A 72,089-nucleotide genomic window follows, 5' to 3' on the forward strand; every position below is an offset into this window, starting at 1 on the left:
ATAAATTGTCCAGAATTACCTGAATAAACTCTTTGTACCTTGACATCCATTGAAAGTTAAAGTTTTTGTCTTCTCCAGTGAAGGTGACATTTTGGAGATACATAGTTTTTGCATGACAGAGACGATATGTTTGTTCTCTCATTAGTTAAAGGACTGGCAGGTCAGATCAGGTCTAATCTCATGGCATGGCACGTAGGTATTGGAAATGTAAGAATACAGGCCAAACGGTGCTCTGTCAAAATTGTCATTGCATTATAACGCAAATATGTGAGCTACTGTACATCATGGAAAGGCCTGTCTTTCCCAGTAAAACCAGCTGACTGATCGTTGTCACCCAGCTTGTCAGTCACACAGCAAGCAAGTTCCTGGCAAGAGGCAATGACCTACTTGGCTTACCAAATTCACAGTACAGCTGCACATTAGTGCTGTCTGAACCCAGATTATGGCCATTTACAGCACATTTCTCTGCATATTGGGTAAAAACATTCTTGTTGACGTTATGCTGAATGTGTGGGACTGTAACAGCAGAGTAATAACCACAGAAAACATTAGTCACATCATTTCATGCTAGTCTTCTAAAGTTATCAGCTGGTGTCTCTGTGGATTTAGCTGGCTATAGTATTGTAGCTGTTAGGCTTTATAGGTGGGAAGACGCCTGGACCTTATTCATGATTTACCTTCATTAAACAATTCTGTGTGCTTTGGGGGGTTTCCTTACGTGTGACGCGCACATCTCATGAGTGTACATGCTAAATAAGATTACGCAGTGTAAATCTAGGTCATGTTGTTATGCCTGTGATGGCTTTTGGACCTAGTTTCTTTTTTTTTTTATGTCAGTTTCCCGACCCGTAAACAGATCTGCAGATTATTACACATCTGAAGTGCTTATAGGGGTAAAGCTGTGTTCTTGGGATAAGGGTTTAAATGCATAAGCTCCATGTGTTTCAGATTTGCCTGGGCAGCTTTGTATGAGGGAGAGAGAGAGAGAGAGATAGATAGATAGATAGAGAGAGAGAGAGAGAGAGAGAGAGAGAGAGAGAGAGAGAGAGAGAGGGGGGGAAGCAAATAATGATGAGACAGGAGAGTGAGACAAAAAAGGATGGAAGGGGACTAGAGGGAGGGGACGAAGAACGAAGGAAAGAAAGAGATACAGGGGAGGAGAAACAAACAATGGAAAGAAAGAGAGGCGGGGGAGAGAACAGAGAGAGAGAGAGAGAGAGAGAGAGGGAGAGAGAGAGAGAGGGGAGAGAGAGAGAGAGAGAGAGAGAGAGAGAGAGAGAGAAAGAGAAAGGAGGGAAGAAATGGGAGGGGTAGAGCGAGCACGCAGAGAGAGAGAGAGAGAGAGAGAGAGAGAGAGAGCGAGAGAGTGGTGGGAGAGCAAGGCTGCAAGAATGAAGGCTGCGAGGATAGTGACGCACGATTATCTCCTCGCTGCTCACTCATTGGCTGCCGGGCCCGCCCGTCACTGAGCTCAGGTTTAGGGGATATGCCATCAGGGGCAGATTATGAAGCAAGCCTCGTCTCCGGCGGTCCCCCTCAGCTCGTCTCCATGGCTGAACGCAGGCTCTCCACGCTTTTCTCGCTGTTTCTTTTTGCGCTCGTGCAGCCTTCCTCGCCCTTCAACCAAGTGCCTGCGATACTGGACAGGAGGTAAGGGCAGTTGTTTGAGCTTCAAGCGTGGTGGGGTGGAGTAGGGGGTGGTGGTGGTGGTGGTGGTGGGTGGAGGAGGGTATTGGGTTTTGGGGAGGGAGTGATGCTGTGCAGCTGATGCACCGCTCCAGCCAGTGAGCATCTCTGTAATAAGGAGAAATGGTTGAAGCAGCACCTGAGCTGATGCAGTTCTGTATGAGTACAATGAGCAGCCAGTGCTCGGCGTCTGCAGTCTTTCCACTCTGCCTCTCTCTCTCTCTCTCTCTCTCTCTCTCTCTCTCTCTCTCTACCTGCAAGACGTTCAAACATGGCCATGACAACGGGACATGAGGCAGACCCCGTCTAGTGTAATGTCTGAAGGGATCAGTTTACAGATGCTACAGTACAGTGTGGGGCTGGGCTGGGGAGAAAGGGGGCCAAGACTTAAGGCAGGCCAGGCAGAACAAGCAGCCCCAACAGACTTACTGCGGCGTTGTTTACATGTTTACCTAACATTCCTTTACTCAAGAAGACTGAGGAGCACACACTTTTTAAACACCTCAATGAAGCCATGCATCCTATACTGGCATAAAGTGTTGTGTGTTGTGCAGTGTTGCCCATCATCACAGAACTGCAAGCAGATTGTTGCCTTTTAAGGATGCTAGTGGAAAAAGATGGCTACTTGTGAAACAACAGCAGGTCAGATGTAACAGTGAAATCTTTATCTTAACCTTTACACACACACACACACACACACACACACACACACATAAACAAATGCTCCCCCCTATTTGGTTTGGTTCTTCAAGAACTACAAGTTTTAGGTAAACCTCTTCAAACTCCTGCAGACTTGCCTATACTCCCTGTTCCCACACACACTGCTTTCGCAATTGGTGTTATTTTTGAGAGCACGGGGCCTCGTGGGACAAGGATGGAGGTGTTTTGATGAAACTGGGCTCAGGGTCCAGGTGCATTCCGGCACTTTGTTTCATAACTGAAAGAATGACCATTTGGGATGTAGAGCATGATGGTGGGATTCAGTGATGCAGTTAGAAACTACCAGAAGGCCCAACTCCTATGAAACAGGATATTACTACAATGTTGTAGTCAGTGATGCTCCGGTATGGGAATTCTGGGCTGATGCAAATATCTTATATCGTATAGATTCCAGTACAGTAAACCTTAAAAAATGTAGAAATGGGGGATACTTCCATCTGGAGCAGTTTGGAGCAGTAGATAAAGTAAATTAATAAAATGCTGATATTTTTGAGATATACAGTGTGTGTGTGTATATATATATATATATATGTGTGTATGTATACATATTAGTACAGTAATCCAGTGTCACCTCTTCAAATATTAATTTAAACTATGAGTGAGATCTGTCCGATGCTGATACACCTCTGAAAACATCATGCCCCCTTAAATTCTGTTCATTGTGAAGCAACTCAGCACGAGGGAAATCTTTGCGGTTTTAACGCTGCTTGTCTCCACTCGAGATCTTCGCTGTGGACTACACAGCAACAAAACAACATGACGAGTGATGTCACTGGACATCCATCCGTGTGGGACAGAACGCCAGCGCCTGGCCCTGTAACCATTGCTTCTGCTATTTAGTCATAGACATATCAGGAATGTGTCTTGGGAGCATAACTGGTTCACCGGTGCGCAGCCCTCCTCAGGTTACTCAGAGCGAGCGCATCACCACCAAAACAGATGGACCCAGAATGGCAGCGAGCGGGACTAAACTGAAACCTTTAAGCTTAATCCGATCTAATGAAGTAATCTATTATTAGATATCATGAGTTGCTGCAATGCTGCATCCTTGGAGAGGGAGAGAGCGGGAGAGGGAAAGAGAGAGAGAGGAAAAACAAGCTGACATGTTTGTGAGCGGTGAGGTGAAGATGTGGTGGGGACGCTGCTTTTCATTACATAAATGCCCAGTTCAGCACTTAGGCCACTCTGTCCAGCTATAACCAATGACAGCAGCACAGCGCTCAGCTGCTGACCTCGGTAAACTGGCATTAGAACAAAGGCAGGAGCTTCTTCACACACACACACACCACCCACACACACACCCTCACACACATCCAGTGTATATAATATATATAGTATAATATAATATACAACTACATACGGCTCAGTTAAACTTGATTACTGGACCATTAAACACACTTATTGAAGTGTACGTAGATGATGAGTGACCACAATTATATTTAGATGTTTGGCCTTATTTTGACTTATTTTTATGTTTGGCCTTATTTCAAACTCTGATTACTTGATTAATCATTAAAAAGCATCATGGTAAATTACTCAGCCCTAATGATTTATTTGGATATAAATACAGACTGGCTCCTCGCCTCGTGGATTGCAAAGTTTTAGAAGCCCTTTTTATGTAATACCTTTAGTCCTTTACTTGTATTTACAGATGCGATTCATGCATTTCACGCCAGCCATGGTTCCCTTCCAGCTTATTTACTGAAAGTTGTTGTGTGGTCATTGGTTCAACGTTCCTCTCTCTCTCTCTCTCTCTCTCTCTCTCTCTCTCTCTCTCTGTCTTTCTCTCTCGGGAGATGAACCGTGGCATGCAGATGTGCTCTCTTCTGAAAGTGTCCATGTTCTCTGTGACTCACAGTGAGGCCCGAACTCAGCACAGGCTGATCAAGAAAGCTCACAATACTGTTCACATTCCACCTCTGCGTGATAAGAGGGGATTGGATGTACGGTGGGGGATGAATCCCACAGCGCCGAATATGAACCCAGGGTCACCCAGTGCTCTCATTCACGTAGCACACTTGCACGCACGCACACACACAGACACACACTCCAGTGTCTTCATCTCTGACGGATTGGTTGTAATTTAACCCAGGCTTGGTCTAGGTGGAGGCATCTATGCATATTGTTTGCATGCAGTCTTGTTTTCTGAACAGTATGCTTTTATTTCACATTAGAGAAACTCCAGACAAGCCTTAATGCAGGCAAAAGTAAAAGGAGTAGCTTGTTCTTAAAAAACGTTATTTATTTTTTGAGCTAGTTAGAACTGCACAGGTTTAGTTTTTAGGCATCTCTGTGCCCACGGGAAGCAGCAGCAGCAGCAGCACATGATTAATTTAATGATAGATTGATTGGTCAAATTAGCTGGGCATTGGATGATAACTACAATACTACTCGGTTGCCAGAAGGAGTCTGGAAACTCCTTGAGTTTGGATGGATGGATGGATGGATGGATCGATGAAGTGAGAGAGATTCGATGTAGATTGTTAATGTTATTTTTTTTCCAAGCCATGTCAGACCATTTCTATGGGCCCTTCATTCACACAATGTAAAGGTCAGTTTGTGCCTGACCTATATAGTGGGAATCTTCCCCACAATCAATTGTCTCTCTCAAATTCAATGAAAATGTAACATTTTTATTTGCAGACCATTAAACACTTAAATAAATCTAAGATTATGTTTATACGGTGCGTGAGCATGTGTGTGTGTGTGTGTGTGTGTGTGTGTGTGTGTGTGTGTGTTATAAAATTTGAATCGTTTGCTAATAAATCTACTTTTCTAATAATCTGACTTTAATTTTGAGACAGACCCTGGAGTCCCCTACTCACCCACATACAGCGAGAGAATCCTGCCATATAGGGCAGCAGATTCTTAATAAGGTTTTAGAAGATCCTCCGCCAAGCTCATTATCGTGGTGATTAGATGTTTATATGGTTCGTCTTAGGATAATCCTGCAGGTTGCACTGCTGCAGGGGCGGTCAGAAAGGGACAAGGTGGCGCTTGGAAGAAGACTCCCGCTTAGACAAACGCAAAACGTGCCTAAAGCCATTCTCACCCTGATGGAGGTGAGGTGGTAAGCACATGGCGGCTGAGGGACGAGAGTCGCTGGGAAAAGTACGCTGTCCTATCAGACACCCTGATCTAGATTTCTGAGACTTCTGCTTGCAATCACTTCTGGTTGTTAGATCTACCTGAGTGGATCAATTGGATTTCTGTCACTGGATTTGCAATTAAGATAGATATGTGAGCTACTGCTTAACACTGCTGTCTTCTAACCCTGACTAAGGCATGATCCGTTTGTTCATTTTTGCCTTTCTTTATCTTATCCTTTTTGCCCGCTAAAGCTCGGAGGTCCCCCCATATCCAGCCATCAGAATCAGATCAGGTCAGTACTGGCTTGAAAGCTTTCATTTGATTCATTTAGCTTATTATAGACATTATGATCATAATTCATGTTCAATGTTTAAAGGGTCCTTTTGTGACCTATCATGTTCCATCAGCATGATAAATATGTGTTGCTTAAATTTTAAATTTCCCAAAGGACCAATTTTATGCACAGATGCAAATGCACTCTTTATTGAATTTCAGATTGTTTATTGAGTTGAAGCTGCGGTCATGCAAAATGCAGCAGTATTACTGATAGTAAAACCCCTTTTTCTGCATGTACTTTCATCTCTATTGATTTGGCTCCATATGGAAGTGTATGATGTAAGCCAGTGCAATGGTTTTCTGTAGTGTCTGTTGAGTACCTGGTCGAAAAAAACAAAACAAGGCAGCGATTGGCACTGCTGGATGACCTCACCATCCCATCTCCCCTCTCATCCTCTTTTTCCACATTTTGTGATGCAGATGGAGTAGGCGTCGAGAGTCCAAGTGCCTCACACGAGGAGAGTTATTCGCCTGCAGCTGAAAATCCACTCCGAAGAATACTGCAGGTATTGCATTTTCTCTGATCGCCAGAGTGACCTTGGGCACCAAGAATACTATCTCTGCCCAAAATCCATCCAGCAACATCCTACAAGACACTCATCCAACACAGATGCAGGTTTAAAAATAGCACACAGAGTATAGAAAAGGTGTATGTGAGTCTATGTGCTCATGTGACTTTCCCATTTTGCAAGAAAAAAGGCCTGGGGACGGAACATCATATTAATAATATATGCCGTTAATGTTCTATTCAATATTAATCACTACTTCTTCTCTCCTGGACTTTTATTGCAAACAGCCCTATGGATGGCATTTGCACGCTCAGCCCAGAACTAAAAGGAAGCTGCTTCAGTCTACAAGCTCGGGGCCATACTCTCCTCTGAATGTAGCTTACAATGGCAAGATATGCATCCTGTTCAAGGCCAAGAGGCTGGCCATTCGCTACAGAAACAATACCTTTCTGGACCTCACTGAAAGGGTGTTCGGACCCAATGCCCCCGTAGACACCAAAGGCTCTGTGTGCACCAAAGAGAAAGCCACGTATGTTGGATTCTTCTTCTCCTAAAACACTTCATTCCTCAGGCATATTGCCATACACACACATGTATATAATATTGTGGAACTGTCACATCCTCGTAGAGCTGGGCAATATGACGATATTTTATTGTATCATGATAAACTGTCGTTATAACAATATGCTTTTCTAAGCACATCAAGGACACTGTTAGTGCTTAATAAACTGCAGGTTGTAGTACAAATAGTGTAATTAGACTGGTTTAATTAGATAAGAGCAGCAGATGTTAAATAAAAATCACTGTATTCTGTACGGGAGAGTATCTAAATATAGTAGTTTTTAAGAATCTGTTGCTACTGATGTTTCTAGTCTGTGTTTACATATATCACAATAAATATTGTATATCACCAAAAAAGTATTTAAAATATCGTGATGTAGTATTTTTACTATATTGCCCAGCCCTACATCATCATTTTTTTTACATTTAGGATTCCATTTCTTTACAAACTAAAAATAAAGGTTCCTTAGTGGTTCTTGGCTCAGATGTACAGTTCTAAGATAAAACTTTTCTTTGTTATAGAATGTTTAGATTAATCAATTTAAAGAACTACTTCTTTACAGAGCCTATATTTTGTATAGATTTTTTATTTTATATTTTTGAGGTTCACAAATAATGTTCATACAATGTGCAGCATTATGTATCTTCTATGGCATCCTTCAGAAGAACCCTTTTGGCACCTTCATTTATAGGATTGTACGAATCAAAACAATGTTGATTTAGCCTACTTTACAGATTGTGATTCATATTCTATAACACTGTGTGGGTTTGTTTTTGGAAATTCCACACATTCATATGGAAACAGTAAAATGTTAAAATGTTGTTTCTTCTCAAAAGCCTTTCTCTACGCTTGGGAGATGTAGAGGATATCAAGGGACTTGTCATCAGGTGAATGTCTTTGTTCGTCTCATATCTTGACAAGGCTAAAGGCTGAATCTCTCAGAATGCTCACTGACACAAAATCCCTCACTTGTTCTCATGTCCACCCACGTCCCATATCTTTCCCCACAGGCTCCAGATGTCCAACACGTTCTATGAGTCGGCAGGCCAGAACTGGTTCACTTTGGACAGCGTTCACATCCACTACAACTGGACCCACGAGGCCACGTTCAATGCCACAGAGGTGTACGCCCCTGCCACCTATTCTTATCACTGCCAGCATGTCAGCAGCTTACAGAAATATGACACCCTACTGGTGCCCAGCTCGCACACCGACAGCTCTGCAAACTGGCACATCACTTTTACTGACTTCCAGGTAAGTGCTGATCAGGCTATTGCGGTACAGCTACAGGGTTCCAAGAAAAGACATTTCAAAAGGGTTAAACAGGGATGACAAAAACACACCAATGGATCGTTGCGGTGATTTGAAGGTGATGATTCAAATGTGTTGAGTTTGAAATGTAAGAATTAGTTCTTAATCAGTTATAATTGTATGTACTCATTTATTTGACCCAAACCCAAAGAAATTATTTGTTGTTTGTGTTTTGCTACTGTTTAACTATTTTAAATAGTTAGGAAATTTGAGGTTTCATGATGCATTTAATCATTTTCTAAAGACTTGAATTCAGTTGAATCATTCAGAGGTCACAGATTTACACTCTTAGCAGAGAATACTTGATATCAGTTCTTGATACAGAACATGCAAAAGTGTAGAACACAGTTTAATTAAAATGAAATGAAAGCTCTTACATGTGTCTGAATGTGATGGAGCTTCTATTCTTCCATCATATGAAGCTACAGATACTCTCCATCTCTTGTCCCCAGATTCAGGCCTTTAACGTGCAGTCCAACAAATTTGCCTCAGCCAGTGACTGCGCAACCTTCTTCACGCCAGCCATCTTGATGGGACTCATCACGTCTCTCATTCTGCTGCTGGTGCTGGCCTACGCCCTGCACATGGTGGTCCATCTCAAGCACATCGACCGGTACGAGGAGCACAAGACCACCGTCTATTTTCCACGCACACCTGAGGCCGAACTGCCTGACAAGAACAGTCTATAGGGGAGGCAAGTGGTGGTGCCATCTATGGGCCAGCCACGGACCTGCAAAAGACCAGGGAGGACGAGTGGACAGAGGGTTGCCTCTCCTGATTCTGGATGGCTGCAACGTGCTCTCGGTCTTACTCCTGCCTGGCACTAAACCTCTTGATTGGCGTCTAGTCTTAAGGCAGGAGCTGTTGTGATCTGCTGAATCAGGTGTTTAATCCCAGGCTGGAGCCAAAACCCTGGACACACCTCGCTTCTCCAGGACCAGGACTGGGAAGCCTACAAAGAAGGCGCATTAAACTGTGAAATGGAACTTCCGTAGATGAAGAAGGCGCATTAAACTGTGAAATGGCCTTTCAACTGACCACAGCTGGAGCAGACTTTGCAAGCACTCAAACTGGCTGGAAACAAGTACTGTGGATAGAAATACACTGGATGAATATCCAAGAGATATGTGAACCAAGAAGACAGAAAAAGACCCGTGAAAACAACAGTGACTGTGATCTGGTCTGAAATGTGGTTCCTCTTTTTACACTGCAGCGCAAAAGTCACAGTGTCATTCAACAGCAATTGAGTCCATGGACGGTAGAGGTTACTGATATGCCAATTACAACGGGAAAAAATATTTTACGACTGCCAAAGGAGCAAAATAGTTCACGTACAGTAATCATGTGAAGAAGAAAATACAAAAGGAAACAAGCCCTACATGTACAGTGCTAAGTAACTCTACTGTAGTTTTTTAAGTCATTCGAATACTAACAAGTACAGTAGATTCAGGAATTCCATCAAATGCTCATCGTCTCAAATTGCGCCGTTAGCCACTGTAGTGTGTTTAGATCTAGATTCATACACTACATGGCCACAGTCTGCAAGTATTACATAACTTCTGAACCTATATTGAAAAATGCATCGAAAATATGCATTTTTTTTTTTTTTATCATTTATTTATTTATTTTTTCAGAAATATCTGAAATGTTGCTTCACTATGATTTTTATTTTATTCCTTTTTTTATATGAACATGTGTACCAGACCTATTCCACCTTCCTCTTGACTAGGTGGAACCCTATTAGGTCCAATAGAAGCGCTTAGCACTACTTGAGAATTTACAGTAACAGCCAGTGTAACTATAGAGAGGTCCTGTTGGAAGACTGCTGTATGACAACTCATGTAGGTGTTTACTACCCTCAGTATCATATTCAGTAAGCCTCTATATATCTACAAGATATAACATCAGTAACTCATTATCGCAATAACCCACAGCATGGCGACGACTAGTGATAAAACCTTTACCAGGGCAGTTCTGACACTCATGGTAGTGGTGATACTTGTGTTCATTTGGTCCGAATGGAAGCATACTTACGTATACATTAAGGTTTCCAGTCAATGTAGTTTGAACAATAAATGATGATCAGATCAAAAGTGGTGTGTGCATCAGTAGAGCTCTCTGAAATCCTCACATGCTAATTGGGGCCTACAGGGCGCTGGTCTTCCAATCATTCAAAACAAATGCAAAAGCGTTAATGATACAATTCGATTCACAATACAAACTTCAGCATGGCTGCTGCTACTGTTTTTAGCTATTCAACATACCTTCTTTTTGTAGATAGAGTTGTATGCAATTGTTTGGCCACTTTTGGCCCAAATTTGATTGTATTACTTATTTTTTTTATTTGAGAAGTAGCAAGCTTAGAAACCATATATTCTGCAAACCCTCAATAACAGCTACTTTTATAGCATAAAAAAAAATCTAAATGATCAATGTTGCCTGGGCACATGTCAGGACACCCTAGGCATTGCAAATAATGCAAATAAGGTTTATTTTGATAAGTCTCAGACATTTAAAAGCAACTCAGACTCGATGCATGTCACCAATTGTAGTGACAAACTGTCAGCTGAATCCAATTCCCAAGCTTTATACACACTCTGATACTTCAAACCATGTGCTAACACTCATAACCATGGGCCCCTCTAAGCAACTGTCTAAAGATCTGAGTAATAGGAAGATATGCTGTATGGAGATACATGAATGGCAGTCCAGGGGCATTGTGGGGGTCAAGATGTAATCTGGAAGAACCTGAAAATCTTGTAGAGAACTGCATGTATGCTGGTAAGAAAGGCAAATCAACCCCTCCCCCCCATATGACTGCTAAGTATGACCGCAGTAAAGGTGGTCCACTGTTACACTAAATAGCATTGCTTGCACAAACAGATTCATATTCACAGAAGATTCTCAGTGTTTAGAACATGCTGCAGAACATTGAAAACTAGTCAAAATATAGCTCTTGGCAACTTTGCCAACTGTGAAGCATGTGGGTGGATCTAGTATGTTTTTGGGTTGTGTTGCTGCCTGTGGACCTGGTGATAGTGCACAGGTGGAGAGGAGAATAAAAGTCCATAAAATACCGGCAAATCCTGGATGCAAATGTCGAACCGTTTGCTAAAAGGCCGAAGTTGCAATTATTTTCTGCAACAGGATAATGATCTGAAACATACCTCAGACCTATCATTTACTACTCAAGATACAGTCCCCTGATTTAAACATCATAAGACCTTTGTAGAAAGGCCTCACACAAACAAGCTGTTTATGCAAGGATGACCTACAAATATCCCAGAACTAGAGAACCTCTGCAAAGAAGACCTGAAAGACTTTTAGCTGCTGCAAAACAAATTTTGCAAGCTGTGATTTTTGCCAAAGGGGGTGTTACTATGTCCTAAATCTGCAAGGTGCCCAAACATTTGCCAGATTTCATTGAACGACAGAGTAACTGTGCATTAGATAATGCTGAAAATGTTATTTTATATTTCAATAGCTACAGAGGCTGTGTTTGCTACTTCGCAACTTCCCTAATAACAAATTATTAGGCCAAGTGTGCTCAAATCTTCACATACTACTGTTGTCATACAGTATTGAACATTTTTTTTTTTTAGCAGTTACCACGATGCTAATTAGTGTACACAAGTTTCCATTACTTGTTATCCACCTTAGCCTCATCGCTCCAGTACAAAGCTTCGGACACCAGACACGTCTTGGCTAATCGACTACTTTTGGGGTAAGGGGAAAATTACCCTGCGCTTTAGTGTGTGTCAGAAAGCAAGCTTGTGCTCTTGACTCTGTTTTTTTCTTCTTCTTTTTTTCCCTCTGTCTGTCCTTCCTGCCATCTGTTCTCCCCTCTCACCTCACAGCAGGAGCCTGCAGAGCTACCCCCCCCTCCTCACCGGGACAGTTTACCTGTCGGCCCTGGACCAGAAACACACAGACAAGCGCAGCCTCTCTTTCTCTGACTCATACAACAGCAGCGTGTCTGTTGCCAACCTCGATCAGCCTCTGCTGGCTTTAGTCTGTCTTTGCCCTGCTGGAACACACCGGGCCATCCAGGTTTACGCTGTCACTCAAAAGAGGCTCATCCCTCCAAACTCCCAGTTAATCTCCTGAATTACTGGATTCCTTCATTAATTATCTAATCAACTAAAGCAACTTGTAGCAGAAGACACATTTAAACAGGAAATAGTTGTGTGCAAATCTGGGGAATCTGAGAAAATGATATGTAAAGCACTTCATCTGCACAGTAAGCTTTTATAAAAAAAAAAACAACATTAAAAAACATTTAATAAATGATACATTGTGATTTTTGAGGGTGTTAACCTTTCTCAAAGCTTTCCTTGAGGAAGCCCAGAATTTAGAGACACTATCCAACACTTACTTTATCTAATCAGTCCCTAATTAAGTTAAATCAGATGTGCTGCCATATCTGCAAAATTTCTTTACAGGATAAGGCAAAATTGTTCTTAACTTTGAATGGAAGTTAATGTCAAAGCCATTTTCAAGCGTTTCTATTGGCCTATTTCTCCAGCATTATTTACACTGTGTACAGAGCAGCTACAGGGTTTAAATGATGGAGAAAACTAAAAACAAACAAAAATGCAAATGCATTTTTTTGACAGCAGTTTTTAATATATTTATAATGTTAGGCTTCATTGTTTTCCAGGCATTGCTTAAAGCAGGGGTATTACATTAAAATTCAATAAGGCGGAGTTAACGAACATTTACTGAAGCAGAGGCATGGAAGTAGAGTAGTAGTTATTATCAACATTTATACACAGTCAAGAACTGAATGTCGAATCATATTAAAAGTACAATTACAAATTAGTATATTTCAACACTATTGTCAGTTTTTACACTGAATTTGACAAATTTAATACTGTAATTAAATGTTTTTTTCTCATTTTTAAAATAAACAATGCTTTAGCTAAAATATGCATCTTAAAATAAAGAACTTAACTCGACTACTACTGCTCTAAGAAATGCCAATTCTCCGAACTGCTGCTTTAAATGACTTATGCACAGTACTATACGTACACAGTCTCATGCAAAAAGTTGAACGCCCCTGGTCCAATTACATTTTGGAGATTTTCTAACATATATGAACAGTATATAACATTTTAACGTACCAATTAAATTGAAGTAGATTGTATTCGATTGCTTGTGTTACAATTTCCTGAATTGTAATGTATTGGGGGAAATAAATAAACAAAAGCTGGTATCTACAAAGGTTATGATATATTTTATGTTAGAAACATACAGAAAATGCCATATTTAAGTTTTCCTGCAGAGGATTTATGAACTTATTTTCACTCGTAAAAATCACTAAAACATGTCATTTGACCAGGAGTATCCAGGCGTTTGTGCACAACTGTGTAACAAAACCATATACACTCTCTTTATAAGACTCTTTAGGCTCAGATTAAATACATTAAAAAGATCAAGCTCTTGCATCCAATGGTCATTTTACATGTATGCATTATATAAGAGTCAGAGTGCAGCAACAGATTACAGGATGTCCATCTTTTTTAGAGAGAGAGAGAGAGAGATTCTGATGATCCAACCCAAAAAAATCACTTCAGGTAAAGGGGCAGTTAAGTCCTCTGTGGTCCGGCATGAAAAGCTGCTGCAGGCACCAGCTCCAACCTAATCCCATGTAAAATCACAGAGCGGGAGATATTAGGAAGATTTATGGAGAATGACTCATCCCTTTCATACACATATTGACAGCGGAGGACAAGGTCATCTCAGGACCAGTGATCTTTGTGCAGGATGTTGTTGTGTTTTTTCCCTTTCTTGCTTCTGAGCCAATGCACGTTTATAAGGGCACAATCAAATGAGCCATTGCTGTCAATAACACCGGCATGTGTGTGTGTGTGGGGTGGCTGCAACCATGGCAACCTCTGAGGCCAGTAGTGGTCATTTGCTTCTTTTCTTTATTTGATTTCAGGGGACTTAATAGGTCAAATGTTTTGCTGATAAGCTTTTTGCCCATCTGTCTATCCGTCACTCCATCTTTTTCCATTTCGTCCTGCTTGTAATTTGATTTATACAACAGTTAATAGAAAAATGGGATATGATTAGCGCCCACAATCTACCGATCGATGTCTAATGACAGCAAGCAATACATAAGCATATCAGCAATCAAAATGTCGCATGTAGGCAATACAATACAATAATGGCATCCAAGCTATACGCTGTTTGGACAAAAGTATTGGGACACCTGCTAATTCCATTGTTTCTACCGAAATCAAGGGTATTAAAAACAAAAAAAGTTCAAAGGAGTTCATCCTGCTTTTATTGTAGTAACTGTCTCTATTGTCCATGGAAGGCTTTGTGCTTGAGTGTTAGTGAGGTCAAGATGCTGGATCATCATCACCACCCCACCTCATTCCCAACTCATCCCAAATGTATTAGATGGAGCACCCTCATACCAAAGAACAAAGTTTCATGGCTCCACAGCCCACGCCGGGCATTAGGCATGGTGTCAATAGGTTCATGTTGATCTGCTCCAGAGAGTCCTGTTCTTTTGGCAGTGCTTTTCTACAAGGACTAGACATGTTGTGCATTTGGACATTTGTGCAACTAAAAGTAACTGAATGCATTCATTGGAAGTGGTGTCCACAAACATTTGGACAGGCAGTGTATGTCTATGCATGGTTATGAAATGTATTTTTATTATTTTTGGTCATGTAAATGTTCCCATTGACTCTAAGTGTGTTTATATATATATATATTTTTACAGAACAGCATGACAGGATTAAAGTCTGAAGCATTTCAGGGATAAGATGAAGATCTGATCACATTTCAGGTCACATTTATGCAGAAAAAAAGTAGTTGAACTGTTTAGACACATTTTGCTTACTGCTGAGCAAACCCAAAAAGTGTTTTGTTGTCCCTGTTCTCCCCTGCACCACCACAGACTACTTGATATTTATCTTTACAATGGGATGACAAGCTTTTAGGATTCTTATGTAACGACAGATATGTGTACAGAAATGACCTCCACATTTCTGGCAGATACCTGAAATGAACTGTAAGGAAAGGCCTGGATTACATAAACCACCGCAAAAAGCTCAATCCATGTTTATGTGAGCATTTCTATGAAAGCTCACACACGCTGAGCTTTGATTATATTGAAATGCCTTCGTTCCATCAGTTTGTATGTGTTTCTCCAGTAGAATCATGGAGTGGAGCTGGAGGTAACCGTCAGAGTAGTGACCAGCAGTCAGATTTCATCAGTGCTCGCCCACTGTTTACTCATCATAAGCATAATCATAAGCATGTGATTAAGCATACATGCAACATGGAGCAAAACCATGAGGAAAGAGATCACAATGTGGAACAAGCAACAGTAACAAACTGCAGCAATTCCAGGTTGGATACCGCTCCCTGACACGCTGTGAGTAATGTTATGTGGATGAATTCACAACCAGGTCTGCTTCATGTTTTTGATTAGATGTCTAGTATGTAGCTATTCTAGTTCTATTTGCCTATATTTAGCTAGTTGGCCAAATCCAGCTTTTTAAAGAATATAATTATTAATATTGATGAAGTTGTTTTGTATATTATTTGCTCTTTTGCAACATAAACAAGGGAGGGATGTCTGTACTGGGGAATGCTGTGCAGGAAACAGCCGGCAGACGTTAAGTACCTTTCAATGTCCTTGCACTAAAGATAGGAGAGCATACAGTGTACAGTGTTATACAGACTTGTGAGATGAGGATGTGAAGAATTCAAGAACACGACAGCAAAAAAAGGCATTTTGTAATATTAGTAATTAACATTTCCCAGTGTTTTGAGCTCTATGCCGTTTTATTAATGCTAACCATTATGCATGCCCCACTTATTTATTTTTATTGATTTTATTTTTTTATTTTTATTTTTTTTTCTCAGGAGTGATCCAGCTCTGTGTGCTTTTTTGAACAGAGGACAGTTATCGTATATCAGTCTTAAAGGCACAGTTACAGCATCTGCCTGTTTAAAGCTAAGGGACAAACAGAGGTAAATTGTTTACATTTTGTTAAAAAAAGAGAAAGAATAATGACAGTTTTAGGAACATAAAGTCATTAACTGTTATAAGTGGGTTAAAGGAAAAATAGGATAGTAGGATATGGGCCCTTTAACGCAATTAGCTAATGTTAATCCTCCTAATGTAAACAATGAGAAGTCTATATCCCTCATTTCATTTAAAAGTCATTTTTTGAGCGTTTTATGATTCATGGAAAACAATAAGAAAATACAATAAATAAATATTATTTCCGTTTTATTTCCTCGTCAAAAAATGTTTACATTTATTTTTTTACAAATCATATTTATTGGTATTAATATATATATTTTTAAATTAGATTGTAAAAGCTTTTCTCTATCGAACAGCACAAAATTAGCATAGTATTAAAAGTACAGTGTTTATTAATTTTATAGACTTTTTAGGACTGTTTAGTGTCCGCCATTAATGCCATTTCTAGGGTTAGCTATGAAGTTTTTGCTTTTGCCACTCTTGAGCATAAATCTTACACCTAACACGTAGCAAAAGCATGTGGCAAAGTAGCAAGTTGCCTGTATAAAATGATCACTGTTGCTCAAGTAAAAATCATTTTTAAATATATTAAGCCTAAAAATATAACCGTGCCCTGTTCTCGTCTGTGTCTCATACTTACGTCTGTGCACTCACACAACACTGAATTGTGCTGGACTGCCAGTGTGTGTTTGGAGCTGACATCATCTGACGCTTCCCAAGGAGCAAAACTGTAATCTCTGATTTGAGAGATTTGCTCTAATTCCCAGTGAGATCACTCCGTTATAAAATCAATTAAAATATAGTTCACACAGGGGGGAAAACTGGCTGTTTATCTACGCCTCTATCAGAGCTTTTCTCTGTAGCTTCAGTGGTTGCTGTACGCCTATGGATAATTAACCACCTCTGAATAATCAATTTTACATTCAGCGGTCTGTCCATCGGGATGACACACAGCCACCCACCCACCCACCATGACACAGAAAGGTCATGAGACACAAACATATAACCGACATCCTTGTAAAATGGAGCCCACTCGAGTACATCAGTGGCGCCCCGGGCAGTGAAACAAAGGGCCTGGCTGTGCTGGCACGCAGCTGCAGCCTCCTTTGGTTGCCTCGGCTCGGATGCGTGACCATGTGGGCCAAGCAAGGCCTCCACAGTATGCAGTTTCGGGGTAGACTGCGATGGTATGCTTACTCTTAAGTCTCCACACACACACTTTACCACAACAGCCCATTGTGCACGCTTTAGTTTTACGTAGTTTCGCAGGAATCTAAGCCCAGTCTCAGAGTGTGAAATGTAAACTGTACTTTACGAATATCACACTTGGGTTAGCCGCCCCCCTCCTACTACGAAATGGAATCGTCCAACATCTCAGAGACGCAAATATGTGAAAGATTGGGAGCCCTGAACCCTGTTCCTCCTCAGCATCGGCTAACGGCGCTACAGTTTCAGGTAAGGTAACCTTTAGTGCTGCTGCTCGATGCTGTGATGTGCTGTTGGTGTACAGTTATTTAAAACCTCTCCGGTCATGTTATATAATGAATATTACGTAATGCAGAGCACGATGCTGTATTAATTATATTTCGGAGTCGTATTTTTAAAATTGCATCGGTATCATTAACCTTTGATTCAGTGTCAGTTAGCCAGCTTAGCTTGTTTGGATTTCACCAAGTTACATGGAGAAACAGCCGAGTTAGCTGGCAAATGCACAAATGCCATCACTGTTAAAAATAAAATTGTCAGTTTGTTTTGGTTCAATAACACTAGTTTTTCTATGACCACATTTATGTAGTTCATTTAGCTAAGTGTGTAACGTTTATTTACTCGGAGCCCTTGTTCACTTGCTCTTAGCCTTCTTCATCCTGTGTTACAGAAGAGGAAATGGAGGGTCAGCAGTTAAAGGATCCCCCGAATAAAATGTCACTGATAAAAGGTAACTGGTGTTTATCTAAGAATTAAAATATTGTTTAAAAAATTATAATAAAACTTTCTGGATACTTCAGGGCTTGGAAGTGTGTCAGTTTGGCCCAGAGAGCTTGTCTGTATAAGGTTGGAGGTGTGCTGACTACATGCCTTCAATTTTTTTTAAAGGCATATTGTGCCCTGAAGTGTGTATGTGTGTATTTGAGGGGATGCAAAGAAAGCTCAGAGTGTACAGTAAAAGAACAGTGCCTTCAGGTACTCGTTTATATGTCTAGTGTCTATTTGACATTGATTCGATATTGGAATTGTTGCCCGTGAAGTACTTTTTGTAAGGATGTAACATAATGCCTGTGGGTCAGCTTTGTAGAGATGACTGCAGCTCTCTGTCTCTGTACAGGATTTTCTCTGGTGCAAATACTTGACTAGTCTTGGAGAAGCAGGAATGATCCCTTGTCTTTCTGTCAATCTGTCCGTCCTTCCTGTCTCTCTGCCAATTTCGGTCCATCACTTATGCACATGCATATGGTTCCACAGCTAATATAGGCCACAGCGTTCCTCTTGTGTTCTCACGCTGCAGAGAGGTCGTGTGCCTGATCCAGACTGGCACCAATGAGCATGAGACTTATACAACCCAGGAATTCATGAATCCTTAATGTCCTCACTCTGTCACCCTCCCTGCAATGTCTGAAGGGCATGTTTGGCATGGACGGTGCGTTCGGCTCGCCTGTTCGAGCTGACTCATGCAGGATATGTGCAGCATTGTTTTCCTGAATTCCTGCATCTGCGTGTGATGATAAGCTCCCTGAAATCACCATTTATGGCTCACACTGCTCAGTGTGCCTTGGGTTTGCAAGATGAGGTCGCTTCTTTTTGGAGCACTCTGTAAGATGGCCTGGTTCTTTGCAACCCAATTTCAGGAGGAGAACTCAGTTCTTCTTAGTTTAGAAAAGTCCCAGCAGAAGCCAGTGAGCTGAAGAGCCTTCACAGAGAAACGTAGGCATCTTTTAATTATTTTATTTAGTAGACTTGTAAAGCCTCATGCTATTGCAAGTTACTTCTCTGCATTTCTCAGACTGTTTAAAAAAAAAAGAAAGAGAAAAAAAATTCTTGAAAGCGACAAGGGTCCTAGTTTCAAAATGAGCTGGTGACTTTATGTTTTTAGGGTAAATCTATTCTGGGTCAAGTTATTAATTTATGGAATAGACCCATTTACCCAGCTCAAGGGAAATTATCTTGCACCTCATTCCGGTCTAATTTTAACCTGTGGCCGGTCTGAGTGTGAACTCTGGAGGAGAGCAGAATTGCCAGGTAATGTTTCAAGACTGAAATGAAAGTGTTTGTCAGTGCTGATTAAAAAAAAAAAAAAAAGGGAGGTATTTCACAAAGCTGACTTTCACTGTTTAGCTGGATAACCTAAGCCCAGAGTCAATTGTGTTTAGTAGAAGAAAAGTTGTGAGATATTTATTTATTTATTTTTATTGGACCTATTCTTTTGGCTTAGGTTACATGGCTGGCTGAGGGATTCTGCTTTGTGGAATATTCATAGGATCTGATAATCTATTTGAGGGATATCCAGATTGACTTAAATGTGATTAAAGCTTGAAGTATCACCTTAAAGCTGGTTGTTTTTATGTGTTTGTCTGACCAGACGAGCTGAGTCGGAGTTCCATGGAGGCAAGTGAGTCGGAAAAGGTGATCCAGCACCTCAACCAGGAGCTGAAGGAGGCTCATGATCAGGCCACTGTGGGAAAGCAGAAGTGTGTAGAGCTCCAAGGTAGATTTTGGGAATAAGTTTACTTCAAGGTGTAGAAAACAGGCTTATTAGAATCGCCTTATTGAGGTGCATTTACATGTACAAAGACTGTCTGGGTTGATTTGATGCACATAAAAGGATAACACAACATACAAGACATATTCAAGCTTCTTGTGTATAACAAAATGTACATATTCAGTGCTTATCTACAGTGGGATTATCAGCCTTATCCACAAAAGGCCAGTGTGGCTTCAGGTTTTCATTCTGACCAAGCAAGCAGAAAGCTGGCTCTGCTTGTTTAATCAGTTGGTTTCAGTCTATAACAATTGGTCATCATGTCTAAATATTGTGCAGTAAGTGCCTTTCTGAACAGCAACAGTGATTTGTTTGAGCAATTGACCTGACTGAGTGCTTTTTGACAGAGAATATTGGTCAGATCAGATGGCTCTCTTACATTCAACATGTGCCTCTGATGGTCTGTGCTACACATTGTAGGACTTCTAGAGGAGGAGAAGAAGGCCAGCAAGCAGCAGGCTGAGGAGTCAGCCAAGCAGATGAAAATCCTTCAGAGTAAGTGTGAAGAGAACATTATACAGTTGCAAGTTAAAGTAAGTCAACACTTTAAGATGTACGGCCCCAGAGGCGGCATGATGCCCCTTCCACCATGCTGTTAAGATGAGGTTTTTGGGTTGGTGGGTTGGTTGGTGTGCAGTGTCCTTTTGATTTCAGTGCATTTGAGCTTTTCTGTTCTCCCAGGAGCATTGGGGAACATCCATTTGGTTTTGGGCACTTTTCTTTCCTTCCAAGCCTTTACTGTTGATGTTTGCTTAATATGCTCAATAAAAGACATGAACAGTACAACTGTTTAGGTAGATTTGTGATTAGACCACTACTATTAATCAGTGCATTTTTTTTCTTCTTGATTCATTGCATTTGGCAGGTGTATACATGGATACATTGTTTATTTGTTCTGTCTTTGTAAAGCTCAGCTTCAGAAGCTACAGGATGACATGGATAAAATGAGGGATCAGAAGGACAGTACCATCTTCACTATGCGACAGGAAGTGCATGCAGCTCAAGAAGAAATGCAGGTGTTGCACCGCACCATGGAGAAGACAACAGCTGAGAGGGATCACGAAGTTAGCGCCCTTAAGGGCAACCTGGCAACACTGACCACTGAGCTGGAGAAATGGCAGTTGGCTGCAAATAAGTATGAGCGCGAGATTGACAGCCTGCAAGGCAGTCACCAGCAACAGAACCAGCAGAGAGACAAAGCTGCTAAACAGCAAGGTACCCCCCCCCTCCTCCCCTCCCATAGTCATATACACTGCAAACATTCTTTGACTTAAACTTGATGTCAGTGGGTTTAGTCACAATTACTGGTAGTAACGTTAGAAGAAGCCTGTATTGGTCATATATACGATCAGGGCAAATATTAATGAAGTGGTCATTTAAAACCTCCCACATTAGTTAAAGCTGATTTGGTGCTGTTGACATTGTTTAATTGAGTTGTATACAATGGATTCAGAAAGTCTTCAGAACCTTCACTTAAAAAAAAAAAAAAATGATTTTGTGGCCTTAAAAAAGAAGAGGTTTTCTCCATCATTCCGCACTTAGTATCCCATGCTGGCAAAGTGAAAACAGAATTTTAGAATTCTTTGCCAATGTATTGGAAAGCAAAAACTAAACTATTACATTGATGTAAGTATTCAGACAATTTACTTAGTAATTAGTTGAAGCACCTTTTGGCAGCGATTGCAGCCTCAAGTCTTCCTAAGTACGACGCCACAAGGTTTGCACACCTAGATTTGAGGATTTCCTTCCATTCCTCTCTGCATATTCCTCTTAAGCTCTGTCTAGTTGGATAAAGAGACCATCAGTGGACAGCAATTTTCAGGTCTCTCCAGAGATGTTTGATTGTGTTCAAGTCAGGGCTCTAGCTGGGCCACTCAATTACATTAATGGAATTGTCCTTAAGTCTCTTGTGCTGTCTTGGCTGTGCGCTTAGGGTCATTGTCTTGATGGAAGGTGAATCTTCAGCCTGGTCTAAATCAGAGGTCCAGAGCGCTCCAAATCAGGTTTTCATTAAGAATAATCTCTGTACTTTGCTCTATTCTGCTTTCTCTTGTCCCCAAATTGGGTGTTTCAGTAACGGTTTACCTTCTGGACGTCTCTCCAGAAGTTCATCTGCACACAGGAATTTTGGAGCTCAGCCAGAGTGGCAATTGGGTTCTTGGTCACCTCTCTTACCAAGGCTCCCCCTTAGTTTAGCACAACATAAAATGTGAAAAAGGTGAGGGGGACTGAGGACGATCTAAATGCAGTGTGTATATATAAGGATCTTATCGAAATCAGTTGTGCAGTATGAGGCTATCGATTCGATACGTGCAGACACTACATGAGCAATACATTTAACACACTGGAACAAATAAATTACTTATTTTGTTACAGATTATTTTGCATTAAATATAATGAATTAAAACGATCAAGTCCAAAATGAGAGCAGACCATCTGTAAAGAATGTGTTCTTTGTAAAATCTGAGAGAAGCTAGAAAAGAACTCCCTCCTTTTAAGTGCCTTTTAGCTCATGACAGTACTATAGAACATTGTGATTTCATGATTTTAAATGGCCTGAAACTCAAAATGGATATGTTAGCATTCCCATAAGACCGATCTTTTAAGACACTCCTTAGGCCCCTGTAGCAAGCAGAACAGTAGCAATACTCCTGTGGTTGCAAGGTTGATTTAACAGCCGTCATTGATTGACTGTATTGATTTCTGTCCCATTAACACAGGAGTAAGGCTTGCTTATGTGTCTTATCCCACACCAAAATGATTGCTTGCATTACAGGGAAAGCAGTGAGCGAGCACAAGCAATGTGGGAAAAGTGCCGCAGAGAGTGACGAGATTCTGAAACGACACTATACTATACAGTATGATATTTGTATTAATGTGACGCTCATAAGAATGATGACTCATATTTCTCCCATGACTGCAGCAGTTATGTAACTGAGTAGTCTGTGTTGCGTGCATCTGTATGTCTGTGGTTTTGCTTGAGTGTATTCCCTCTTGTGAGTCTGTGTGTTTAGTAGCTGGGATATGTGCTAACGTGTGGGATTTTTTTTTTTTTTTTTTTTTTTTTTTTTTTTTTTTTTTTTTTGTGTGCGCACGCACGGACAATGCAGCAGTTGAGCTGGAGAAGGTACAGCGGGAATGCAAAAGCCTGCAGAGAGAGTGTGCATCCCTCAAGTCGGAGAGGGAGCAGCTGGCCGTGCAGCAGCAGAAGGAGACTAGCAGTCTGCAGAGTGAATGCAGTACCCTGCGTACTGAAAAGGAGCAGCTTCAGAGGAAACTGCAGCAGCTGGAGAAAGAGCTGGATAGGTCTGCCCAAACACCACCATATGCAATGTCCAGTAATGACACAGGGACTAATCTTCAAACACCTCATTGGTTAAGAAACACGTTGCCTTATGGTGTGTTCAGAAGATCCTTATAAACTCTGGTAATTTGTGCGGTTAAAACAAGGACCTTGCTGACAAAGTCGGAAACCCAGACACTTTTGATGTTCTGACAGGATATTTTTGTTAAAATTACACAGTCTGTCTGAATACACAATTACTTGCCCTGTTCCTGACATTCTGAAATGTCAAATATAGAGTAATAATCCTTAAATAGTAATGTCCAGTCTTGGCCAGTAGAAGCTGGTAATAAAATCATCCTTATAAATGACACCAGCACTCAATTCTTGAGAAGAAATGTTCATCATGACAATTCATTATGTCAGCACAATGATGCAGTGATGATGTAATGCTTGTGTCTAAGATGGTTCTGGCTGCTCCTCTGGTTGCCTGCAGCTGTAAGAAGCAGAGCACAGGCCTCAACAGTACGGTGCAGGCCCTGGAGAAGACCCAGGCTGACCTACAGTCGCGGCTGAGCGCTCTGCAGGACGAGCACCTGAGAGACACCGAGCAGCTAAACAGCCAGCTGGAGCAGAGCAGCAGCAGGACCAAAGAGCTGCAGAAAGAGGTGAGGACATTCAGTAGTACTTTGGTAAACAAGAATGAAGAGTGAAGGTTCGAAGGTAGAAGAGTGCCTGACCAATGAATGATAATGAATGGTGTTTAAATGATACTTCCTTGCATTTTGTGTATTGTTTTGTACTATACGAGGATTCTGCTTTTCTTACAGTCCCTTAAGATTACCTAACGTTGTTGGTTAGGATGTAAGCACATTTTCCGCCACTTATTTTCAGTACTAATCAGTTTGGCACTGAAAATAAGTGTTGGAAGACATGCTCTCATTTTTGTTTTATTAGAACATTCAACGCTACAAGTACAGCACGGTTGAGGTCGGATGTTTCCATACACTCATCGTGGACATGAATGTCACGGCTTAATATAATAGTTACTGTCAACTGAATGTGTTGGTTTCCTGGTACATACCGACCTTTCCACATATTTGAGGTCAGGACTTTGGGAATCCAATTGCAAAAGCTTAATTGTTGGCCTGCTTTATTCATTGTCCTGTTAGGAGACCTGTGCCTTCTAGGCCAAGAAGGACAGTTTGTGTCTTTTTCCAGACCAGAAAATTCATATTTGCATACAGTTGTTTGTACTGATGATCTTGAAATCTGCAGTTGTTTAGAAATGGCTGCAAAATACATTCCTGAAAGCTCAGTGTTCCTATTGGAGGGAGTATGTAAAATTCCGACTAATGTTATGTTGATATGATATGTTGAATATCATTGTTAGGTTATTGTTAGGTGCATATAGGTGTATATTGCTGTTCATATACACCAGCTTTCATATCAACAGTAGTTAGAACAAAACTGGAACTCACATTTTATTTAATTTCCCATCATTCACTGTGCTTTCTTTATTGGCCGTCTCTCTTTCTTTCTTTTTTTTCAGTATGAAGAGACACAGGCTGAGCTGTCAGGTCTAAGGGAGAGGTGTGAGCAGACAGAGCAGGAGAAGCACTCCCTTGGCCTGGAGCTGAAGCAGTGCCAAGCCAGCCTGAAGTCTCTGCAAGATAAAAGCAACCAGGTGGGTATTACTTTTTTTTTTTTTAATTATCAGCACACTGCGCAGGGAGCAGACAGTAGTATTGGTATTTGACTGAGGGCTGTGTTTATTTTAGTTTATTTTTGGTCCCTTGTTACAGGAGATGGACCTTATTTTGCCTAACTTTTAAAGTGTGGTCTAGATCATTCAAAAAGATTTGTGTTGTGTCTTTTAAGAGAGACTAGTTCACTCTCCTTCCCATTAGAAGCCCCTCAGCACATCTTTTGTCAAATCATGTTGCTTAAAATCTCCAGTCTTCCTAGGTTGATTTTTTTTTTTTTTGTTTTTGTTTGTTTGTTTTTGTTTTTGTTTTGTTGTAATATCCCTTCCCTCCTTTAGCTGTCTATATTGCCGCCCATCCTAGCCGTAGTCATCGGCCTTGTCCTGGCTTTGCTGTATTGGTGCTTCGGCCCATTGTGGTAGAAAGGTACACAGTGCTTCCGTCCCCTCGCTCCTTTTTTCTCTGCTTCTACGTCCGCCATCCTTGGCCTATGCAAAACAAAAAGCCCTCTGTCCTGCATTTGCCTAAGCCAAAACACATTGGCAGATCATTGTTAAAACGCTCCTTGTCCTCTTCTTCCAGGTCCACCTCATAATCAACAGGCATCAGTCTGTTTTTACCCTTTTGTCATGCTAACCAAATGTCTCCGACAAACTCTTTTGACTCGTAGGCTGCCTCGCCTAGCTCATATCTCCTAACCATCCCAGCTTTCCTTGTGTTTCAACTGTGTCTGCTCTGCCGTCGGCGTCCCCTTGTACCTGACACCCCCCTGTCACTATGCTTGTATGTCTGTGTGTTTAACATGGTCTGACAGGAGAGATAATGCTGACTGCAGTGTCATCTGTGTGTCTTCTTTGCCATTTCAGGAAAGATGGATCAGGTGGATGCCTGTCGCTGTCGTCACGGTTGCTGTGACAGCCTATGTGCTTGCAAAGACTTCAGCTTGAGCACCTGGCACGATAAACCAGTAAACACACACACATACAAACACACATTTTCAGTAATAAACTGATGTTTTGCCCTCTTGCTTTAAGAGGTGCCCTACGTGTGAATCTGTGTAACTTGTAACCGTATTCTTGAAGGCTACTGGCCTTAGATTAATTATGTAGATCCACATCATATCCCAAGCTGCTGCAGCATTTAGGCAAAAGCAGGAACTCTATTATTCTAGGGTTGTGATGCATTTGGTGAGACTGCTTTTTTTTCTTCTTCCCCTTCCTGCAAAAAAGGTGATCTTTTAGTATTTGGTTTGTTTTGCCAAATGAATATGTACTGTAGTAATTTGCCTTACCGAACAGCTGTTCACACCATGGTCAACCCACTCACTAATGTTGTTTTTTTGTTTTGTTTTGTTTTCTTTCACCTTGTTCCAAATACTACCATGACTACTGCGCTGAATTTTAGTAGTTTCACCCGAGTAAAAGCAATAATGCATTTGAACCATTTCTTGAACCATGTTCGTCATACTCGATATGTAGGTGCCTCCTGCATCTTCATGTAGTGTTTGTGTAGTTGCCAATTCCGACCTCAGTCCTAATTTATCAATAAATATAAGTGATAAAATGTTAATGTCTATGCACTGTACCTTGTTCTATGGCTTTAAAATATTGACAATAACTACTGCACTTAAGAGCACTAACTTGTCTCAAAGAGACCCTTACCAGAGTCACTAATTTGTTTGCTACTTGTACAGAGATTTACTGAAAAATAAAATCAATAAAAACAAATAAAAAAGGAAATAAAAACTCATTTTTGTCACCTGTGTGTTTTGTGTGAGAAAATGTGGTTCGGATCTAATTAAGAGAGGTGCGCCACAATTGAACTAGCTCCAGCTGTTCTGAGTTTCTGTAATGAGTTGGAATTAAATGCTTCACTTTTGAAATTCTTGAGACAAACCTGGTTGTCCAGACTACTACTTCTACTGGCTGTACTGAGCAATAAACGGTGACGTGCCCAGTATTTTAGTCATGGGTTGGCACAGAGGAGGCAAGAGCACACTAATGGGTAGCAGCATTAAAAATTATGCGGAGTTGCATTTACAGTATTGGTTCTGTAATAGCCCTATGATTCTTAATCCTACACACAGCGCTTCAGTATACATGGACTGTTTTAAAATATTTAATGCCTCTTATAATAATAGGTTGTTGATCAGCAGATTCTACAGAATCCTTGACTGCTACCACTTCTAATAGTTTGTGTAAGCTAAAGCTTGCTTAGCATTCATTATTGAAAGATGTTCCCGCTGTTCACTATGGTGCATTGCCAAGAAGTACTCTGAAAATGATTTGTGCAAATGGTTGTTTCTGTATATGAAATCCCTGACTACGTGTCCAAGAACACGACATCTGAGCAATCTCACCTGAATGCATATTTGCTGCTAATATTATAGGAGCACTTCTGTATTAACATGTGTCCTTAGCCAGAATATATGTAACATGCACACCAACGTATTGAGGTGGTAGACTGGGTTGTGAGACTTATTTCATGTGTGATATGCAACACACTGGGTTGTAGCTAAACCCACCTCACCAGGCCTCTGTTCTCCACTACAGTGTCACCAGTCAAGGTTAGACATAGACCAAGTTGTTTGTCTCTTATGAGTCTATATTTCTCTCTAAATGTTGGTTAAATTGCTAAAGAGTATAAAGTGAATGCTGCTGTGGTCTTAACCACTGTTTGGGCAGGGGGACATAGGCTTATAGACCAATGCAGCTTCATTTTTTTTTAATTAATATAATTACTTATGCAATATATAATATAATTACTACTGCGATGAACAAATTCAATCTCTGCCATTGCTTTATGTTTAATTGTGCATAAATATGCACTAGTTCAGTCTAGACCTTCTTCCTCGACTTCTTGCTTTCACCCCAGGCAGGTCTGACCAAAAAAAACACGCAAAGTTAACTCTTTGTTGATTCAGACTGATTCGGACCAGAGCAAACTGTTTAACTGCTCATGTTGTTTATTGAGCACATTTATTAAACTTCCATCGTGCAGGCTAGAAAAAGTAAGTAAACCCTTTATAGTAATTTAAGATTTTCCTAGATTCCGCTTTAGCAGCAATCAACTTCTCCAAATTGTTTTCACCAAATGGTGCCTGCAAGTGAGCTGCCACACCAGGTGGGAGACCGGGGTGCGATTCCTGGACTGGGTGGACTGTGCCAATAAGTGTCCTTGTGCAGGACCTCTGACACTACATTTGCCCACCTTTGTAATACAAGTAACCTTGTAAGCTGCTCTGTATAAGAGAGTCAGCTAAATGCTTTAAATGTAAATAGATTAGCACAATGTTGAGGAGGAATTTTGGAATGGTTTTCTGCTCAGCAGTATGTCAGTATTGCATTCATAGCCCTTTCCTCAGGTAATTCTGTAGCACCATGATAAGTTTAAGGTCAGGCCTCTCACTTGGGCATTCCAAAATATCTACCTACATACTCCTGCTGTTTTGATACACCTTTTGACTTTATGATTCCGCTATTGATTGCAAAGCAGTGTCAACCCATGGGCCTTCCTCCACCATCCTTCATAGTTATGAGGTTTTGGTGTTGGTGTTTGTTTTTGTCCAATCCGAGTGCATTGTGCGTTTGTGCTAAGAAGTTTGGTCTTTGGCTTAATTAGCATTCGTAAAACCCATCCTGCCAGCACAGTGTTTAAGGATGAGGGTAGTATGGTGTCATGCATTCCAGAACAGCTTTCCAAGAAGGTACTTGACCATGACCTCTTTTTGGAAAGAGAAAGTTTACTCATTCTGAGACCCATAAAACAAAACTGCTTTACTCCAAGTGCTTCTCATGTAGAAATGCATGCTTCCGTGTCATAAGAGAGCCCACCCAAATGAGTCATACCTATTCTCCTCCACTCAGAAAACATGAGGACATGAGCTTATCAAAAGGCCTCTTGTAATAATACACTCCGTTTATGCCAGAATAAATGAGGCCTAATGTCACCGATGATGGGGTTAGAAGTACCGAAATGACGTCAGGTATTGGAAGAGGGGGAATCGGACCGCAGGTGGGGATCGGTTTCAGTCCTCTGGGGCAAGGATCCTGTTGCTGACCTCTGTCGTCACAGTAAATACATTCTCCACACACTGAGGTAATTGCACTCTCTGTTTTTGTTATTTTGCCCCATAACTTGGTGGGGGGGTCTTGCACAATGACGAAACTTCAAGTTCTGAAGAATCAGTTCTCTCAGCGAGATGTATCCCCAAAGGCACTGTAGAATCATGACTGACCATTGGTTGGAGAGGAAGAAGAAGGAGGACTTCCTCGTGCAGCAGGTCTGCACAAAAGCTCATATTGCACCTATGCATTGGTATAAATGCTCTTTAACAGGAAAAGATCACAGATTTGTGGACTGAGAGAGGTAGAGAGAGAGATGAGTGACTTTATCAACAGTGTGACTGCAGCCCAGATTAACTTGTCAGATGATGCACCCTGGAAAAAGATCCAGAAGAACACATTCACACGGTGGTGCAATGAACATCTTAAATGTGTGGACAAGCAGATTAATGATCTCCGGTTTGACCTTAGTGATGGCCTGAACCTCATCTGCTTACTGGAGGTACTGAGCCACAAGAGGATGGTCAGAAAGTACCATGCGCGACCTACACTTAGACAACTCAAGCTGGACAATGTTTCGGTGGCACTGGAGTTTTTGGATCGTGAGAAGATCAAGTTGGTGTCTATAGGTAGGTTTAGTTTTAACCCTTATTAAATTAACTTTCCATGTATTTATCAGGGATTGCTGATCTAGTACCTTCTGAATGTTTTTAATTCAATGGACAGGAGCAGCTTCTTGGAATCACGTTCAAGAAATGTGCTGCGTCACATACTTAAGACCAGTTGCCTGTTCAGGGTTGGCTATGTACAGCATGTTGTCTGGACTGTGTTATGAGCTCTGTACGTGTCCTGTGGTATCTGGCACCGAAGATGTCAGCAGCAGATTCTTTAAATCCTGTAATCTGTGAGGTGGGGCCTCCATGGATCAGACTTGTTTGTCCAGTACATCCCACAAATGCTCTATCAGATAGAGATCTGGGGAATTTGGAGGCCAAGCCAACGCCTTGAGCTCTCTGTCATGTTCCACATAGCATTCCTAAACAATTTTGGCAGCATGTTTTCCCACTGTTGTAGCACATATGTTAAAATGTGCCCAACACATCATGTGTTAAATCATTGCCCAAACTCACTGGTTATGTCAGTGATAAGCTGACAATACTCTCGTCTGAAGATATATATATATATATATATATATATACTCAGCTAGCTAGAAAGCTAATTTAATCATAGCTAGGTCAGCTAAGCTCACCTTAGCAACACAAAAAAGAAAGAACTATGAATTCTAGCCTTCCTGTAAACCACAGGACAGATAATTAACGTTAGCGAAGGTCTGAACGTTTTTGACTTGATGTTTGTATGTGTGATTGAGAAAATTAATGATTTAATTAGATGCTGACTTAATTCTTTAAAGCAACACTATACAGCATTTGTACCTTGACAAAACAGCTTTAACAAGTTGTATAATATTTGTATAATATTCTGTAATATCTCTCTACTGCAACAGTCCACATGCTCTTTTCACCTTCAGTTTATCTCTCAGCATGGCCAGAAATGTGTCCTTTAGTGGCGGCTCAAAGCACAAATTCCACTTTCCGACTGTAGGGGGAGACCAGGAGTAAGAAATACCAGTTCTTCATAATGCTGCTTTAATGTAATGGTTAACTGACAACATTTATAGTAAATGTATTGATTTTGTAACAGTTCTTTTATGCCAAATGAATGCAGAGTGCATCTATGACAGATTTAGTAATTAGAACACTGTGTTAAAATGGGAAGATATGGAAATAACGCACTGTTATCGTTGTCAAAAATGTTTTGGCCCCTAACTAGACACATGAGTGTGTGTTGCTTGCCACACATCTGATTTGAGAGTGTAGGTCAAAGCAACATCCACTGGCCTCATATTTCATTGCTTTGGGAAAACAATAGGCTCAACGGATTGCATCATCAGCTGTCTATTTCTCAAGACATTTTTCTGGTAATGTAAGACGTTCTGACCTTATCCTGACATTAATTATGGTTGTGCATGACTGTAAGTTCTAGAAAATGTCAACATGTAATTTATTTTGACAGGTGTATTTAAATGTATTGTATAGAGTAGCTTTGATTATACTTGTTAGTTTAAATAGTTCTAGGCAGTCATATCCAAAGACAAAGACATGTTTTGAGATGTGTTTGTAAGATGACCTGTCTGATAACCAAGTGATGTGCACATGCTTTGCTGTTCCACAGACAGTAAGGCCATAGTGGATGGAAATCTAAAGCTCATCCTGGGATTGGTCTGGACCCTTATCCTACACTACTCTATCTCCATTCCTGTATGGGAGGATGATGCCAGTGATGCAGTCACTAAACTTACACCGGAAATGAGGCTGCTGGGATGGATCCAGAGCAAAGTGACCGAGCTTCCCATCAACAACTTCAGCCAGGACTGGCAGGACGGCAAGGCATTGGGAGCCCTTGTAGATGGTCTAGCACCAGGTACTGTATCTAATATCCGAAACATGTCTAATCACTATTACTTATTGTTATGACTTACGATTGGGATTTAAGATACTGTAAAAAGTGAATATGATGAATACAGTTCCTTCTTAAGGAACTTTCGTTTCACAAGTAATAATTTCTTGTGCTCAGTTAAATAAAAAAAGTTAAGGATGATAAGCTTTATAAAGTTGTTTTGCTATTTCTCCATCCTCATGAGTGATTATTTGCATGTGTGTAGGCTTATGTCCAGACTGGGAGAGCTGGGACACAGTCCAGAGAGTGACGAACACCAGGGAGGCCATGCAGCAGGCAGATGACTGGCTGGGAGTACCGCAGGTCCAGTTTCTTCACCCACAAGGCACATTACTATATGCTTTATTTTAATACCAATTGTTGACACGTGCACTACCCTCATGTATAGTTTGTGTGCAGGTCATTGCTCCAGAGGAAATCCTTGACCCTGGGGTGGACGAACGATCAGTCATGACCTACCTCTCCCTGTTCCCCAAAGCCAGGCTGAAGCCTGGGGCTCCTCTCAAACCAAAGACTGGTAAGGCTTCTTTCATTTGAATGTAATTTTCGAGCATTACCTGTGTTTTTTCCTTGCTAATGCTATGCTTAAGCAACATTATGGTTGAATTTCTCGAGCCATCTCTTTAAACGTACCTGCAAAAATGGAGGCATGATAAGAAACAGTGTCTTTTGTCATGTCAGTCAATCCCCATTCCTCCATTTCAGTTCCTAAACCTAAGGCCTGTCGTGCCAGTGGACGAGGACTGCAGGCCAGAGGCCTTAGAGTGGGCCAGGTGGCGGGCTTTAAGGTTGACACCCACAAGGCTGGACCTGGAAACCTGGCTGTTCACATCAGTGGGCCCAGTGAGTCAACAACATCTGCTCTCTCTAAACCCTGTGGTGTTCAATGTGTTCATTGTTTTGGTCTCCTCCAACTACCTTTAGTCACACTCTCAGCACATCATAACTCCTCCCTATACTATAAGCAGTAACCAATGTATGTGCATTGTTTTGGACACAAGCGATCTCTAGATTATCAGAGAGGGGAGCAGGTGGGATCATTACCGAGAGAAATGGGGTCTCGTCTTTGCCCCTCAAGATGGATGATGTGTGTCTCTCACCCTGACAGCTGGTAATGAAGTGGCAGTGAAGCAGAGGAAAGCACTGGAGGGCATTTATACAGGCTTTGAATACATACCTGGTGATGAAGGGGACTACACCGTGAACATCACCTGGGCCAACCAGCACATCCCACAGAGGTCAGCTTTCATTCATCTTCTGCTTCTGTCTTACATTCATTAATTGGAAGCTGAGACTGCTAACCATAACAGCAATGCTGCAGATTTTTAGGAGCACTTTCATGCAGCAAATCTCCTGTTCTAACACATTACAAAGGTGTTCTATTGGATTTAGATCCAGCGGCTTGGAAGGCCACTGACTTACTGTCATGTTCATGAAACCAGTTTAAGATGACTTTTGCTTTGGGCATTAGAAGATGGGTAAATTGTGGTCAGTGACAAAACTCAAATAGGACTGTTGGCACAAGGCTGTTTGGGTTTATGACCCACCATCAGAAATTGAGATTCATCAGACCAGGCTAAGTTTTTTTCCAGTCTTTAACTGTCAAGTTTTGGTGAGCCTGTGCCCGCTGCAGCTTCAGCTTTTTTCAGTTCACCAGTCAAACCTCTTTTATCAACAAGGTGTTTCTGTTTGCATAACTGCTGCTTACTGGATTCTGAGTAAACTCTAGAGACTGTCTCTATGAAAATCCCAAGAGATCAGTAATTATATAAATACTCAAATCAGTCCACCTGGCACTAACACTCATCCCACACACACAAAAAAACATTCCGATGGCTGATGTCAACATTACTTGAATTTGCTGGTCTGTATGTGCTTGATCACATGATTGGAAGTGAAAATTACACAAGTGAGTAGGTGTACATGTGTCCCTCTTAAAGTGGTCAGTGAGTGCATAGGTTAGATACTTATCTTTGACAAAATATGCTTGTTTTTAATTTAATGTATTGAAACCAGTAATGTTTTTTTTTGTGGCAGTCCATTTAAGGTTCGTGTAGGGCCTAAAGCTGGTCAGCAGAAGATTAGAGCTTGGGGTCCTGGACTGGAAGGAGGAACTGTGGGGATGGCTGCTTTATTCCTGATTGAAGCCACTGGTGCTGAAGCTGGCATGCTAGGTGAGAACATTTCAGAGTCAGACTCGGTCACTTTTATTATTTGCTGTATGTTACAGATGCGAGGAACACACACACATGCAAGACTGTTAACAAATATTCAACAGAAAAAAAAGAATAAAACAAAATGAACAATAATAAAAACAATTCTGTCTATCCCGACCACTTCACTCAGCTGAGGCAGGCTTTCTACAAACTTCTAGAACCAGTTACTGCTCATTTGCATATATATATGTTTTTTATATAGCTTTTATGTCAGTTCTGGAATAGCAATAAATAAATAATAGTAAAAAAGCATGTTTATGTTTAACATTTGCATAGTGTATTTGTTTTTGTTGGTGTTTAAAGTTGTGCTAGTGTTTTAAATATTTATAGCTATATACATACAAATAAAAGTATGAAAATAAGTGAAAGAGATGCATATGTAAATAATATGTTAACTATTATGCTATTATTATGGCAACTGTTATATATTTATTTCAAACAATAACGAAACCCTCTCTCTGGACCTACCCTCTCTAGGTTTTGCCATTGAGGGCCCGTCTCAGGCTAAGATTGAGTGTGATGATCAAAACGACGGCACATGCTTTGTGAGATTCTGGCCCAGTGAAGCAGGGGAGTATGCTGTACATGTGATGTGTGATGATGAGGAAATAGAGGACAGTCCTTTTATGACATGTATAGCACCTAAGAAAAAGGGCTTCAGTTCAGATAAGGTAACAGTTTATCTGTCGGATGAGCTCTTTCTCTTTCCTGTCACGCTTCCTGCCACGCTTTACTACAACATTTTATGAAGTGTTATGTGCTGTATATCCTTTATAGATAGTGCTTCTTAAATTCTAGATCAAAGTATATGATGTAGAGGTTTGGCTACATGGGGCAGGGGAGTATAATGTAGAGTAATAAAGGCACCAAAATATTGCATATTGTGTTTCATAAGGAGCCGTTATTGTAGCTTTCTGTATTAGAAAATCTAATTAAAAGACTCAATGCCTAGAAGAAGAAACTTTTTATATTTACTGCTTCATATTTATCTGCATGGGTTTATTTATTTTCTAATCATTTAGATTAGCCTCTAGCAAATGTCCCCATATTAAAAAATCCACTTCATTACCCAAGGAAGCATTTAAAATGTCCCTTGATGACATACTGTAGCAATCACAGCTGAATGGGGAGTCGAAAGTTGTTTTATTAGATCATTTATACCAGGATATTGCTGCTCTAAAATGTTTCCAGGCTTATTGATATCACACTGGGGTAATAAAATATGTTTAGTTTACTTTGGTAAAAAGCTCATACAGGGTGACTTAATGACTGTTTCAGGTAAAGCCTGGCAAGATTCAAATTGAACCATGTGCTACAAGTTGGAGTAGGCCATTTTCAGGTGAGTCAAATATTAAGGCACTTTGTAAACTGTAGTATGGCAGACGTCTTCAAATCTGGACTTTCAGATTCCAGTTTCCAGTCCTGGACTTTGTAATCCTTGCTATGAGAGACAAAATGAGAAAAAAATATAGTGAAAAATAAGTATTTGGTCACCCACAAACAAGCAAGATTTCTGGCTCTCACAGACCTGTAACTTCTTCTTTAAGAAGCTCTTCTGTCCTCCACTCATTACCTGTATTAATGGCACCTGTTCAACCTCGTTATCTGTATAAAAGACACCTGTCCACAACCTCAAACAGTCAGACTCCAAACTTAACCATGGCCAAGACCAAAGATCTATTGAAGGACACCAGGAAGAAAATTGGAGACCTGCACCAGCATGTTGGTGTGAATAAATCAACTGTGGGAGCAATTGTACGAAAATGGAAGACATTCAAGACCATTGATAATCTCCCTCGATCTGGGGCCCCACACCAGATCTCATCCTGTCGGGTCAAAATGATCATGAGAACGGTAAACAAAAATCCCAGAACTACACGGAGGGACCTGATGAATGACCTGCAGAAAGCTGGGACCAAAGTAACAGAGGCTACCATCAGTAACACATAACGCCGAGAGAGACTCAAATCCTGCAATGCCAGGCGTGTCCTCCTGCTTAAACCAGTTCATGTCCAGGCCCGTCTGAAGTTTGCCAGAGAGAATATGGATAATCCAGAAGAGGATTGGGAGAATATCATGTGGTCAGATTAAACCAAAATAGAACTTTTTGGTAAAAACTCAACTTGTGTTTGGAGGAAGAAGAATGCTGAGTTGCATCCCAAGAACACCTACTGTGAAGCATGGGGGTGGAAACATCATGCTTCGGGGCAGTTTTTCTGGGGGGACAGGACGACTGATTCGTGTTAAGGGAAGAATGAACAGGGCCATGTTTCATGAGATTTTAAGCCAAAACCTCCTTCCATCAGTGAGAGCATTGAAGATGGAACGTGGCTGGGTCTTCCAGCATGACAATGATCCCAAACACACTGCTCAGGCAACGAAGGAGTGGCTCTGTAAAAAGCATTTCAAAGTCCTGGAGTGGCCTAGCCAGCCTCCAGATCTCAACCCCATAGAACATTTGTGGAGAGAGTTGAAAGTCTGTGTTGCCCAGCAACAGCCCCAAAACATCACTGCTCTAGAGGAGATCTGCATGGAGGAATGGGCCAAAATACCAGCTACAGTGTGTGCAAACCTGGTGAAGACTTACAGGTAACGTCTGCCCTCTGTCATTGCCAACAAAGGTTATGTTACAAAGTATTGAGTGGAACTTTTGTTATTGACCAAATACTTACTTTCCACCATTATTTACAAATAAATTATTTAAAAATTCTACAATGTGATTTCCTGTGATTTCAGCATGATGAAAATTACAGGCCGCTTTCATCTAAGTAGGAGAACTTGCACAATCAGTGGTTGACTAAATACTTTTTTGGCCGCACTGTATATGGCCAATCTGTTCCCCTACCTTCCAGCAAGAACACAATACAGGTCTGGAAACTGGACTCAAGGTCCAGATTAAAAGAACCTGGGTAGTATGGTTTTCATATTGCTGAGGTGCTGTATTTGTGTGTCTGTGTTTGTCTATGATGCGTAGATGAGGAGATGGAAACTGATCAAGACAATGAAGAAAACAGAAAGGCTGGAATTGTGAGCAGACTGGATATCAATGTTGCCAGCCCATTAGACCTGCCGACCAATGCCGCAAAGGTATTCTCATGAAGTGAAGCGCACCACCTTAAAGATAAAATGACATATATACATTTGCAAAAGTATCAAATTCTAAAAAGTAAGGGGTACATGAGTAGGATGGGTCTCTGATGATTACTGTTACTATAAACATTTCTACCCATAATGATACACTCAACACACTCATCCATGGGACAAAGAGTTTGTATAAATAACTGACAGTTTTTAACTATTATTAAAACTACAATTAAAAAAAGTTAAGCCTATGAGCTGTTACCTTAGCATTTGCTTTAATTATTTCATTTTTTGCAGAAAATGTCAGGATTTAAAGCCACATTATGTAGCAATATTAAACATTACAATTTTAGCTTCAAAATCATTTTAATGTTTTACTGACCTCGAATAAGTAGAATGGCGTTTCTGTCATCGCCGCTTCAGGCTGGAAGTCTTTTGTGAGAACTGCGTAACACCGCTTAACCCAAGTCATTTTTGTCTAAAATCCAGTAATATTACTCTGCCTTGTTAATCATGCACATGCTTTTTTCACTTCTGATGGTGGTTCTGTATCTTCCAGCTTGTTAACAAATGCTTGTGTAGAGCTGTGTATGAGGGAGAGTCAAACCTCAATTTTTATTTACTAAAATAATGTGAATTACTCTCCACAACTGTAGGGGGGGGGCCCAGCTGCAAAGAAATGCCAGTTCTTACATAATGCTACTTTAATATTGATTTGTATTGCAACTCTAAAATCAAATTAAATCAAATTTATTTGTGTAGCGTTTTCTACAACTGAGCAGCTTTACAGGAATCAGTAATGAAACAAAAGATCAACAAAACATAAAACAGAAACCCATGGGTGAGCATGGCAAATGTGACAGTGGCAAGGAAAAACTCCCTCAGAGCTGGAGGAAGAAACTTACAAGGGGGACCCATCCTTCTCTGGTCAGAACTATTTCTGAATTATTGATAAAAAAGTCACTGTACCACCACATTAGATGTCCTTTCATAGTCACATTAGTGGTAGTAAGAATAATGAAAAATCCATGTAAACTTTATTGTAATCGATAAAATGGAGGGTGGGCAACTTGTCCAAGGCAGGTATCAGTAGCTGAAGGGTGAGCAGCTGGTCTGACAGAATTAATATTTGTACTAGAACATTTTGAAAAGCTAGTCGTGACCAATGCACTGCAAGATCAGCGTACATTATAATCATGAAATAGGGATGTTTGATGATTTCTGTTCTCCCTTCAGGTGAGGGCTTATGGACCAGGCTTACAGGGTGGTCTGCTGGGGCAGCAGGCTGAATTTACCATAGACACAAGAGAAGCAGGCAGTGGAAGACTTACCGTCACAGTGGAAGGTCCATGTCAGGTTACGCTGCAGTGTACTGACAATGAGGATGGCACATGTGCTGTTTTCTACTTACCCACTGAGCATGGGCAATACTCAATCAGAATCTTCTTTGGCAAAACACAAATTCCTGGTTCCCCATTTTACCCCGTGGTGCAGCTCCCTCTTGACCCCTCTAAAGTAACAGTATCAGGCGCTGGTTTGACCAAGGGGAAAGTGGGTGAACCATGTATAGTGAACATAGACTGTGTCATGGCTGGGTCAGGTGACCTCTATGTAGAAGCTGTGTCTGACACAGGAGCTATAGCCGAGACTAAAGTGCAGGAGAATGAAGATGGTAGTTACACAATTGCTTACGTGCCCTTCACTGCCGGTGTCTACACGCTTCTTCTGAAATACGGAGGCAAAGTGGTGCCGAACATTCCAGCAACAGTTGTGGTGGATCGAGCAGTCTACAAAAGCCATGTTAAATTGACAGGGCAAGGTAAGGCAATGCACTCATGGTCTTTTGAATGTGATTCTGTAGAACAGGGGGTATCCAATCCTGGGCCTAAAGAGCTATCATGTAGGAGGGTATAGATCCAACAGACCTGGCTCTAATAGTCAGACAACCCTGAGGTCTTTCATTACCTGGATTGGGTGTGTGTGGGTTGCAGCCAAACTCTGCTGGGTGGTAGATACACTAATATCAGTATTAGGTACCCTTGGGTAGAGGTACTACTTTTGGTTCTGCAAGGAACCTTTCAATGGATTCTGTACAAGTTAAGTGAAATAATATAGAGGCCCTTTAAACCTTTTTATTGACCTTTTTGACATTGACATTTTGTTAGCAAAAAAGGTCTAGAACTATCTACTAAAAAAAATTGCTTAGGGGTCCAAAAATGGTTCTTCTATGGCATGGGTCATACATTCTGGTCCGGGAGGACGGTGTCCAGCACAGTTTGGTGACTGTGGTGGCTGTTTTATTGGGTAATTTTGTGTGTTTGTACTATTGCCTCTAACCTAACAGGAGACCTGGGGAATGCAGAAGGGAATCATGATCCAAGCAAAGTACTTGCAGATGGTCTAGGACTCCTACAGGGCCTTACAGGACATCCCAATAAGGTCTACATAAACACAAGGTTAGCCATTGCCTGCTTTATATCCAAGCACAAATAAGACAACTGAAGCCAAAGAGGATAAGTGACCCATTATGTAATGGCGTTCTTTGGCAGAGAGGCTGGAAAAGGCAATCTTGAAATAATGGTGGAAGGTCCATCTGAGTCTAAGGTCTCATGCAAGGACAACAAAGATGGAAGCTACACTATGGAATACACTCCGTCTGTTGCTGGGCAATATGATGTTAACATAACGTATGGAAGGAAGAGCATTCCAGGTGTGCTCTGAATGCCCAAATTCACTCATTTCGTCTGAGATGATTTGGCTTGATTAGACAGGATTCCAATGCTGAACATGCAATTAATAAATTGTTGTACTTGGCAGGTAGTCCCTTCAAATCAACAGTAAAGGATGTTTCCTGCACCAATGCAGACATTTCTAGAGAAGGTTTACAGGGAGAAATCTGTGCCCAAAGTTCTCAAACCTTCACAATTGACAGCAGGAACACTGGCAAATTACCAGAGACAGTGTCTGTGATTACTCCTCATGGTGAGTCCCTTATTTGGGTTAAATTTACTAAGACGTTTCTGCTTGACATTTATGAACTATGTCTTCTATTGCATGGTTAAGGTAAGACTGAGCTGCTGGAGATTAAGGACAGTGGAGATGGGACCTACACAGTGAACTATTCCCCTTTTATGGAGGGTCCTCATGCTTTAATGGTTAAATATGCTGAGGATGATTCATATAGCAGGTGAGATTTTGCTCAGCGTGAATGTGCAATCATGCTTAAACTGATGCTGTCTGGTTTAATGGAATCTTGAACATTGTAATCCACAGTCCTTTTAACTTTGACGTACTGCAAAGTCCAACTGATGACAGAAAAAAAGACAAAGATCAAGACCCCAGAAGTAAGGCGAACATTCATGGGCAAGGTTTGGAATCTGGAGTCTTTGCTACCGGTGGCCCACATTCATTAGGAGTAAAATACACTAATGAAGAGGCTTTTAGTAGGTGAGACAGATGGTCTTCCACAAAACTTTGTTCTGTGTTGTTTTGTATTTTCAATATACTGCAAATTGTTTGTTTTTACAGCCCCCATGGATTCTATGTGCTGGATGCTGAGGACACTTCACAGTGTATCATTACTGCACCAGGCTTGGTGTCAGGACTTTGCAGTCAATCTCCTCAAATCTTCACAATTGACTGCAACGAATGTGGAAGGTTTCCTACTTCTGTCACTATGATGACTCCCAATGGTAAAGGTGTTCTCTCATTTAGTTAGCCAGAAGAAAGGCACCTCACATTTAAAAAGGGGGGTGCATAAAAATTTTATCAAAAATCTAGATTATTATTTTTATATAGTGGTATTTTGGGGCTTGTCTATTTTAATCTAAACATACATTTCCTTTTTTCAAGTTTGTTCTCACTGAAATGTATTTGTTCTGTATAAAAGAATAATTGTGACCATAACATAAATTTTTCCATTGATATTTGTTCTATTAGTAATATATTTTAATTGCAACAGGACTGATTGACTTGCTTGGTGTTGAAGACAATGAAAATAGGACCTACACAGTGAACTACTGTCCTTGTGTAGAAGGTCCTCACTCTCTGATGATAAAATATGGAGACAATAGAACATACAGCAGGTCAGAAAGTTAGTTTCTATGTTTTATTTAAGACCAGGTGTTTCTGTGTTTGATTTTGGTATTCTAAAGATGGTATGCATGTAGTCCTTTCAGTTTCCAAGTGCTGCCCAGTCATGATGGCATCAAGGACGATGTCCCACCTCAGGACTGCAAAAGTAGGAGGAGGGTATCTGGATCAGGCTTAGATAGAAACATCTTCCCTAGAACTCCTCAGAAGTTCACAATTGATGACAGCAGCACTGGAGAAGCACCAGAGACTGTTGCCATTGTTAGACCTGATGGTGAGGACGTGCCTGTGGAACAGCAGTGTTTTGTCATCTGTATGGATTCTGTACAGTGGTTCTGTACTTGTTTTATTGTTGTGAATGTTGTTATTTGGATGCTTTAGGTTCAATTGAGCTGGGAGAAGTCAGTGATAATGGAGATGGAACTTACAGTGTTGTCTACTGCCCTTCCATAGATGGCCCTCATTCTTTAGAAGTGAAATACACAAAAGACGATGCTTTTAGCAGGTGAGATTCTAATAAACATTTTAAAGAAGGTGAATAAGTTTTAGTTCATTTCTCCTGTGTGTTCCTGAAGTGTTCTTCATTATTTTGTAGACCGTTCAAGTTCCATGTGCTTCCTATAGATGATACATGTGAAGCAAAAATCTCAGGATCAGGCTTAAAGTCTGGGATTTGCACTCAAAGTCCTCAAACTTTTACGGTTGACTGTAGCACAACTGGAAAAGTTCCACAATCTGTAGCTGTTGTTTCTCCAAAAGGTATGCCTGCATCAGCTAGGGTTTTCTTTTCTTTTCTCTTATTGAGACAGTTGAGAATTCCAACAGTATTCTGCTTTTTACTGATTTTACTGGGCTTCTGAACACAGGTGTGACTGAGCTGATGGAGGTTAAAAGCAATGGAGATGGAACCTACACGGTGAGCTACTCTCCAACCACTGAGGGTCTTCACTCTTTGATGGTGAGATATGCTGAGGATGACTCATACTGTAGGTAAGTCCAGAATCACGTGGTGCACTACATAATGACAGAGCTTGGATCTGTGCGTCATTGTATCAACTGTGTTGTGTCATGTGTGTGTTTAGACCCTTCACTTTCCAAGTGCTTTCCACTACTGATGGTTCAGAGCAGGAGATGAGTAGAAAAGAGAATGTTTCTGGACGAGACACAGCAGGAATATGTGCAGGCATTCCCCGAATCGTTGGCTACAGTGATGATGGAGAGGCGGAGACAGGTGCTTTGCTGAAACCTGATGGTGAGCACATAGTACTTGTGGAATCTCATGGTTAAATTTATTTTAATATAATATGACAACAATGGTTGTCTTTGTTCACATGAAGGTACGTGTCTGGTAAAGGAGACGGACAATGGAGATGAGCCCTATACAGTACACTGCACACCTTCTACAGAAGGTCTGAACTCCCTGGATGTTAAAAACACCAATGAAATGGCATTTAGGCGGTAGGGCAGAAAAGGCTTTGGTCCTTCTTGATTCTTCTGTTTTTCAAGAGAACACTGTATTACACTGTGATTTTCTGATCCAAGCAGGTCTGATAGGTTCCTAGTGCTGCCTGCAAAAGCAGAGTCACAGGTGAAGATCTCTGGAGCAGGAATAAAGTCTGGCATGTGCAGTCAGGCACCACAAACATTCACCATAAACTGTAGTACACCTAAATCCGTGGCCGTATTGTCACCAAATGGTAATTAGGAAACACAGACAGACACGATTTTTTAATTTTTCAGAGGTATATCAATCATAATGAATCTTGTGCATTGTCTATGTCTATTGGTTCAGGTGAGACTGAACTGGTTGAGGTGAAAGACAATGGAGATGGGACCTACACAGTAAACTATTGTCCTTCTATGGAAGGTCCTCACTCTTTGATTGTCAGACATGCTGAAGAGGAGTCTTTTAGCAGGTAATATGATAGTTATTTGTGTCTTGTCAATTAAACATGTATTTTCTTTTTTTTTTTTTGGTACTAATTATGCATTTGTTTCTTAACTCCATTACATTGAAAACATTGTTTCTCTCATTTTAGCCCTTTTAAGTTCCAAGTGCTTCCAGCACCAGCAGCGGTCAACCAGAATATCCCAGTTCAAGATCTGAAAGTGTCTGGCCAAGATCTTATGGGGGCAGTTTATCAAAACATCCCTCAGACCTTTACAATAGACTGTAACGACAACGGGGAAGCACCAGAGACCGCAGCAGTGGTGAAACCTGATGGTAAGAACCTGTTTAAATGTTCAAAATCTGTGTTTTAAACCATATCATATCCACAAATAATTAGTCTACTCTTATTGGTCTCCTCTTGATGCCTTAAGGTTCATTTGATCTCCTTGAGGTGCATGATAATGAAGATGGCACATGCAGTGCTGCATACACTCCTTTGATGGAGGGCTCTTATTGTTTGGTCTTCAAATATGCCAAAGAGGACTCCTATTGCAAGTGAGGCAGGAATTACGGCTATTTAAAATGTCACACATTCTTCATATTTCTTAATATTGAGTTAATGTGCCATGCTTTTTGATGCTCTGTTATTTTGCAGACCCATTGTGTTTCAGGTCCTTCCCACAGAATATACTACTCAGATTAAGGTTACTGGGCAAGGCCTGGAGTCAGGGATATGTGTCCAAAGACCTACAGTTTTCACAGTTGACTGCAGCCAAACAGATGCTCTGGAAGCTGTGGCGATAATATGCCCTAATGGTAAGACCAAAGAGGGATGTTCTGATTTATGTAAGGTATATTCTCATATATGTGTGTTCATGTTTTTTGCCACCATTCACAAACACTATCTGCCCTTTCATGACAAACATGAGATATTAGATTTTCTTATGAAAGTATGTTGTGATTATTGATTCTTCTATTGAATAGGAACCAGTAAATCCCTACAGGCTACAGACAATGGAGACAGGACCTATTCGGTCAGTTTCTCCCCTTCTATGGAGGGTCCTCACTCAATGTTGGTGAGAATACTAGGAGAGGACAAATACTGCAGGTATGAGGAGCTTGAATATTATTTAGTCTTTACAAAATCATAAGCTAACCCCATTTATTTTGAAGCAGGGAGAGACAGAGAAATTTGTTTTGCATCCCAAAGCGTTGTAGGGTTCCAAGTACTTCCAGGTGAGGAGGTGAAGGAGATAAAGGTCAGTGGACCTGGCCTGGATTCAGGCATCTGTGCCCAAAGTACTCAGACTTTCATAATAGAATGCAGTAAGACAGGGGACACACCAGAGGCTATATCCATACTGACCCCATATGGTAAGAAATGGCTGATTTCAATAGTTTTTGCTATTTATTTATTTTTTTCAAAATGGACTTCAAACCATTTCTGTTCGGCATGGTGGCAGGTTTGATGGAGCAGGTTGAAGTTAAGAACAATGGAGGCACTTACATAGTCAGCTACACTCCGTCTGTTGATGGGGTTCATTCCTTGATGGTCAAATACGCAAATGAGGATTCATATTTCTGGTAAGATTCCTTAAGTCTGTAACCTTATCTGATTAAAATTAAACTGTTAATATGTGGCATTGATATGAGCCCAGTTGCAGTAATCCTGCCAATGTGAACTTCTATACAGTCCTTTCAAGTTCCATGTGCTGCCCAGTACTAATGCTGAAAAAGAGCTTGGCTCAGTGGAGGTACTGAAGAATAGGGTTGGAATATCTGAACATGGCTTGGAGTCTGGAATCTGCACTAGAACTCCTCAAACATTCACCATTGACAGAAGCAGCACTGGAGAAGCACCAGAGATGGTTGCTGTGGTGAAGCCTGATGGTTAGAGTCATCTTTTCATCTAATTTACATTCATTTTTACGATATTTTTCTGTTATCTAGTAGATATAGTAAGTAAACAATATAATAATCTTGTTTATGTGCTATAGGTACAGTCAAGCCTGTTGACAAATCAGACAATGGTGATGGAACTTACTCTGTGGCCTACTCAGCCTCTGACGAAGGCTCTTACTACTTAATGGTCAAATACGGTAATGAAGATTCTTTTCGAAGGTGAGGTTTAAAGGATGCATTTCACCAACAGACAGTTTATGAGAATTACATGCTGACTGGGAAATATACCCACATTTGTCTCATCATAAGTACTATGTGTGTTACAGTCCCTTTGAGTTTCAAGTCATTCCGGATAGTAACAAAGGAGAGTCGGAAATATATGGCCTCGGTTTGGAGTCAGGGATTTCTGCCCAGGTTCCTCAGACCTTCAGAATCAACGGCAGTAAAACTGGGAAGACTCTGGACTCTGCCGTTATGATGGCTCCAAATGGTGAGACAATGTTTTTGCAATCTTTCTGAAAAAAAAAAAAAAATAATAATAATAATATATATATATATATATATATATATATATATATATATATATATATATATATATATATATATATCTGGATATATTCTTAACATGTGTATGTGGCTCTAGGTAATACTGAGCTGGTGGACATCAAAGACAAAGGAGATCCAACCTACACAGTGAACTATTCCTCGTCTGTAGAAGGCTCTTCCTCTTTTACAGACAAATATGCTGAGGATGATCCTTTAAGCAGGTGACTCTTTTCAGACATACAGCACACATATCATAGTTTTCCTTTACTGTCAAGCTGCTTGTTCCCTACATATATGCATATACTGAATTTATTTTAGCCCACTGAAGTTCCAGGTGTTGCCTACAAGTGACTGTATGATGGGAAACGGCGAGCTAAGAGATACAGTAAAGATTCCTGACCAGAAATTAAACACAGGAATCCATACAGGAAACCCCCAGGCATTTACATTTAAATCCAGCAGCACTGGAGCAGCACCAGAGGTCGCTGCCGTGGTCAGTCCAGATGGTAAGAACTTCATACAGTGTGTACTTGACTGCCAGAACAGCTTTTAGAGACTTAATATGAAGAAATATGTGTGTGTGTGTGTTTATTGTGATCTTTAGGTACAATTGAGGTACTGAAAGTGACCGACAATGCTGATGGGACATATAATGTGACATACTTCCCATCTGGTGACGGTGTACATTCCATGATTGTCAGATATGCTGACGAGGAGGAATTCCACAGGTAAGACTGATGAGAACCAGGACATATGATTTTTTTTATATGTAAAGTGAGTGAGTGGCAAGAAACATATAGGTGCCAAAATGGTTCCTTGGACTGGTGTCATAGAATAAATACCTTTGGTCCCCCTTAAAAGCCTTTCAATAGATGGTTCTTTAAAGGATTATTTAAGTGTTTTTCACTCTAACCCCCATCTGCTTTTGTGCATTTGTATCACATGGTCTGTTACCATAGGCAATAGTTCAGATGTGTTTCTGTGTATAGAGATAACATACCTTGGCAATAGGACAGAACAGAAGATAGCTCAGATAACTCTGAGTCGACAAGATGTCTATACCTTCACATGCTATGAATGTTGCATCCACTGAAAGGTTCTCGAGGCAGCCAAATATAGTTCCTCCCTGGCATCAATCCTAAGAACCCTTAAGGTGCCATTTTCATTTGAGTGTAATTTTTAGAGTGTATTCTGAATTACAGCAAGCTGCTAATTGCTGCTCTTTTGCCTTTGTCCTCACATGTTTTCAACAGTCTGACTGAGTTCAGTGTATTACCTCCTCATGAGCTGACCAGTGAAAAAGCCCTGGATAACAAAGTGGGGAATTTCTAACTTGTTAAGTGAATTTAACTTCATTTGACCAATTCATCTTAAATAAACCCTGACATTTCTAACACTGCTTCACAGGTTCTGGGAAAAGAATTGACACCATTAAACGACGCAAATCAAGCAGGACTCTTGGTGTTTGACATGGTGTTCGGGTCAGATTTATGTGAAGGTGAAATCACAGGTAAGAGTGTGGCATGTGACTCATTAACAGAGAGAAGATCATGTTATTTCAGATCATTTTTTCCAATGTTTATCCTCAGGTAAGGTGACTATGCCTTCAGGAATGACCGCACTTCTTGATGTCATTGAAAACGAAGACGGTACAATAAAGCTAAAATTCGACCCCACAGAGGAGGGCCTGCATCACATTCTTATCGAATCCAGTGCAGCTGATATACCAGGTCAGACATGACCTTACCATCTTTATACATACTAAAAAACTTTGTTTAGCTTATATAATACATGTAACACTACATAGCCAAGCACTAGTTCATGCATGCTGAATAAACCTTCTGTGTATGTGTAATGATAAAATGCAGTTGCTAGGAATTAAGCTGAATCAGTTACACATTTTAAATGTTAGTCCTCAAATCAAGTACTGTCAGACTGATCTACAGTTCACAGCTCAAGGCCAAATACTTCATCCAGTGGTCAGAAGTGATTGGATATTGGGATATAGGCTAATGGGAAGCAAGCTTAGTGTATGCTGAGTGTTTGAGTCATTCCTTACTAAAATGAAAGTTTTCCTCTAGACCTCTCTCTGCAGTATTATGTGAACAGTTCCATGAGACGCTGCATTAAAGCTCATGGGTGTGGGCTGGTGTATGGAGTTGCCCATGAGCCTGCAGTCTTTATCATTTACCATAAGGATACAAAAATAGGTGAGTAGCTTTCTTAAACTGACCATATTGAAATAATGGAGTTTTGTTGTCATTCCCTCTTTACATAAAATGAGTGTTTTAATTTATACATTTCACCACCAGGTGGCATTGCAGTAGTGATACAATGTGCTACACTCATTGCCCATTTTCTGGCCATTTATTAGAAACACAAACCGTTTCAATGTTGGTGTTAGACTGAACCATTAATTAATATGTCATTTATAATCTTTCAAACATTCATAATTCAAATATCTTGAATGTTTCTAGTTGAATTCGGATCTCTTTTTGTTCAGGAGAACTGGACATCACAGTCGAGGGTACATCTGAAGCAAAGGTATGCTGTTTGGATAATAAAGATGGTACCTGCACTGTGACCTACCTGCCCACACTACCTGGTGATTACAAGATCCAGGTCCGGCACAATGACATGCATATCTGTGGCAGCCCGTTCAAAGCCAAAATCACAGGTAAGGAGAGTAAAGCAAATCTCAAAACAGTGACCTCAGAAACCATGCTCATCAGCCATAATTCCACTTCAGATGCCAGCTTGAGGAAGTCCCAAGTCAAACTGGGCACTACAGTGGACTTTGCACTGGACATCACAGAGGAGGACATCAGTCTTCTCAATGCAAGCATCTCCTCTCCCACAGGACAGGTTGTGCCCTGTGCGCTAAAGAGACAACCTGACAACCATATTGGTGAGAGATATAAGATGGTACAGTCTTATACAAAGGTCTGGCCACCCTAGTCAAATTATGTATATTATATATTTTGAGTGAAAATAAGTTGATTTTTTATGGACATTCTAATGCTTAATTAACATTCTAATACATTTAGTCTGCATGTGCTATTATATATAACACCATATAACTTCAAACAAATAAAATTCTTTGAATCAGTTTTAATATGCTTTATTGAATAGTGCATCTGCAGTTGAATTGTTAATAGGGATAAACACTGATTAACATTAACATTAAAACCACTGACCGATGAAGTGAAGAACACTGATTTCTCCTTAAAATTGGAAATACAGTTGCGATCAAAATTATTTAACCCCCATTGCAAATTATGTTTATTAGCAAATTTCAAACTGTCAGCTGTTTATAAGAAAGGACCAGCCCCTCGGCTTGACGAACCTTACCTGGGTGTCCAAACGGCAGAGTTGCTCGCTGTCTTCAAGCGCAGACTAAAGACCCACCTTTTCCGAGAATACTTGGGCGAGGTTCAGTGTCGAGTATTATGGTCTCCATATTGATTTGTGTTTAGTAGTGTCTAAGCTTATAGACATCTTTGAATTCTAATCTATTCGACCTAGCTAGGGGTATTTTTGAGTAAATAACGAATTACTTTTGTAAGTCTAAATGCCATAAATGTAAATGTTTGTAATAAATCAGTTAAACAAGAATAATTTAAATAGCTCAACACCACTAATGATGTGTTTTCTCCAAATGCAACACAAAATTACCAATTTTAATGACCACTGCAGTCTCAAAATTATTCAGCCCCCTGCAAATCAAGTGTTGTCTCTAGCACACCTGATGCAACTAATCATGTGCTTGAGGTAAAACACATCAGATACCTGGACTGGCTGGAGTTTTGCTGACTGTGACATTTTTTGGCATTTTAGAAAAACAAAAATAAGTCAGGAGCGGCACTAAATGTTCCTAGAGATACCTCTGGAAGCATAGTTTTCAAGTTCAAAGTTAAAGGAACACTGGCTACACTACCTGGACATGGCAGAAAAAGGAAGCTATCATCCAGCAGATTCCGAAGGATGCAGGAGATCAAAAACCCAAGATTTCAGTTTGCACAGTAAGGCGCATAATAAGCGCTGAAGGTCTCCATGCCTGTACACCTCTACTGACCCAAAAGCTCAACAAAAGTCTGCTCCTATCTGCTCAAAACCATATGAATAAGCCACAGAGGTTTTGCGATATTGTTCTGTGGAGTGATGAAACAAAGCTGAAGCGCATGGGACCTTCAAACAGGACAGTGATCCCAGGCATACTTTACAGTCCAACAGAGCTTGGTTTCAGAAGAAGTCCTGGAAGAGTCTGGAGTGACCGTCACGGTCACCTGACTTGAACCCCATACAAAATCTTTGGTGGGATTTAAAGAAAGTGGTTGCAGCACACAAACTCAATAGTTACCATAAGTGGTTCAAGGAAAAACAGCTGGTAAACTGTTAATAAAGTCATGGGCATCCAAAGATCATTGTGCGTGAGGAGTGAAGGCTAGCCAGTCTGGTCTGATCTCACAGAAGAGCTATTGTAGCTCAAATTGCTGCCTGGGTTCATATTGGCTATTAAACAAGGTATACTAAAACACATCGCAGCTGACTGCAAATGGGCCTTGTAGTCATATATTGATCAGAGTCCCTGTCCACTACCAAAAGTGTCAACAATAGACAAGTGAGTATCCAAGTTGGACCGCTGAGCAATGGAAGCAAGCAAGCATTTGTGGGCTCTGCTGGACAAACAAGTCCAATCCATGAAGGCCCTAGTTTGATTAATGGAGGCCCTACCTTGCAACATGCAGAAATTAAAGGATTTGCTGCTAATGTATTGTGGAGTCCATGCCTCATTGAGTTAAATGTGTTTTAGTGGCACAAGGGTTTATGCAGGTGGTTTTTAATGTTATGGCTGATTGTTTAATAGTGGTGATCTATTTTAGTATTCATTACAATCTCATATGACTCTTGTACACAGGTATATCCTTCATCCCTAGAGAAGTGGGAGAGCACCTGGTGAGCATTAAGAAGGATGGGGAGCATGTGAGAAGCAGCCCTATCCCTGTTTGCATTAGTCAGTCAGAGATCGGAGATGCCACCAAAGTGAAGGTGTTTGGACCTGGCCTGCAAATTGGACGTACCAACCATACCTCTGAGTTTGTGGTTGACACATGGGATGCCGGTAAGATATATAAGATATATAAGTTCTTGTAAACTTAATTCTGCATGTGTTTAGAATTCTCATGTTTAACTACTACTATGATATGGCCTGCAGGATATGGTGGCCTAACCGTTGCCATTGAGGGCCCAGCTAATGTGGTCGTTTGCACAGAGGAGCTTGAGAATGGAGCCTGTAGAATCTCATACTGCCCGACCAAGGCAGGCACCTACAAAATCTATATCAAATTCTCCGATGAGCACATACCAGGTAAAATATTGCTACCAGTATCTCACTTATGTCCTTTAAAAACTGTTTATTTCTTATTGATTTGGGCTTGCGATCACAGCAGAGCACTGTAGCCTATTAATGCTTAGAATGGAATTAAAGGACTAGAAATGTAATGTGAACGATGGCAGGATTCCATTTTTGTTTTCTTTCCAGGGAGCCCTTTCCTAGCAGAGGTGACAGATGGTGGACTGATGAAAAACAGTATCACTCACTACCAGAAACCACCCACTGCTGCCACTATAGGGAAACAATGCAGTATAAAGTTCAAGATGCCAGGTAGAATACAGGCTTCAATATAATTTCAGGTCTGCTGTGACAACTTTAAGATCTGTAATGTGGACCTAGAATGTTTGTTGTTAGAAGGGAACTTATGTCTACATGAAAAATCCAGAACTTTATTGTAATTTAATATATAAATCATGGTAAACTGTATACAGTATTATGTAAAAAGCAAGCAGGATTTCCATAATTTGTACCACTTTAACAATATTCAACAACCCGTTAACACATGACATATGCTTATTATTATTTATTATATTATTATAGAAGCTGACCTGCAGAGCTTGTCTTCTAAAGTGTCGGCTCCTTCAGGAATAGCAGCAGAAGCCATGGTTGCTGCCACAGACAATGACACATATTTAGTGAGCTTTGTGCCAGAGGAAATGGGTGTGTACACTGTAAGCGTGAAGAGCCATGGCCAGGAAATTGAAGGCCTTCCACTTCAGTACACTGTTGGACCTCTTGGTGAGGGAGGTGCAGATAAAATACAGACGTGGGGTCGAGGCCTCCACAGGATTAAAGCAAGGATACCAGGTATGACCATCTTTTTTGCTGTATTCCCAGTCCTGTACCTTAGAATTTGGAGATTATGCACAAAAACATGCATTTCTTAGTATACTTTTTCCTGTAACCTCCAACTTAACGCTGAACTAATCATCTAATCCTAATTCTCACCTTAATGCTGTTGATAATCAATAATGGTGTGGCTTGTGTGGATAAGCTATAATGGACCATCAACTGAAATGGACTCTGAAATCTGTGATTTTGGTTTGCAGCTGATTTTAATGTCTGGGCACGTGAGGCTGGAGAAGGCAGCATGTCTGTTGTGGTGGAAGGACCTGGACCCACTGAACTATACTTGGATGATCACAAAGATGGATCCTTCTCTGTGTCTTACACTGCTCAAGAACCTGGTAAAGTTACTTCATAGTTACTTAAAAAAGCATCCGTTTTTATCATGTTAGCTGTCAGCCCATTCATATGAGCTTGCTTTCTATGTTTCAGGTGACTATGAGGTGTCCGTCTTGTTTAATGAGCAGCACATTTTATCAAGTCCTTTTCTTGTGTCAGTCAGAGCCCACTCTGATAACACAGAGAATTCCCTAGAAGGACTAACAACATACGAGGCCGATGGTATGCTACAATAATGTGTTGATTATAATTATCATAATAACTGACAATTCTACAGCATATTCAGCAGTACCTTTTGCTTGCAGATCATGAGCTGGTGAGTAATGGCTGTACAGAATCCTCAGACCTAAACTTCACGTGCAGCAGCAGCACTGAGTCAGGTCTCCTGTCGAATGCCTCTGAAATAACCAGCCATGGGTCAGGTCTGAGTGAGGCCACAATTGGACAGAAAAACAGCTTCTATGTGGACTGCAGCAAAGCAGGTAAGTTTGTCAACTCCTTTGAGGCCGGTGGTATAACAAAATTCACAATATGCATACAAAGCTTTTAGCTTATAAAATTGCAAATGTCTTGGTAATCGTATTACAGAAGAATATGATGACCTGTGACCTGTAATGATGTGTTATGTGTATTTGTGTTCTACAGGGAGAAATATGCTGTTTGTTGGCATGCTTGGCCCCATAGTTCCCTGTGAGAGAGTGACAGTCAGACACTTGGGCAATAATCAGTACAATGTCAACTACACTGTGAAGGAGAGGGGCAAGTACATACTAGCAGTAAAGTGGGGGGAGGAACACATCCCAGGCTCTCCTTTCCACATTGATGTTTTATGAAAGCATAAAAAAATGACTTGTAAAGCCTTAATCAGCATATCGTCACTGTCCAAAGGAAAACACATATCTCCATAATGGTGGCTTTACAGGAGAAGGCAAAAATGTTCCTAACCTGGAATGGAAGTCAATGTACAATAAGCATTTATTCTAAGTCATTTAGAGCATTTTTATTGGTCTGTTGGTCATCCAGAATTAGTGAGACGGTGTACAGAGCAGCTACTGGGTTCATATGATGGAGAAAACTAAAAACGGACAAAAATGGATATAAGTGTTTTTCATTGGACAGCAGCAATATGAGTTTAATTACATATTCATTAATTGTTAACCAATTAAATTTTCAAATCAGTAAAATTACTTATACATACACTGTATATGTTTCAAGCGTGCAGGATTTATTACTCTTTTTGAAAGTAATACATTTTCCTTTTTTATTGTGTATTAAGATTGTCAAAATAAAACAATACATATTCTGTAATATGTAATAACCATGAATAGCTACAATGTCACTTTACTTTTTAGTGTTCTTTAAAACACAGATTATACATTTATATTATGTGTTGTAGTTATATACATGCGAAATCCATCATTCATATTCTTCTATTAATAAACAGGACAAATGCAAACCCAGAGCATGTGTATGATTACTGTTTACTATTATGATTGTATGATACTAGTATGATTACTGATTACTATGATTACTAAAAAGTATAAGCTCATAAAATACCATGCAAACATTTTGGGTTTCTGAGAAAATGACAAAAGTAACACATCTGGGCCTAATGCAAGTCTATCTTACTTTGGACTTGTGTTCACTTACTTTGGAATTGTAGTCTCTGTGTTTGCACACCTTAAAACTCACCTTAAAACCTGAACCTCCATCAACAAAAAACAGCCTGTGTTTCCCTCCAGTTACAAAAGAAAGCGGTGCAAATTCCCTTCCACAGCGTGAGCTTAATAAAGCACCAGTTTAACTTGAATCAGATCTGAACTAAGAATGCTATATGAGCTTGCCCTGTCTTCTGCAGCTGTCCCACACAAAGCAACATTTGAGTGACTGCAAACAGTTGGGCCCAAATAGTAGAACTAAGATTTGTCCCCATTAGCTGGCTAACAAAAGCTTCTGTCCCCAAAAACATGTTTAACAAGATCATTAATGATTGACGGTCAAGATCACAAGCATACAAATGACATAGACTACTTTTAGATTAGGGCTAACGACTAACAAGTAATTTTCTTTCAATTAATAAATTATTTTGTCGATTAGTTGAGAATTAAAATTTTCTTTTTTTTTCACAACTGTAAATAAAGGTTTACATATTTGATGCAAAACTGCAGCATAATAGTCAGTAGTGCAGTGAGGTATTATTACCCCTTATTAAAGTGCATGTGATCTAGTTATGCCATTCTCTACACAAAGCTATGTGCTAAGAATAATGACCGAACAGAGTAATTACAGTAGACTAATTGTCGGTGGTGCAAGAGGTATGAGCATTAAGCAACGTGGACCAGCCTTAAACATGAATAGACATGGTACAGTTACACAGATGGGAGTATGTCGATATATTTATGTACATATCCTCTGAATACACTGTGACTACAATCTTCCTAATTTGCCATTAGAGAAATACAGAATGATGCAAATATTTTAATCCAAGCGCTCCATAACCCAGCAATAAATACAACACACACATACAACAGGTACTAGAACAGCATAGATTTCCATGTCTCACACTGACATTAAGAATTGGCATGCCAGGCTGGACTGATCACAGTTTTGGTCAACATATTGATTTGAGTCACATTAACTTCAGGAAAAAAAAGTTACCTCCCTGAGTTTTACAAGCGACACATGTCTTGATGTCTTGATGATCCACGTTCAAGAGCTTGGTGGATGCATGCTAGCTTGATGTGGCATCCAGGTACGCCTTCGATTGGTTTTGGCTATCAGCCGATCACGCAGAGAGACAAATCGGCTTCAGCCCTAAATGCAACAATTGGTCCATAATAATACCTTAAACAATCTGTCAACTTAGACTTGTTTACATTTTCCATAGACATTCTTGGTCACTATTATGGCTCTTCTGATTTCTTTTGTGAAAATCAGTAGTTCTACAACTAATTTCACTATGATAAAAACTAGAGATGGGCTGATTAGTGTTTCTTGGTGTGTGTGTATATATATATATATATATATATATATATATATATATATATATATATCTCACCATAATGAAAGTGAAGGAGACAACATTTGCTATTCGTGGCATAAAATCTAGGCCCTTAACCCCCCTGCATGTTTTAAAGTTTTCTCACTTTTTACACCAACACTGAACTAACAAGTAATCTCTTTTAGAGCTAAGAATAGTTAAAGGACAAAACACTAACATGTGCAAAGCTGTTACAATTTTTTGTTACAACTCATTTTAAGTTAGCGCAAGCTAACTAGTTGATACTCAGTGGTTTTGTAACCTATCGCTGAATGACAACACTTTTCTACCTTTCACCCTCAATTTACTGTATATAGTAATACTGCATACAAATGTATTAACACTACCATCGAAGGCTAGGTCAGCAACGTAACCTGTAATCTACACAACTTTTGAATGTATAGGCCTTCCAACTAGCTAACCTAGCATCATTTTAGCTTTAGCTAATGCGAGAAATACGTGGATATGTTCATTTAAGCAGTGAAAACACCAGGTTATTTTCAACTATCCAATGGAGTGTTAATTAAGTTCAGTCTAATGGCGAGAGCATGATCAAATTTTAATAAACATGAATTCCTTCAGTTCTCACCAGCCACAGCTGAACCACACTCACCTTTAGTTCAATGTGTTTTTTAAAAGTCTCCATGTAATGCATGTGAGTCTTGCTTCAGTCGGTTAAATAAAAGAGCTGGGTGGCCTGTGAGGCGGCTTCAGGTTTTTTTTCTATAGCAGCCTCATCACATCTGATTCTACCTGTGTAATCAGCTGACCTCAGTCTTTACACAGTTACCCTGATGCACTCTGGCTTATCTGGAAAGAAATCCTGCCGTCAAACCAGTCTGTTGTGGATAAGGCTGGACAACCCTGTGCTCGTGCTCGTGCTCTCGCTCACCAACACACTGCGCTAGTGCTCTTGCTCTCGCTCACCAACACACTGTGCTCGTGCTCTTGCTCTAACTCACCAACACACTGCACTCGTGCTCTTGCTCTCGCTCACCAACACACTGTGCTTGTGCTCTTGCTCTCGCTCACCAACACACTGTGCTCATGCTCTTGCTCTAACTCACCAACACACTGTGCTCGTGCTCTTGCTCTAACTCACCAACACACTGCACTCGTGCTCTTGCTGTAACTCACCAACACACTGTGCTCGTGCTCTTGCTCTCGCTCACCAACACACTGTGCTCGTGCTCTTGCTCTCGCTCACCAACACACTGTGCTCGTGCTCTTGCTCTCGCTCACCAACACACTGTGCTTGTGCTCTTGCTCTCGCTCACCAACACACTGTGCTCGTGCTCTTGCTCTCGCTCACCAACACACTGTGCTCGTGCTCTTGCTCTAACTCACCAACACACTCTGCTCGTGCTCTTGCTCCAACTCACCAACACACTGCTCGTGCTCTCGCTCACCAACACACTGTGCTCGTGCTCTCGCTCTCATTCACCAACCCACTGCGTTCGTGCTTTTGCTCTCGCTCACCAACACACTGTGCTCGTGCTCTTGCTCTCATTCACCAACCCACTGCGTTCGTGCTTTTGCTCTCGCTCACCAAGACACTGCGCTTGTGCTCATGCTCTCCCTCTTCCTCACCAACACACTGCACTCATGCTCTTACTCTTGCTCACCGACACACTGCGCTCGTGCTCTTGCTCTCACTCACCAACACACTGTGCTCGTGCTTTTGCTCTCACTCACCAACACACTGTGCTCATGCTCTTGCTCTCACTCACCAACACACTGTGCTCGTGCTCTTGCTCTAACTCACCAACACACTGTGCTCATGCTCTTGCTCTCACTCACCAACACACTGTGCTCGTGCTCTTGCTCTAACTCACCAACACACTGTGCTCATGCTCTTGCTCTAACTCACCAACACACTGTGCTCATGCTCTTGCTCTCACTCACCAACACACTGTGCTCATGGTCTCCCTCTTCCTCACCAACACACTGCACTCGTGCTCTTGCTCTCGCTCACCAACACACTATGGTCATGCTCTATCGCTCACCAACACACTGTGGTCATGCTCTCGCTCACCAACACACAACAGACTGTGCTCGGGCACTTCCTCTTTCTCAGCAACAGACTGCGATTGTGCTCTTCCTCACCATCACACTGCACTCATGCTCTTTCTCACCATCAGCAGTTTGCCACAAAGGGTTGGATCTATATATTACTGTGGTTGCACAGCAAGCATGAGTCGCACAGAAAGCCTGAGTAGATGTGATAATGGATTCCACAAAATATCCTTAAATTCTGGAAGCAAATGTGACACAGTAAGCACAGAATCTCCAGTCTTTTGACCTGAACATTTTAAATCTTTGTGTAGATCTTAGAATTGCTCTGCATGCAAGACAGCACAAACATACGACAGAGACAAACGTATGACAGAAGTGTTCTGCAAGGACAAATATACTCGAGATGGAAAAGAGTTCACAGTTTCTTGTTTTTTGCAAAAACTGCTCACATTTGAAGACTTTAAGTTTAAACAGCACAATTAGAGAATCAGCAGACATGTTAAACAGATCATTTAAAATTTAGTAATGCTGCCCTCTAGTGGCAGCTGCATGGCAACACACTCACAGTTAATCCCAACGTTACACTAGCCTGCTAACACCACTCAGTTGTTGGACACAGTGCACCCAATCCCATGAGGCTTACAGATGTGCTTCCCATATGTTCTATAGACAGCATTAATTCATATGGTAGGCAACTCATTTGTACATCCGCAGTGAGAGGAAATGATTTTTAAAGACTCTGAAAGCTGCTGACCATTCTGACCTCCTCCAAAATGGTGATTTTAAAGGAGAAGGCAAAAGAATTCTTAACTTTGAATGAAAGTGAATGTAAAGTAAGAGTCTATTCCAAGGAATTTAGAGCATTTCAATTGGCCGATACATGGTTTTCATTGGACAGCAGCAATGCCAGAGTGTGAGGGGCCAAAAAACTCAACATTATCAATTAGCCCCTCCTGTAGTCAGCAACAAGCAGCTCAAGGCCCTGGTCCTTTACATCCTCTGGATCTCAAAAAGACAAACAGCTGGGTCGTACCATTTTGATGTTACATTAAATTCCACAGCTATCAACTCTAATTTAGAGAATTTTTCAGATATTGATCTAGTAAATTGTAATAATTTAAATAAAATGTATCCTTTAATAAGTAAACCTTGGAATACTGTGTTGATTTTCTATCTTCCACTACTATAGCGGAATAGCGGTAGCAACATATTCTGGGGCATGAAGTGGCAAGTATGCAAATTTCACAGCACACAGACTGCCTCAAACTACACTGTTAGTATGAGTACTTTTGGAGGTTCTTCCATTTGTAAGGACGATAAATCAATCTGGGGCATCTACAGAACTGTCACAAACTTACTGCAGGTATACGACAGCCCACAGACCTCTCAAATTAGGATGGGATGAGGTACAGGAAGGAGCCCCACCAGGGTTCTGTCCTAAAGGCGATGACTCGTCGATGACGATGACTCGTCTGTCAATCCCCTGTGAGGAAGAATTTGAAAGAGGCACAGAGTTCTGCAACACTGACTCATACTGGGTGTATTTATAGTCATCTGTGCAATATATTACTATTATTTTTATTATTCTTATTTTACTTGTCTATGCATGTATATTTTGTACTTGTCTAGATCCTCTCCACCTGGGGTACCTGCACCTGCCGAAGCCGTATAATATTCTAAAGAGGGAGCTTGTTCTTCTAGGACAGCACCTGGCCCAAAAAGGTCATTCATTGAACAAACAATTAATAAAAACAAGTTGTTTTTAATTTAAGTTTTAAAATATCATAATATATATTAACAAGCACTTATTTGTTCAATGCCTCAGTATGGGAGCATTCTTAAGACAGAAGCCACATTATGTGAAGTTTGTGTACATGCAGCATATCTTTGGTCCTGGTCTCCATAAGCAGTGAGTGAGGAGTAAAATAGAATAGGACTCTCTGGAGCACACAATCATTAAGCTATCGGCACCATGCCTAATGTCAGTCGCGGGCTAAAGGGAAATAAAGCCCTCCAGAATTTAGCTGTGGAGCAGTGGAACTCCATCCAATGCTTTTGAGATAAGACAGGGAGATGGGGATGAGGTGGGGTGGTAATCATCCAACATCCTGAACTCACTAACACTCTTGTCGCTAAATGCAATCAAATCCTGATGTCAGTGCTCCTCCAAAATCTAGTAGAAGGCCTTTCCTGGACAGTAGAAACTCTAACTCCAACAAAAGCATTATAAACTCTTTGTAATAGCCTTTATTTCAGAAGGAACAATAAATAAACAGGTGTCCCAATACCTTTGTCCATTTAGTGTATCTCATATTTATACTGACTGTGGTTTGAATATATTGGTGCTATTGAATATAATGTGTTGTATGTGACTCATGATTCAGTCTTTTATATTTCCAGTGTTACTCATGAATGAATAAATTATGAGTTATTATTGGTGTGATTTTAAGAATTGTAATATAAATATATACAATTCAGTTTCATAAAAAAAAATAGAAAACTTTCTGCAAAGCAAATTATTCTGGCTGCGGCAGCCAATTTCATCAGTTCTATCCAGAGGCTTTAAACCCTTTAAATGGTAAGGGGTGGCTGTGTGTTCCATAGCTTAAGTAGTGGGCCACATATGACATGGCAGGCCTGGGCCAAAACTATCAAAATCAACCAAAAGTGGATTTTACCTCAATGTGCTGTGGCCCTCTTCCTTCAACCACATTGCTGGGCCACAACATTCACACCAAAATTCGCACACAGCTACACAGGTGGGAACATGCAGCTGGCATCTAAAGAGAATACGCTAACGTCGTCATTAAGTTGATGAAGTAGCCTGTGTGTTTCATGTGTTATGCCACAATGCTATGCTATTAGCTCTAGTTAAACATTTGTCATTTCAGATATTCAGTCTCATAAAACAAAAATTACACATCTCAAATGAAGTAAATGTACATAAACAGGCCTGTTCAAGTATTTCCCTTAACTTTCCTCTCTCCTATTTATCTATTAAAATTTGGCCTGGGCCAAAAGTATTGACTATGCTAAAATCTACATGGACTCTTAACTATATGTCACTGTTATTATTATTATTATTATTATTATTATTATTATTATTGTTGATATTACCACCATTAATCATCATTACTCTCATAATTCTGACCATCACTAGTGTGATCATATAAGTTATCCTATGTCATTTATATTATGATTAGTGTATTATGATATTATGATTATTATGACCTAAACAGTAGAACAGTCTTATGTGATGCCAGTTTTGGAGAGACAGAAGCATTGATACTCAGGATTATATCTGGAAATTTGTTTTACATTCTCTCACATTTTCATCATGATGATAAACAACGATGCCACGTTGACCAGTGTGAGTATGGCTAAATGTACTTGCATGGGCTAAATTTGCTTGTAAGTGTAGCCAAAGATTTGTCTCTGGGAATTTTGTGCCTCTCACACTTGGAGTAATTCATGACAATTACGGCTGCGCCTGGGAAAGGTGAAATTACGGCCTGCGTATGAACAAACCCTACTCTCTTCACGTCTCTATGGGCATTCCAGTGTTCACTGGCATGCATACCGACCTCCTCATTGAGGTAAGGCCGTAATCTGTTGCCAGAGAGGTGGCATATGTGATATCTGCGCTTGAAAAATGCCTGCATACAGTAACAAGTATATATATATATATGTTATCATGGTAAATTACATCACTGGATGCTTTTTTGAGCACACCATGGTTATCGTATTGTCATGAGATTATTCTCAGTTGGTTAATAGAATCCTATATACTACTACTAATAATAATAATAATATTAATAATAATAATAATAATAATAATAATAATAATAATAATAAAACAAGTACAAATATGATATTTTCTTGATGAAAATGATAAGTTTATTTTTGTTGCACAACCTTTTGAGGCAATCACTGCAATCAAACAATTCCTGTAATCCTGTTAATGAGACTTCTGCACCTCTCAGCAGGTATTTTGGCCCACTCCTCATGAGCAAACTGCTCCAGTTGTCTCAGGTTTGAAGGGTGCCTTTTCCAGACGGCATTCAGTTTTAATTCCTTCCAAAGATGCTCAATAGGATTTAGTTCAGGGCTTATAGAAGGCCACTTCAGAATAGTCCAATGTTTTTCTCTTAGCCATTCTTGGGTTTTTAGCTATGTGTTTTGGGCCATTATTCTGTTGCAAGACCCATGACCTGCAACTGAGACCAAGCTTTCTGACACTGGGCAGCACATTTCTCTCTAAAATCACTTGATAGTCTTGAGATTTCATTGTACCCTGCACAGATCCAAGACACCCTGTGACAGATGCAGCAAAATAGCCCCAGAACATAACAGAGCCTCCTCCATGTTTCACAGTAGGGACAGTGGTCAAGAAGTGGTCTTCTTGATATGCTTCATTTTTCAATCAATGGACATGGAGCTGATGGACCTTGGACAAAAAGTTCAATTTTTGTCTCATCTGTGTATAGGACATTCTCCCAGAAGCTTTTGGGCTTGTCAACATGTAGTTTGGCATATTCCAGTCTGTTTTTTTATGATTTGTTTTCAACAATGGACGTCTCCCATGAAGTCCACTTTGGCTCAAACAACAACGGATGGTGCAATCTGACACTGGTGTTCCTTGAGCTTGAAGTTCACCTTTAATCTCTAAGAAGTTTTTCTGGGCTCTTTTGTTACCATTTGTATTATCCGTCTCTTTGATTTGTCATCAATTTTCCTCCTGCGGCCACGTCCAGGGAGGTTGGCTACAGTCCCATGGATCTTAAATTTCTGAATAATATGTGCAACTGTAGTCACAGGAACATCAAGCCTCTTGGAGATGGTCTTATGACCTTTACCTTTAACATGCTTGTCTATAATGTTCTTTCTAATCTCCTGAAACAATTCTTTCCTTCGCTTCCTCTGGTACATGTTGAGTGCGGTACACACCATGTCACCAAACAGCACAGTGACTGCCTGTAGCCCTATATATAGGCCCACTGACTGATTACAAGATTGTAGATACCTGTGATGCTAAATAGTGGACACATCTAGATTTAACATGTCCCTTTGGTCACATTATTTTGAGGGGTACCATCATTTTTGTCCAGGTTTTTCGGATTTGTCCGGATTTCCATTTATTCATTTTCATAGAATTTTTATTTATTATTACTCTTGTTATTTCTGTGACCATTGTGTTTTTTTTTTGTGGACAATTTTGTCCATGAGTGTATATACCACACTATTGTTCAGAAGATATCTTCATCTTGAGCTCACAGACTTCTTCTTTAATTCTTCCAATTCTTTAAATTCTTTCCTGCTCATTTTCTCATTGGAGCTCTGGGACGCTCCTCCCATCATCTGCTGTCTCGCCTTTTTCGCCAGATCCTTCTCCGCCTTTCTGCTTTCTCTTCTTCCAATGCATTTTTCTTCTCCTCTTCCTATTTCTCCTCCTCCTCCTCCTTCAATTCTTTAAATTCTTTCCTGCTCATCTGCTCATTGGAGCTCTGGCAAGCTCCTCCCATCCTCTGCTGTCTTGTCGTTTTCACCAGATCTTTCTCTTCCTTTCTCTTCTTCCAAGGCCTTTTTCTCCTTTTTCTCCTCTTCCTCCTCCTCCTTATTCATCTGCTTCAATTCTTTCCATTCTTTCCTGCTCATCTTCTCATTGGAGCTCTGGCCCGACCCTCCCATCCTCTGCTGTCTTGCCGTTTTCACCAGATCTTTCTCTGCCTTTCTGCTTTCTCTTGCTCATCTTCTCACTGGATCTCTGGCACACTTCAGCATTGCAACAGCCTCTGTTTCTGTTTCTGTTTCTGAGGGGAAGAGCTGACAGGATCCTATCTTTCTTCTCCAGCATCTTGCTCAGCATCTGCCTTTCCTGTTCCAGCTCCTCCACCTTCTCCTTTAGTAAGTCCTTGTACATCCAACATAATTGACCACTGCACACGTCACTAAAGGTCATACCCTTACCCATACCCATAGCATTCCCATGATCCCCTAGTGTCCAGATTACTTTTGTGATTCTTCACTTTCTTCTTTTGAACACTGCACACAGTTTTTGCCAGAATTTGGGCAAAATCTGGCATACTCCACGGCGTGCTCTCCTCTGTTTCAGCTCCTGCATCAGCTTCTGTTTCTGAATAACCATGAGAGGAAGAGCTGAAATCATCCTATCTTCTCTCTCCAGCATCTCTCTTAGCACCTGCCTTTCCTGTTCCAGCTCCTCCGCCGTTTGCTTCAGATTGTCCTTGTACTTGGCGTACAATTCCATTAATTTGGAGCGGAGACTGTCTGACATCTCGCTGAACATCTTCACCTTCTTTTGCTCTGCTTCATAGCTCCAGGTGACCTGCTCTATCACTGTGTCCTTCACCACCAGCTCATTCTGTAGCTGCTGATTGGTGTCTTCAAGCTCCTGGATGTGTTTCTTTAGGATGCATTCCTCTTCTGTCTGGACTTCATGTCCTTTCACCTTTTTAAAGATGTTTATCACGCTTCCAGTCTTTTCTGACCACTTTTTGCCTGGTCTTGTCTCTGCCTGGTCTTTCTCTGCAGTCCTTAGCTCCTGAAGCCCCTCTTCTTTCTCCTCTTTTGTTATAACCTCGGACAGTCTCTTAATACAGGAAAGCATGCGCGCTTCCGTGTCCTTCCACTGCTCCCTCTCTTTAAGCCTTTCCATCTCAGCCACCAACAACCTCTCATGAATCCTCTTCCATGCTGTCTGAATTTCATCATCACTGCTAAGCTCTGAAATCCTCTGATTCATATAATCTATATGCTTCTCCATGTTACTTTGAGCCTGTATTCAGGGCCCAGTTGGCACCAACAGATTATCACACAGTCACCCTTTAACAAGGTGTTGTTCCACTGCACTGCTGGAGAACAAGTGAGGCAATCCTGTGATTGGGGTCCTATTTATAACCTCCAGCCGATGATGTCACAATGGACATCAGTGACATCAACAGTCAAAGACTCTTCCCAGGGCTAAACTGACACAGCAACAGTTTCACAGGCATAATAAAATATTTATTTTATTTATTTATTATTTATTTATTTATTTTTATTTTTATTATTATTATTTTGAAAAATAAAATTCTAATAAAATACAATATCAATAAAATGACATATCAAACAAAAATTATTTAGTATCTTTACTTTTTATTATCATTATTATTATTTGTATTGTTATTAATAATATTGTTTCACATAAAATAAAATTATGTACCCAATAAATATTATTTAGTATCTTATTATTATTTAATATATTTGTGTTATTATATATATATATATATATATATATATATATATATATATATATATATATAATTTATAAATTAAATTAAAATATATTGTGTTGGGTACAATTGCAATATTTATTTATTTATATTATTATTATTATTATTATTATTAATAATAATAATATAATAATAATAATAATAATAATAATAATAATAATAATAATAAGCAAGTGTTTAACGGTTCTAATAAAATATTAAGTAAATTGGCATTTCAAATAAAAATAATTCACAATACCAATTTGAAGAATCCTGTGAAATGCCCGAAAACGGGTGGGAAAACGGAAATGCCCAAATACAGGTGGGAAAGCGGGAATTCCCGTAAACGATTGCGAAACCCGAAATGCCCGAAAACAGGTGTGAAGAAAAAATGCCAGAAAACGGGTGGGAAAACGGTATAAAAAAGCCAGACTGATTTAACAGGTAGAAGAAGAAAATGCCTGAAAACGGGAGCAAAAAAAAATGGAAATGCCCGAATACGGGTGAGAAAACGGAAATGCCCTAAAACAGGTGCTGAAAAAAATACCCCAAAACAGCTGCGGAAAAAATGTCTGAAAACGTAAACGCCCGAATACGTAACTCAAAGTAACCCACAAAATATAAATACCGCCTAATTCCAAATCCAGTCCGGAGGTATTATGCCTGCTTAGGTAACATGATGGCGATTACCCAAAACCATTCACAATCACCAAAGCAACTACACCAGAAGTGGATTAGATTTGAATGGCAGATATAACTCGGGAATGGACTGATTCGACAGGTAGAAGAAGAAAATGCCTGAAAACGTGTGAGAAATCCGAAATGCCCAAAAATGGGTGGGAAAATGGAAATGCCGGAAAACGGAAATGCCCAAAAACGGGTGGGGAAAAAAATCATGCCATTAAAAACTTTCAGCTTTAAAGGGTTAAACAATTCACTTTTTTTGTGACACGTGTTTCAAGACTGTTCAGACATGAAACACGTGTCTATTGAAGGTTTTGCTAAAGACGATGGTGTTCTCTAAATAGGGGACACATATATCGTCACGCAGACCCTTCAGACATTCCCCCATGCAGCATTCAAAGACTGCATACCCATTCATTAAACTGAAAGGGATCTGGACTCACTGGTAAAGGCCTTGCCCTTGTCTAGAAGTGAGAACATGGTATTTCCACCAAGGCGGTCAATGACATCCTTAACTCTAGGGATTGCCTGTCTGTCAGGGTGAGTTTTCCAATGACATTTTTTCCCGAACTTGATTTCTGGATTCAGCCCTGTGTACTCAAATCCAATAAGTAATCTTTCATTCCTTTGTACAGCGGTTTGGGGACTTAGACGTATGTTTGAGCCACTGGTTATGAATCTTTCAAGAAGATGCTCAAATGCAGCCTTTCAGTATAACCTTTGTCACTATCAGATTTAGAGTATGAGGCTGACTCTTCTCTTAACATTTGAGAAAGCACTTGTCTCTGCCTCTCATCCAGGTGAGAGAGGTCAACAGGAGGGTCCCACATCTCACTGGCATCAAAAGTCTGACTAGTATACACTTTAACGGGTGAGTCGTCCTCCTTGAACATGATTGGGTTTACAGAAGAAACAGGCTGAACTGTACCAGTTTCCACTCTTCCTCGTGGTGTGATATCATGATCAGTCGGGTTTTGAATACTAAGAATTATAGTCGGTTTTATGGTCATAAAACTCCAGTCCCTCTGGCCACTCTGGATTATTAACAGGCTCAAGCGCAAATACAGTGTCTACTCAGAAGAGTTTTGCATGTGTATTACACTCAGCTTGAACTACAGTGTTTTGGCACAATGAACATTTGGCAAGCTGTTCTTACCATGTACTCACTTGAGCGTTCTGCCCTAACAGCCTTAATAAAGGTCTTAATGTTCCTTTTTCTTAAAGCTGGAAATGCCATTTGAACTGATCATTCTGTTCATTTTGGCTGTCAAGCACTACATGTTCTATCACACTGAAGCCAATGAAAGGATGTGATTGTTGATGGCCTTGGACTTTCAACACTGGAATATGGAGCTCTTCTGCATCAGTGGCCAGCTTGAAGGTACGTTCTACCCACCCCACATAAGGTATTTCCACTTCCACTTGTAAAGGATCAACTGGGTCAATTATTTCAGCAATGTCCCTTAATTGATTTCAAGCTTCATCAATTGCACATATGCAAAGGAAGTCATAGTGTATCGGAGAAAGAAAACTTAAGAGGAGGTCTGAGGAAAATCAGAAAAGTCAGTGGAAGTGAGAGGAAAGACAGAGGAAAGTCAGTTAGACACAGGCTTTTCCACCTTTGACTTACAGCTCCTCTGCCTCTGATCCAGACTCTGAGAGTTACCTTCCATACCTCCTCTGCATAGCAAACCACACCTCAGCAGAGCGCTCAGCTCTAAACTCAGGATGAGGCTTGAGACGTTGTGCTGGTTTAGTATCCTGTGAGGCTATAGTTGCTGTCTGGCTAACAAGACAACATTCCAGACAGCGCCATTCAGCTAGACGGGCTAGCCTCGTTCAGAGCGGATAGAAGCACGGCTCTGTCTGGGAAGACCCGCTGTGGAGGCGTGTGTGTTTACATCAACATGGAATGGTGTACCAACGCTGTGACTGTCGCCAAGCACTGCTCTCCGCTGGTGGAGTTCATGATAGTCAAGTGCAAGTGATTGTCTTCACTGTGCTGATAGCCGCCGTGTACATACCACCTAGCGCTAGTGCTAATGCTAAGGAGGCACTACGTGAACTGCACGGGGCCATCAGCGATCTTGGACCACATGTCTGTGTGGCTGACTCCAGCATACACACCTCTCATCAGACGCTCTAGACCAGTTCAGAAGCAGGTGAAAACCAGGCCGGCAGGAGCCATCTCTGCCCTTCAGGACTGTTTTGAGTGCGCTGCATGGGACATGTTCAGGGAGGCTGCAACTGAAGGCGACTCTGTTAACTTGAAGGAGTATACAGCATCAGTCACTGGCTACATCAGCAAGTGTATTGATGATGTCACTGTCTCCAAGACCATCACCACACGCCCAAACCAGAAGCCGTGGATGACTCCTGAGGTGCGTGCGCTACTGAGGACCCGCGACTCGGCCTTCCGAGTGGGTGACAAGGCGGCCCTGAGGAAAGCAAGAGCCAAATTGTCACGAGCCATCCGAGAGGCAAAGCGCACACACGCCCAGAGAATCCACAGCAACTTCAAGGACACGGGTGACACACAGCGCATGTGGCAGGGCATCCAGGCACTCACAAACTACAGGACAATGCCACCGTCCTGTGACAGCGATGCCTTCCTCCCTGATGCCCTGAATGACTTCTATGCACGGTTTGAGGCACAAAACAACACGTTGGTGAGAAAGATCACGCCCAAGCCGGACGAGCAGGTGTTGTACCTGACTGCAGTGTATTTGATGAAAACTCTGCGCAGAGTCAACCCACGGAAAGCTGCAGGACCAGAACCTCGCGGAGAACCTCACCTGGTCCCTGAACACCAGCTCTACAGCCAAGAAAGCCCAGCAGCGTCTCTACTTCCTCCGGAAGCTGAGAAAGGCCTGTCTCCCCATAGAGAGCATCCTGAGCAGCTGCATCACTGCCTGGTTTGGGACCTGCACAGCCTCTGACCACAAGACCCTCCAACGTATTATGAGGACAGCTGAGAGGATCATTAGAGTCTCTCTCCCCTCAGTCATGGACATTTACACTGCCTGCTGCATCCGCAAAGCAACCAGCATTGTGGATGACTCCACCCACCCTTCACACAGACTGTTCTCCCTCCTGCCATCAGGAAGAAGGTACCGCAGCATCCGGTCCAATACGACCAGACTCTGCAATAGCTTCTTCCCCTAAGCCATCAGACTTCTCAACTCCAGAGACTGAACTGATGTCTTTTCTGTTCCATGCACACACTCACACACTCTCTCTCACCAACCATTTAGCCCACACAATAGGGGAAGCATTTTGCACTAATAACTTTACTACCTCACTGGACTCCATATTTATTGAACACTGCATAATTTGCACACTACCCCTAAATTATTTATTATTCTTTGTCTGTATTGTGTTGTATTGTGTTGCACTTGTACTGTGTTGCACTTGTGTTCTGTATGCACTGTCTATGTTGCACCATGGTCCTGGAGGAACGTTGTTTCGTTTCACTGTGTACTCTGTATGTAGTTGAAATGACAATAAAAACCCACTTGACTTGACTTGAAGACTCAGGTGTGCTAAGTGGATCTGGAGCCAGTGACACAGAGCACTGTAGAGTGGTTGGTGTGACACAACAGATAACACCACTACCTGTCACACACCATGTGGGAGACTGGGGTTCGATTCCCAGTCTGGGTGACTATGCTGTGCTACACCAATAAGAGTCCTTGACCAAGACTCCTAACACTACACTGGCCTACCTCTGTAATACGAGTTACCTTGTAAGTTGCTCTGGATAAGAGCATCAGCTAAATGCCACAAATGTAAATGTAGAATGGGAGGGGCATAGCCAGAGGGGACGGACCATTCTTTTGTCTAATTACAGTTACTGTGTTCTTGTTTTGGATCCGTGTCGCCCAGAGGAGGATGGGTTCCCCTTTTGAGTCTTGGTTCCTCTCAAGGTTTCTTCCTCTTGCTCTGAAGGAGTTTTTCACGGATTTCTGTAGAAGTTGCTTTTGAAAAAAAGCCTCAAACTTAATATATAATCAAACTTGACTTGATGAGCGGTCAAGAAGCCGTTACTGGCAAAAGGAAATATCTTAATGGTCGTATTGGCTGGAAAGTAAATTAGTAAAAGGTGATCTCTGACTTACACAGTACTGCACCGGCTCATTATATGTTCACTAACAGCTAATAAACAGCTCATGTTTATTCGTGTGCTTCCAATGTTGATGATTTCAGATGCTTCAATAATTGTTAATATTGTTAATCTGAAGCTTTGCTTCGTAGTTTTTGTTCATTTTTAATCTGAAGTCTTGCTTCGCTGTTTTTCATTCATTGTTTTGGTTTGTTGATTTTTGCTGCTTCCAGGTTTCTGTTCATTGTTTTTTTAATACCTCGTTTGTGTTCTTTCTCCTGGCCCAAGTTCCATCTAGTGTTCTGATTTAGTTTGAGGTGTTTGTGTTTTTTCCTGAATACTGCTCAGCTTCCTCCCAGTCCCAGCTGTGTTACTGTGTCCAGTCTGAGTTGTCAGGTTTTGATTTTGTTTCTGGTTCTGTCCATTAGATTGCTGTTCCCCCGGTTGTGCTTTGCTTTGTGGTTTCTGTTTACTTTTGCCCAGGTTACATTAAAGTCCTGCATCGTCCATCCCTGCGAGTGTACCCTTGTGTTCACTGCCACGTCTGACCAGGCATGACAGTAACTAACAAATTATATTATATTTATAATATTATTATTATTATTATTATTATTATTGAAAACTACTGTATCATGAAAACAGTACATCTGTAATACATAAAGGAAATTATTATTGTTAATTCTTATTCATGGTTGTCATTATTTATTAACAATAAGAACAATGGTAATATTTACATATTTAATGTGATGAGACAATTAGCCTCGTTAATAAGTGAGGAAATGATCGTTGGCTTCCTCTTCTCAGTCTATGACTGGAGCTGCTGCTGCTGCAGATATAATATCTGACCTGTAGGTGGCGCTGCTGTGTCGCTTTTCATCCTGAATCTGTGTAATCTCTGTGAAACTGGACTGAATTGTCTACTTATGTCTTTTTACCCTGAACTGTCTCTGTTGTGCTAATAACCACAGTATGAGGAGGCCTGGAAAAATGACCTTAACGTGGTTTCAGACTGACCTAAAGTGACCTTCACCTTTACAAGTTCCATAATGAGCATAAACAGTCCTCAATTCCCAACGAGAATCCAGATCCAGATCAAAGGATAAGGAGTTAAAACACACTGACTTCCTAAAACATTATTAAAACTTCATTAACATGAAGTTTTCCTGAATTTCATTTTAAAATCTAGATTTTAGAAACTATGAACTGAAACTCCATCGCAGCATTTGAAGACCATTAATACACAACATTATGGGCTGTTTAATTTAGATGTCTAATAGACTGTTGTGAAATATATGTGAAATATAACGTCAGTTTTAAAATGCAGTTTATTAGTCCTTATCTCCTGGTCTCCGGAAACCTGACCTCACTTGACCTCGGAGAAGCAATCTGCCTGTACCCTCCCACGAGCCTTTGCCAGGTCTAGGCCACAGAGACCAGCTACAGTTTGTTTCTTTTCTTTGGTGCATTTAAACATACACATACACAAGTGAGGAGTCTACAGATTTATCAATTCTTCTGTTTACAGACATTCTCCCTTTTCATGACTGTCATGAACTGAACTACATCCAGTTTTATCAAAGTTTTTTGTTTTGAGATCTGCTTTTCCTCATCCCACCTTCGACCTTGGAGTTGATTTCCAAGTATTTCAAAGCTTACTTTAGAGGTTTTACAAAATCATCGGTTAATAGATGCTCTAAATTCAGTTCAGGATGAGATTACAGAGAGGCTATAACAAACACAAAGAGGGGTAAAGATACATTTACCATAGCAGTGGAAGTAAATGTGTGTTCCCCTTTACTCACATACTGAATATATAGTCAACTAAGGTAATTCATGATTAATATAGTGACCTTTAGCCTGAGTATTCAATCAGACACCTCTAATCAGTTTTTTTTTGTTTTTTTTAATGACAGTCTGGCATACAAGAGACTAAATCTATAACCACTAGACTACTATAATAACACACAAAGTAAAGTAAAAGCAAATGTTAAATGTATTATTATTAATATTATAAGTGGAAAATAAGGGATTAAAGACTGCACACACTGCTTTCAGAATATAGAAGAGTATATATGATATACTTGTATATATTTGACAGCCCCAGTTTCTCTAAAGCAGGAAAGTACAAGCATTTGGCATCATCACTCGGCTAGATGCTCAAAGTGTCAACAAGTAATAAATAATAGGAAAAGAGAGTGATATTGAAAAAGGAAAAAATGCATTAAAAAGTTTATTTATAAAACACTTTTCACAATGAGTAATCACAAAGCAGCTTTACAGAGATCTGGGTCAGAGCCTCTTTTGAGCAAGCCAGTGGCAAAAAAAAAAACTCGAGAGAAAAGATTGAGGGACCAATCCTCCTCTGGTCACCAGACAGCAAAATAAAAAGCAAAGGAATAAAAACAATAAATCAATACTGAGTTAAGAGAATATGGAAATGCGCCGTCAAGCCATAAAAGATGAACGTGAGTGAAATGTTGAAGTCCAGGTAGGTATGCATGGTCATGTAGTGAGGTGAGGAGGAATCAGCACAAGGCTCCAGAGCCTTTCTCCAGAGAAAATAAAACCCCAAAAGAACACACAAAAAAACACAACAAAAAAAAAACACATCTTAGATAAAACAAGGCCTTTGTTACCAAGGGAAGTCCTGACTACACAAACATATTTAAAGAATTGGATACAATAAATAAATAAATAAAATGTCCTTCCCTAAACAGAGGCCTCTTGGCATAGGACTTACTGTACAAATGACACGGGTAGAATTAATCAAGGTCATTACAGTAGAGACAGAATTGTGGACAAAACACATCAAAGAAACAAACATATCTACCATTCAGAGAATAAGGCCTCGAATACACAGGATAATACAGCAGACACCAAGCACAAACACTGCAGTCCATATGATCAGCACAGAGACCATGAACATTTTCCATTTACCAAACATGGATTTCTATCACCCCATAAGACTGGTGTCCTCACCCCTTATTTCAGTCCTGAAGCACTGTGGCTGTAAAAGCTACATAGGACAACCACATGCTGTCATTTTCTGAGTCTTAAACGTTAGAACAGCTCAGCCAGTTTGGATGCAACACTGTTTTGAACACAGAAACTCACAA

General features: G+C 40.7%; 3 protein-coding genes across 5 annotated transcripts; all 3 read left to right on the forward strand.

Annotated features, from left to right (window-relative positions):
* The first annotated feature begins 1,349 nt into the window (after nt 1–1,349).
* atp6ap1lb (ATPase H+ transporting accessory protein 1 like b) lies at nt 1,350–10,307 on the forward strand. The gene is made up of 7 exons (XM_072697478.1): nt 1,350–1,650; nt 5,748–5,788; nt 6,253–6,338; nt 6,629–6,870; nt 7,740–7,790; nt 7,914–8,157; nt 8,667–10,307. Exons 1-7 carry the CDS (start codon nt 1,487–1,489, stop codon nt 8,901–8,903), a joined length of 1,065 nt encoding a protein of 354 aa, XP_072553579.1. The 5' UTR covers nt 1,350–1,486; the 3' UTR covers nt 8,904–10,307.
* Nucleotides 10,308–17,569: 7,262 nt separating this feature from the next.
* Nucleotides 17,570–26,720, forward strand: slmapb (sarcolemma associated protein b). Of its 3 annotated transcripts, XM_072697299.1 has the most exons (10): nt 17,601–17,683; nt 18,105–18,164; nt 19,803–19,928; nt 20,403–20,477; nt 20,892–21,197; nt 23,093–23,288; nt 23,762–23,933; nt 24,818–24,952; nt 25,310–25,397; nt 25,838–25,925. In XM_072697299.1, the coding sequence occupies exons 2-9, from the start codon at nt 18,113–18,115 to the stop codon at nt 25,391–25,393; spliced, it is 1,146 nt and encodes a 381-aa protein (XP_072553400.1). In that variant the 5' UTR covers nt 17,601–17,683; nt 18,105–18,112; the 3' UTR covers nt 25,394–25,397; nt 25,838–25,925. The 3 variants fall into 3 exon arrangements, with proteins under 3 accessions (XP_072553399.1, XP_072553400.1, XP_072553401.1); XM_072697298.1 differs by lacking the exon at nt 25,310–25,397 and having other exon boundaries at nt 17,570–17,683; nt 18,083–18,164; nt 25,838–26,720; XM_072697300.1 differs by lacking the exons at nt 17,601–17,683; nt 18,105–18,164 and adding an exon at nt 19,122–19,147.
* A 2,409-nt stretch (nt 26,721–29,129) lies between these two features.
* On the forward strand, nt 29,130–53,320 carry flnbb (filamin B b). The gene is given in 54 exon segments (XM_072696031.1): nt 29,130–29,176; nt 29,178–29,331; nt 29,334–29,664; nt 31,268–31,516; nt 31,758–31,855; nt 31,952–32,069; nt 32,258–32,395; nt 32,661–32,790; nt 33,590–33,726; nt 34,246–34,439; nt 35,047–35,107; nt 36,743–36,855; nt 38,086–38,668; nt 39,194–39,305; nt 39,399–39,559; nt 39,667–39,831; nt 39,913–40,036; nt 40,123–40,296; nt 40,378–40,541; nt 40,811–40,934; nt 41,019–41,215; nt 41,323–41,446; nt 41,537–41,700; nt 41,808–41,931; nt 42,024–42,193; nt 42,279–42,399; nt 42,487–42,638; nt 42,734–42,857; nt 42,981–43,165; nt 43,264–43,387; nt 43,488–43,648; nt 43,817–43,940; nt 44,043–44,206; nt 44,296–44,416; nt 44,526–44,722; nt 44,830–44,953; nt 45,061–45,224; nt 45,378–45,501; nt 45,599–45,786; nt 45,885–46,008; nt 46,534–46,597; nt 46,688–46,790; nt 46,870–47,010; nt 47,362–47,490; nt 47,784–47,957; nt 48,030–48,188; nt 50,199–50,402; nt 50,496–50,648; nt 50,823–50,945; nt 51,216–51,482; nt 51,725–51,862; nt 51,954–52,082; nt 52,166–52,342; nt 52,506–53,320. Coding segments are annotated over 54 exon segments (8,502 nt in total). The 3' UTR covers nt 52,694–53,320.
* The last annotated feature ends 18,769 nt before the right edge of the window (nt 53,321–72,089 follow it).

The sequence above is a fragment of the Salminus brasiliensis genome, chromosome 14, assembly GCF_030463535.1.
Source record: "Salminus brasiliensis chromosome 14, fSalBra1.hap2, whole genome shotgun sequence".
NCBI classification, from domain to species: Eukaryota; Metazoa; Chordata; class Actinopteri; order Characiformes; family Bryconidae; genus Salminus; species Salminus brasiliensis.

Excerpts from the sequence above, each read along its gene's own strand:
- atp6ap1lb (XM_072697478.1), top strand. The coding sequence starts at position 1,487 with ATGCCATCAGGGGCAGATTATGAAGCAAGCCTCGTCTCCGGCGGTCCC. Across the intron at positions 1,651-5,747 it reads CCTGCGATACTGGACAGGAG|CTCGGAGGTCCCCCCATATC; the intron begins GTAAGGGCAGTT and ends TGCCCGCTAAAG. Across the intron at positions 5,789-6,252 it reads AGCCATCAGAATCAGATCAG|ATGGAGTAGGCGTCGAGAGT; the intron begins GTCAGTACTGGC and ends TTTGTGATGCAG.
- slmapb (XM_072697298.1), top strand. The coding sequence starts at position 17,585 with ATGGAATCGTCCAACATCTCAGAGACGCAAATATGTGAAAGATTGGGA. Across the intron at positions 20,478-20,891 it reads GCAGATGAAAATCCTTCAGA|CTCAGCTTCAGAAGCTACAG; the intron begins GTAAGTGTGAAG and ends GTCTTTGTAAAG. Across the intron at positions 21,198-23,092 it reads CAAAGCTGCTAAACAGCAAG|CAGTTGAGCTGGAGAAGGTA; the intron begins GTACCCCCCCCC and ends CGGACAATGCAG.